Source organism: Narcine bancroftii, unplaced genomic scaffold, assembly GCF_036971445.1.
Source record: "Narcine bancroftii isolate sNarBan1 unplaced genomic scaffold, sNarBan1.hap1 Scaffold_1089, whole genome shotgun sequence".
Classification (NCBI taxonomy): Eukaryota; Metazoa; Chordata; class Chondrichthyes; order Torpediniformes; family Narcinidae; genus Narcine; species Narcine bancroftii.
The window spans coordinates 1-69,781 of NW_027211834.1; the positions used below are offsets into that span (position 1 = coordinate 1).

Consider the following 69,781-nt stretch of genomic DNA (forward strand, 5'->3'; position numbering starts at 1 on the left):
TTCAGGAATAGAATTTATTTTCATGAACGTATCATGTTCTGCGGCAGCATTACAATTGCAAATATTGCTATAAATTATATTTCAAAAATAAATAAATTTGTGCAAAAGAGAGTGAGGCCAGGTCTGGGGGTCGTTGCCATTCGGGAATCTGATGGCGGAGGGGAAGAAGCTGTCCTTGTGCCACTGGGTACTCATCTTCAGGCTCCTGGACCTCCTTCCCGATGGTAGCAGAGTAAAGAGGGCCTGGCCTGGCTGGTGAGGAGGATAGAGGCTGCCTTCTTAAGACACCACCACTTGTAGAAGTCTTTGACGGAGTGGAGACTGGTGCCTGTGATGGCGCCGGTCAAGTTCACAACTCTCTGTAGCCTTTTCCCATCCTGAGCATTGGCACCTCCATTCAAGATAGTGATCCAACTGGTCAGAATGCTCTCCGCAGTTTATCTGCAGAGATTTGAAAATGTCTTTGCTGACAAACCAAATCCCCTCCAACTCCTCACAAAGAATAGCCGCTGGCGAGCCTTCTTCATGATTGCATCGACGCAATGGCCCCAGGACAGATCCTCAGAGATGTGCTGACATTGGAGAGGGTCCGGAGAAGGTTCACCAGGATGGTCCCCCGGAGGGAAATAGTTTTATATGAGGAGCGTTTGACGGCTCTGGGACTGTACTCACTGGAGTTTAGAAGAAGGGGGGGGGGGGGATTTTCATTGAAATCTATCAACTACTGAAAGGCCTGGATAGAATGGATATGGAGAGGATGTTTCCTATGGTGGGGGAGTCTGGGACCAGATGTTACTGCCTCAGAATGCAAAAACGTTCCTTTAGATCAGAGACGAGGAGGAATTTATTCACCTTGAGGGTGGTGAATTTGTAAAATTCATTGCTGCGGATGGCTGTGGAGGCCAAGTTATAGGGTAGATTTAAGGTTGATACGTTCTTGATCAAGAAGGGAATCAAGGGTTACGGGAAGAAGGCAGGAGAATGGTATTGAAGAGGATAGTCAATCAGTCTTGATGGAATGCCAGGGCAGACTCAATGGGCCGAATGGCCTGATATCACTCCGATGTCTTTCACAGCCTCTTTTGCTTTTCAGAAGTGCATCGGCAGAGGGGAGCTCCTGGTATCACTGTGCTACCAACCAGTAACGCACAGATTGAGCGTGGTGGTGCTCAAAGCCAGACACTTGCCCAAGATGGACATCAGTGGCCTCTCAGGTAGTAGTTATTTATTCCAAGCCTTCCACGTGCCAACTCCTTCCACTGAAGGTCCACGCCTCTGCCAAACTGTGACCCTAATCCAGCCGTCTCGTGTTCCGAGGAATATCTTCGGCACAACTTTGTGGGCCGATGGACCTGACCTGCGCTGTTCTCGATGGGGGTCACAGACTGAAATCAGAAAATATTTTTTATGTTTTGGATGCCTGCGGGCGGCACAGTTGACACATACTGTTACAGTGCCAGCGATCAGGACCTGGGTTCAAATCCCGCACTCTCTGTAAGGGGTTTGCATGTTCTCCCTGTATCTGTGTGGGTTTTCCCCAGGGACTCCAGTTTCCTCCCACCATTCCAAACGTTCACCACGCCACCAGGTTACTGGTCAATGGGGTGTAAATTGGGCGGCGTTGGCACGTAGGCCGAAAGGGCCTGTTACTGTGCTGGCTGTCTAAATAAATTGAACGACTGCTTCTTAGGGAAGGGGGAAGGGGGCCCATAAACTTTGAGCAGAGTCCTGGGCAGGGTTCTTGTGGGGGCATAGCCAAGTCAAAGGGTGATCGAGAAGGAGCACTTGGATCGTCTTGTCTAGCCATTCTCAACCTCCCCCCCCCCACCCCCCAAGCCCCCAGGACCCTGTGAAGCAGATGTTTTGGTTTCCTCCATACGTTCTCCTACCAACTAAGTGAAAAAGGATTTAAAATATTGATGTTACACGAGGTGAAAAGAAAACAAGGCTTTTACTTACTGTATATACACGGATAATAGTTGATACTATGTAAAAGTCAACCCCACCCCCTATTTTTTGGCCCCGGCCACCCGGCCACCACAGCTCAGAGCACCTCAACCACGGTACCTCGCCTAGGCCCTGGCCTCCCAACCGTCCAAGCTCCCAATCCCCCAGCCGTGGATTCTCACCCCGACCGCCCACCCATCTGAGCTCCCGACACCACAAGCCCGGACACCACCCAGTCCTAGCCACCCACCCGCCCATCCAATCTCCCAACTCCCTGATCACGGACTTACTACCCAATCCCAGCTGTCCATCTGAGCTCCTGACACCCTGATCAATGTAGTCCCTTACCGCGGACAAAAGTAGGATGCGCGTAATAGCTGACCTGTAAATTTGAGCCAAAAAATTGGTCCACAGAATTCGACAATAACACACATATATGCAGGACAGAGAAATGTGTTGTGCATCTCGGGGGGGGGGGGGGGGGGGGGGGGGCGAGCTATAGAGCCCCCGTTGAGAATGGCTGGTCTAGACAAAGATGGCTAAGTGCTGGAAGACAAGGGTGAGGTGATACACAAAAATCTGCAGACCCTGTGTTTAAAAAAACCCACAATAAATGCTGTTGGAAATCAGCAGATCTTGCAGCGTCCATTAAAATATATTACTGACGTTTCGGGCCTCAGCTCTTCAAAATATGAGTGAAGAGCAGGCAGATGGCTGAACAAAAACTGGGAGAGAAAGGGGGAAGACTGGGAGGGGCATTAACACGCTGGATGACATTAACATCGATTTCTCCATTTTCTGTTAAAGCCACCTTCATCTTCGTTCCCTGTCTCTCTCCTCTCTCTCTCTCACACTCTCTCTCTCCCCCCCTTTTCCCTCTGTCTCCTTTCATGGAGCCAAAATCAAATCTCACTTTATCATATCCAATTATCACCTTTATTCTGTTGGTCTGGATTCCCATCCCTCCCCCCCCCCCCCACCCCCCAACCAGTTAAAGTGGACCTTATATTGTTGAAAACAAACACTAATACGGCTGCACAGAGATCTTTCTTTCTTTGCTTCTTTGGCTTGGCTTCGCGGACGAAGATTTATGGAGGGGGTAAAATCACTTTGCAAATCACGAGAGCTCAATTACAGTAAGAAGCATCACCACCAGCAGCTATTCTCACCCCAATAGAGTCTGCCTTGTGGCTAACAAGTCACATATTTACACCATACAATCACTAGTTTTCTAGAATATTCCAACAAACTGCACCATTTCACTACATATACCTTATAATTCTATTGGGATTCATTAATCAGGGTCATGTTCGTTAGCCAATGGTTAAAAAAGAGAGTCTACAGAGGGATATCGATAGATTAAGTGAGTGGGCAAGGGTCTGGTAGATGGAGGACAATGTTGGTAAATGTGAGGTCGTCCACTTTGGAAGGAAGATCTGATTATTATTTAAATGGCAGGTGATTGCAGTGCGCTGCAAGGGCTTGAGAGAGAGCTTGTGCATGAATCGCAAAAGGTTGGTTTTGCAGGTTATCAGGAAGGCAACTGGGACGTTTGCTGTCAGTACTGGAGGAACTGAATCTAGAAGCAGGGAGGTTTTGCTGCAACTCCAACTATGGTGAGGCCCCCATCTGGAGAACTGTGGCAGTTCTGATCCCTTTACTTTTGGAGGCGGTGCGAGGGTGGGGGGGGGGGTCACCAGGTTGATTCCAGAGATGAAGGGTTAACCTAGGAGGAGAGATTGAGTCGTCTGGGACGGTACTCGCTGGAATTTAGAAAAATAAGGGGAGATCATAGAAATTATGAAAGGCAAAGATAAGTTGTTTCCATTGGTGGGGTAGACCAGAACGAGGGGACACAGCCTCGAGATTTGGGGTAGTAGATTTAGGATGGAGATGAGGAAGAACTGCTTTTCCCAGAGGGTGGTGAATCTGTGGAATTCGCTTCCCATCGAAGCAGTGAAGGCGACCTCAGTAAATATATTTATGACAAGGTTGGATAGATTTTTACATAGTTGGGGAATTAAAGGACATGGGGAAAAGGCAGGTCGGTGGAGATGAGCCCATCATCAGATCAGCCAAGATCACATGAAATGGCGGAGCAGGCTTGACGGGCCGGATGGCTAACTCCTGCTCCTAGCTGTTATGTTCTTGTAGTCTTGCTAAATAAGGAGGTCCGCATCGGCTCCACCTGGTAACAAGAAAGTATACTTCCCTCTTCCAGTCAACATTTTAAAACTGATATTCTCACCCTCCCATATTCCCCCCTCTCTTTCCCTAGTGTACCTTAAGGAATGGCTCATGCCTGAAACATCGGTAATATTTATTTACCTCCCATGGGCGCTGCGAGGCCAGCCGAGTTCCTCCAGCATTTAAGGACCATCAGGATGCCCTCTGGTCAGCATGGATATGGTGGACTGCTACGCGCTCCTTTGGTGCAACAGCTCTGTCTCTCTGTCTGTCTGTCTGTCTCTCTCTCTTTCTGCAGACCCCTACGTCAAAGTCAACGTGTTTTACGGCCACAAGCGAGTGGCGAAAAAGAAGACCCATGTCAAAAAGTGCACGCTGAACCCGGTCTTCAACGAGCTGTTCATCTTCGACATTGGCGCGGAGACGTTGCGGGACATCAGCGTAGAGTTCCTGGTCATCGACTTCGACCGGATGACTAAGAACGAGGTGGTAGGCTGCGCCGTGCTGGGCGCCAACAGCTCCAGCGCCAGTGGCGCTGAGCACTGGAGGGAGATCTGTGAGACCCCCAGGAGGCAGATCGCAAAGTGGCACTCCTTGAATGAGTATTAGCCACGGTGAATTGAGGGGGCAGGGCTGGGGTGGGGTGGGGGGGGAAGAGAGAGAGGGGGAAAGAGGATGCTGAGGAACTCGAAACAAGAACAGGATCTCCGATTTAGAGGGTAGAAGGGGAGAAAAACATGACATCAAAAAAAACTGGCAAAAAAAATTCTTGTTTGGTTGGTAGAGCCTCTAACCCACTCACGTTGCCAAATTCAGAACCGCGATTCGTGTGCAGTCTGAAACCCACCTGACCATTGCATGCCAGTGCCTCATGCACACCTTGAGCCCCTAACCTCGTCCTTCTGTCTGCCCCCCCATGTGTGTACTCGGGTGAGGGAGGTTGTCAGACCAGGGTTTAGATGCGGTGGGCAAGGCTGCCCACGAGCGTGGGGGCACGGCGCACCCACGGAGAAACTCGGCTAAAATCGTGGTGCGTCGAGCCGCCACGATTGGCCTCCGCCAGAGGTGGATGGTTTGGGGAGACGGGGCAGCTGGTTAAACCGGCCCGTGTCCAATCCGTACCCCACCATCGGACAAGAGATGGCGCTACCTTCTCGAGCTGAGTCAGTCAGAAATGTAAAGCACTCGCCACTATTCCCGGCGCCAGAGTGAAATCTCTGCTTCCCTGCGATAAAGCAAATGGATATCGAGGACCAGCCACATTTGTAGAAGAGGCTGCAGAAGATGACACAGCTGGAATGATGCCTGGTTTCTGCTTCACCAAGGGAGATCGTTCGGAGAAGATTCAGATATCAGATTCCAGGGGCAAAAGGGTTGGATAACAGCGATGTGATTTAAGATCAGAGAAGTTTTTCTGCAACTGTACAAGGTCCTGGTGAGGCCACATCTGGAGAACTGCAGCAGTTCTGGTCTCCTTGCCGGAGGAAGGATGGACTGGTTTTGGAGTCAGTGCAGAGTAGTTCACCAGGTTGATTCCAGAGATGAAGGGGTTGGTCTATCATTTGGCTGGGACTGTACTCACTGGAATTTAGAAGAATGAAAGGGGATATTATAGAAACATATAAAAATATGAAAGGCAGAGATAAGATCGAGGTAGGTAAGTTGTTCCCATTGGTGGGGGAGACCAGAACCAGGAGACACAGCCTCAAGATCCAGGGAAGTAGATTTAGGACAGAGATGGGGAGGAACTGCTTTTCCCAGAGGGTGGGGAATCTGTGGAATTCGCTGCCCATTGAAGCAATGGAGGCGACCACAGTAAATATAGTTAAGACAAGGTTGGGTAGATTTTTACAAAGTCGGGGAATTAAGAGATATGGGGAAAAGGCAGGTCGATGGAGATGAGTCAATAATCAGATCGGCCATGATCATATTGAACAGGGGAGCAGGCTCGACGGGCCGAATGACCGACTCCTGCTCCTATTTCCGATGTTCTTATGTAATCGATTCTGAGATGGAGTCATTTTCCCGACTGGAAGGTTTCTGGAACTAGAGGCAAAAACCGCAGGGATTGGAGATGAGGAAGAATTTCTTCTCTGGGAGAGATGCGAATCTTGGGAATTCCTTCGCTCCTTGGATGAACTGATCGGTGGCAGACTAAGACAGGATACACACGTGCTAGAGAAGCTCAGCAGTCCACACAGTGCCCATAGGAAGTGAAGGGTGACCAATGTTTCAGTCAGGAATTAAGAAAAACGCCCATGGTTTCCTCCCACTCTTCAAAATGTCCAGGGGTTGGAGGTCAATTGGATGTAATTGGGTGACACGGGCTCATGGCTGGAAGGGCCTGTTACAGTGCTGTCTGGGTAAATTTGACATTTAAAAGATACCTGAATAAAAACCTTTTTACTTAGGAGCCCGCCTATTTTTGCTAATATCTTGGCGAAGGACCCAGGCACGAAACGTTGGTTACCCGTTACTTCTGCGTGACCTATTGAGTTTCTTCAGCACGTTTGGGTAGTGCACTCAACCCCAGTGCCTGTAGATGTTCTCGATGGATTGTGGCTGCACTGAGGTCTTGGTGGAAATCCAGGAAGGGTGGTCTTGAAAGGGTGGCCTCCCTCATCTGTCCTTTCTGCCACCATGACGCTATTATTGATTTCAATAAGCTGGAGAGAGGTCCCAAAGGGATGGGCTCGTCGAGTGGCGGGCAGAGCAAAGCGTCTCCTCTTGGCTCATTCCATACCTCCCAAGACTGTCTGCCACCCCTCTCTGTTCTCTGGTGTGGGCTTTGGTCTGTGTTCAGGGAGGCAGAAGGTGGCCTCGATCGTCAGAAGGGTCACTCCTGTGGCCGTCTGGCGGCGTGGGTGACAGATATTGCCTGAGGTATGGATCGAGCAAGGGTGCAGCCACTCGCCATGGCAAGGTCAGCTGGAGGTGGAGAAGACAAGGCAACAACCCAGGTGGGGGTGGGGCGGAAGGTCGCCATTAAACATCTAGCTTTCACTTCAGAGCAAGCTGTCTTTCCAAGTTGACCTCTGTCTGTGGGACATTAGGTGAGTCCCATTCAATCAGAGGGCAAAGACTCCAGAGGGCAGCTGCCAGGGGCTCTTTAGGCCCCTTGTGTTTCCGGAGAGGTTTGTACAGCGGATGCTTTCCTGGGATTTGTTTGTTCGAGATTTGCATGGAGTCCAGAGAAGGATTGGTCATATTTTGGAGTGTTCCCAGCCCGGAAGCACTGTTGCTGAGTCAATGCACAATTCAGAGAGTTACACAGTCCCTTCGGCCCATCTTGTCCATGAGTTGCCATTCATGGCATTTGGTCCATATCTTTCTAACCCATTACCATCCATAGAACACAGAACATTACAGCACAGTTCAGGCCCTTCAGCCCATGATATTGTGCTAACCCATATATACCTGGCCCCCCCCCCAAAAAAGCGAAGCCCTCCCTACCTCATACCCTTCTATTTTTCTTCCATCCGTGTGCCTGAATGTTTTTTAAATGCCCGTATTGTTCCAGCCTCCACCACCAATCCTGGTAATGCATTCCAGACACCCACAACTCTCTGTGTTTAAAAAAAAACTTACCCCTAATGCCCCCCCGAAACTTCCCTCCATTCATTTTGTACCCACGTCCTCTGATGTTTGCAACTCTCGCTCTAGGACAAAAGTGCTGTCTGGCGACCTTATCTATGACTCTCAGAATATTGCAGACCTCTATTAAGCCTCTTCTCATCCTTCTTTGCTCCAAAGAGAAAAGTCCCAGCACTGCTCATCTTGCCTTGTATTTTCCAATCCTGGTGAATCTCCTCTGCACCCTCTCCGTACCTTCCACATCCTTCCTATAATGAGGCGACCAGAACTGAACACAATCTTCTAAGTGTGGTCTCACCAAAGATTTGTAGAGCTGTAACATCACCTCTCAGCTCTTGGTTATGAAGCCCAGCATCCCATCGGCCTTCTTAACTATCCTATCAACTTGCATGGCAACTACAAGAGATCTATGGATTTGGATCCGAAGATCTCTCTGTTCCTCCACCCTGTTAAGAATCCGACCATTGACCCCGTACTCAAGTTTGACCTTCCAAAATGCATCACCTCACACTTGTCTGGATTGAACTCCATTTGCGACTTTTCCGCCCAATTCTGCATCCTGCTTGTAACCTCTTGTAACTTACGACAACTTTCCACATCTCCTCCAACCTTGGTGTAGTCTGCAAACCTACTGAGCCATCCTTCCACCTCTTCGTCTGGATCATTTATAGAAATCACCGAGAACAGGGGTCCCGGAACAGATCCCTGCGGAAATGAAAGAAGACATGTCCTGCATGGGAGGGGAAACATTGTTTCCTCTGGTGGAGGGGGCCCAGAATGAGGTGATTAAAGTGAGAATAATTCTGGTCAAGCATAAGCGGTTTAGCGCCATGCCTTTACAGTGCCAACAATCGGGACCGGGGCTCGAATCCTGCGCTATATGTAAGTTTGTATGTTCACCCCAAGTCTGTTAATGGGTGTAAATTGGGCGGCATGGACACGTGGGCCGAAATGGGCTATTACCGAGCTGTATGTCTAAATTTAAATGAATCTCGAGGTTTTTGTATCTGATTCTCCTCTGATGGCTCCTCCTCAATCTCTCACCTTAAACCCATGGGAATCTTCTACTCTGGGGAGAAAAGATTCCTCGGTGTCTACATTGTTACACACCTGGAATTGGACTCCCATCCAGTGGAGTTAGATGCAGGAGAGCCACTGTCAGAACTCAGGGATTGTTCCAATGATGTGCCCCACTCCCCACCTCTTTCACTTGCTCCCTCTACAACCTGGTGGGATTAGGGTGAGACACGATGGGGAAGGGGATTCCACTTGTGGGTGAAAATGTTAACCTCTCCCCCCCATGACTTACTGTCCCTCGAACTGGTGCAGGCTCCAAGCCACCTGATCGGGACAAGGTCTTCGCTGCCACAGGAGGGAGCGCTGATAATGGAGGCCTTCATTAATCTGACATGGTAGGGACAGTGATGAGAGGGTTGAGGCCAGAACCGGGGAGGGGGTATTGAAGGGTCATTCGGTTCAGAACCTGGTTTCAGTGGGTTTTGAAGAGCATTGGGAATGAGGAACAGGCTCCCACGGCAATGAGGAGGAGGACTAGGCAGAATAATAGATCGGCACAGGCTAGACAGGCCAAAGGGCCTGTTTCTGTGCTGTTCTAAGTGGAGCGAGGGGTGAAGGAAAGATACAGTGGGGGGAGGGGAGGGGAGGTGGACCTTTGTGTGGTGAGCATCGCAAACTTGCCTTGTCTTTACCAATTCATCCCCATAGCGGAGGATATCACTGATTGAAGGAGCAGATGCTGACCACATATATTTCCTGGTCTGTAGAGCCTGCCTTGGATGCTCTCCAGCAAGCCCAGAGTCGAAGCAATGCTCGCCGACTATTCCCAACGCCGCAAACAGGTTGCTCCACCTCTGACAGGCAGGCCACCCCCTCCTGAAACAATCCGGCCACCCCCAGCGCAACCGCTCAGGCTCCCATGCCTGCACTGTGAGCTCAGGCGAAGTGCAAAGGGCAGGGCAGTCAGCCGCTGCGGCCACACAGGCTGGCGAGGAGCGTCTGGCCACTCAGGAGGTCCGTGGGGAACGACTGCAAAGAGGCAACATCCTGGCAGAAAGGTCATCTTCCCGTTAGCTTGGCGCCACTTGTCCACGTCGTTGCTCTTCAGACGAGGCCGGCTGGTTGCATTCTATCTCTGGCAAGGACTCTTCCCCTGTTACATCGATGACTTCTTTGGTGCTGCCTCACACACCGCGACTTCACCCACTTTGTTGCCAACTTCCACCCCGAGAGATCGCGACGTCTGCAGACTTTCATGTTTCCCTCTGATTTTATGGGCCCTGTTTCCCAAGCTTTGGAGATTACTGGGTGGCTGAGATACTGGCTGGCGTGAGGTGCAGCGGGGAGCCCTCGTCGGGCAGAACAGGACAGGTGGGAGGGAGAGGTGGGATGGCCTTTCGCCAGCACACCTCCCCCTTGTTCTGCTCTCTCGGTCTCTTCCCTGCTCTGGACAGCAGGCTGGTGTGGCTCAAGGCGACTTGCAGCGTTCTCCCCATGCGGAGGGGAGGGGATGGGGAAGTGGTTAGCAGTTCTCAGTTCCAGCAGCACCTTGGTTCTATACCTGATGAAGGCTCAGGCCCTTTCCTTCTGCTGTGTGACCTGCTGAGTTTCCCCAGCGTGTTTAGGGATGGCTCTCAGAGCCATAATTTTTTCCTGTGATGTACTTTCCCCATTCCCATTGATCTTACCCCTCAACCACCCATAGGAAGGTCGGGGGAGGGAACAATTAATTCACCGACCCCTCACGTTTGGGAGGTGAAAGGGTGAGGTGGAAACTGGACCACTCAAAGGTGATGCAGGCTGTCCACATGCCCCCCCCCCCACACACACACGCACACACCCATTCTCACACACACTCCCACATACATTCTCACACACACACACACACACACACACACACACCACACACACACAAAAGCACACCAACATACCCACACACACACACACACACACACACACACACCACACGCACACAAAAGCACACCAACATACCCACACACACACACACACACACACTTACTCACACTTACCCATACATACACCCACCCACTTACATAACTCACTCACACATGTACACACGTGCACACACCCACTCAGTCACACATACTCACATGCATACCCACCCACACACACACATGCCTCACCCAGGTCTCTGGGGATGTAACACCGTAAGCAGCCTCATGATAGGGGAAGGTGATCAAGGCTGACACATGAACTGTCTGTCATGGGTCAGTGGTTTCAGAGGGTGAGTGATGGAAGAGGGAAGGAGGGGTGGGGTCCGGAGGTGTCAGTAACAACAGCAGTATTTACTCTGTTATATTTAGCAAGGTCTCGGGTTTGGAAATTTGGCAAACAAGCGTGAGAGAAGGAGTTGGAGAGAGAGCAAATCAGCATTTAAAAAATAACCACATCTCCTGCCTTTACAGGAACCACATCTGAACTCACTGTTCTCTGCAATCTCGTGACTTCTTGTTACATACTGTAAAATAAAAGTCAAGCAGAAGTCACCTTTAACTGATGTTGGAAGTAAAATCGTATATTGGTACCTGTTCAGAACCCATAACACCATCAGTCTGTGCTAAACTATTACACAAAAGCTAACTTCTTGTAAGATGCGTTTGTAAATTCACTGTAAACATGCAAATAAAGGCTGATACACTAATATGACTGGCTGGATGGGATTTCATTGGTGAGGGGCTGCGAGGAGAAACGACGAAAGTGGTGAATGCTGTGGAGCCTTCAGCATTCAGAGACCGGCGTGTACATCTGAGGCCAACAATAATCTCTCCCTTCCCTGAAGGGCTCAAGCCCAAAATGTTGGTTGTGTATTTATCTTTGCTACATAACGTACGCTGTTTCACCACCTGAGTTTCTTCAACCACAGTGTCTTCAGACCTCTCCCTCCCTCTCTCTCAATGTAGAAAGATTAAAGAGGTGTTCACAGCCTTTAAGGGAAAGGGATAGACCTGCCCACATCAATGGCACTGATGGGGAGAGGGATAATACCTTCAAGGTTCTTGGACCACCCCAACATGTCTACTTCCTGAGAAGATGAAGGGACTTCAGCAAAACATCCTTGCCCCCTCAACATCTTCTCCAGGTAGAAAATGGTTCCCACCCCCACCGGGGGGAGCAGGGAGCAGAGACACAGCCCCACTGCGGGGTCCAATGAACTGCCCAGTCCGACTGCCGTCAGCTCCGCAGAGGCTTTAAATGGCCTGTGAAAGGAGCCGATGGTGCTTTTCTTTAAAAGTCCCTCGACCGTGGGGTCTGGGCCCAAGATGGTGGTGCCCGTGATCGGCAGCAGCCACGAGGGGTTGCAGACTCTGGGGGAGCGGAGGGCTGGCAAAGGGCACCAGAAAATGGGGAAATCACCACTCCCCCACTGTTTGAGAAGGAGAAGCAGAGGAGATGACCCACGGGACGGTGACCACACTGGCCAACCAGTGAGGGGGGCTCTGAGGCTGAAGAAAAACACAGGCGGGGGGGGCTGTCGGTGACTGGAGGCAAGGAATCCTTGCAGGCTGTGGGCTGCTAGAGACCGGGTTGAAACTGGCTGAAAATGTGCCAGGTATCGGAACCAGGACGCGAGAGGGTGCTGAAGGGTTCCTGATCGTGTCGGAGGTTTGGATCTGGAGTTCGGGCCGCTGGTGGCTTGGAGGCGAATCCACGGACACTTGATGTCTCTGTGGGGGGGGGGGGAAATCTCTTTTGTTTCTCTTTCTCTGACTGTAAGAGGCACTTCAGGCAATTTCTGCCATTGGCGAATCTGTCTGCCTTCGAGCAGGCAAGAGCAACTTCCATATAATATAAATTGAATCTTGAACCTTAGAAGAAGCTGCAGTGAACATGGCTTAAAATGTGGTGGATGCTCCCTCTCTGGACTCCATCCACGTCTTCTGCTAACTAGGAAAGCTAGCCAACAGACCCCAGGGCCTATCATGCCCCAGGACACAGACTTCTCTTCCATCAGCTGAAGAACGCAAAAATCACGCACCAACAGGCGTAAAGACGATTCCTTCCCCACAGCCATCAGGCTCCGGAATGAACCCCATGACAGTGCTGCCTGTGTTTTGTACTTTGATCTTGTTCAGTGCAACACTTCCCTGTAATGTGCTCTTGCCCTTATACTTTGCTGACTGTAATAATACAGTTGTGGGCAAGGCTCACCAGTGGCTAGACTTCACGAAGAGTTTGAGGAGATTTGTCTCCAAAGGCCCTTGCAAACTTCTACAGGTGGACCGTGGAGAATATTCTGACCGGTTGCATCACTGCCTGGTACAAAGGTGGTGGACTCGGCTGGTGCAAGCCTTCACTCCGTTGAGGTCATCGATGTCTCTAGGAAGCAGCCTCTCTCCTCAAGGACCCCACCACCACCCAGGCCATGGCCTCTTCACACTGCTACCATCGGGAAGGAGGTCCAGGAGCCTGAAGATGAACACCCAGCGGCATAAGGACGGCTTCTTCCTCTCCGCCACCAGATTCCTGGATGGACAATGAACCACAGACACGGCCTCACTCTCTTTTATTTTTGCACTAGTTATTTATTTTAAAAAAGTAATTTATAGCAATACTTGTGCCTGTAATGTTGTGACATGTTCACGACAATAAATTCTGATTCTGACATGCTGGACTGCTCATTAAAGAACCCTTCTCATAGAACAAGAAGAGAGCAGGCCCTGGGTGATCAGAATCAGGTTAGTTGCTGTGAAATGTACTGTTCTGTGGCAGCAGCATGGTGCAGGAGAAGGTGCAAGATGACTATAAATTACTGTTTCATCAATACACATCACACAATATAGGAGCAGAAGTAGGCCATTCAGCCCATTGAGTCTATGCAGCTGTTCCATCATGAGCTGATCTATCCTCTCGGCCCCACTCCCCGGCTTCTCCCCATAAATGTTGATGCCCTGACTAATCAAATACCTGTCAATCTCTGCCCATGGCAACAAGTTCCACCGACTCATGACCCTCTGGCTAAAGAGATTTCTCTGCATCTCTGTTTTAAATTGACACCTTCTTGTCCTAGGTTCCCCTACCATGGGAAATAAGATTAAAAATGATAGAAAATTTAAAAAAAATAAAAAGAGGAAGTGAGGTCGTGTCTGCGGTTCATTGTCCATTCAGAAATCTGATGGCAGAGGGCAAGAACTCCTTTTATCCTGTTAAGGTGTTCATCTTCAGGCTCCTGTACCTCCTTCCTGAGTGAGATCCTCCACGTCGATACAGTCACAAGGAAGACTTGCCACCAGTGATACTTTGTGAGGTGTCCAAGGAGGAGGTTCGGTCTGGCGCCCAAGAGTCTGATAAACCTCTACAGGTGGAGAGTGTTCTGGCCAGTTGCATCACTGCCTGGTATGGAGGCACCAACTCTCAGGACAAGAATAAACTCCAGGGAGTTGTTATGACATCACAGGCACCAGACTTCACTCCATCGAGGAAATTGACACAAGGCGGAGTCTTAAAAAAAGCAGCCCCTATCCTCAAGGACCCCCACCATCCAGGCCATACCCTCATCACTCTGCTACCATCGGGGAAAAAGTACAGGAGGCTGAAGATGAGCACAAGGACAGCTTCATCCCCTCCACCACCAGATTCCTGGATGATCAACAAACCGCAGACACAGCCTCACTTTTCGTGCACTATTTATTTTTTATAGTAATGTTGTGAGATGGTTATAATGCGAATGTTTACACCGTGACACTGCCGCAAAACACCAAATTTCATGAGAATAAATTCTGAGAAGAAGGGTGGTGGGGGGTCCTTGAGGATAGAGGCTGGTTTCTTGAGACACCACCTCTCGTAGATGTCCTAGTTGGGGTGAAGATTGGTGCCCGCAACGTCTGTGGCCGAACTCACAACCCTCTGTAGCCAACCTAAATAACCCCGCTCAAAATGCTTACCTTTCCCCACCCCACACCTATAACCCCTCGTCTTTCTTTCACCATGTGCCAGTCTAAGAAACTTTGAAGTGTTCTTATTTAATGTTTGCCCATCAAATGTAGTTAAAACACAGACTTCTACAAAGCAGGGAGATTATGGGGGGCAGGCAGTTACAAGGAACAAAGTCCACGGCCAGATTAGCAGCGATCTCATTGAATGGTGGAGCAGCCCAGATTGTGCACGGGGAACTGGGAGTCCTCGTACAGGACGGCCTGAAGGTAAACTTGCAGGTTGAGTCGGTAGTGAAGAAGGCAAATGCAATGTTTCATTTCAAGAATATAAGAGCAGGGACATGAATGTTGAGGCTTTATAAGGCCCTGGTGAGACCTCCCGTGGAGTATTGTGGGCAGTTTTGGGCTCCTCGTTTAAGAAAGGATGTGCTGACATTGGAGAGGGTTCAGAGGAGGTTCACAAGGATGATTCCGGGAATGAAAGGGTTATCACACGAGGCCTGTACTCATTGGAATTTAGGAGAATAAAGGGGTGGAATCTCATTGAAACATTTTGAATGTTGAAAGGCATGGACAGAGTTTACGTAGAAAGGTTGTTTCCCCTGGTGGGAGAATCTAGGACAAGAGGCCACAACTTCAAGATTGAAGGGCGTCCGCTCAGAACAGAGATGGCGAGGAATTTCTTCAGCCAGAGGGGGGTGAATCTGTGGAATTTGTTGCCACAGGAAGTTGTTGAGGCCGGGTCATTGGGTGTATTTAAGGCAGAGATTGTTCGGTTCTTGATCAGCCAGGATATCAAAGGTAATGGGGAGAGGGCCGGGAGTGGGGAAATGGATCAGCTCATGATTGAATGGTGGGGCAGACTCGATGGGCTGAATGGCCTATTTCTGCAGCAAGCAGCCAGCCCTCATGAGGGAGCTGGGAAAGAAAATGCAGAAAGAGTGGTGGGGGGTGGGGTGGAGCTGGATCTGCCTGGGAACTGTTGCTAAGATGCTGTGGTGAATCAAATTAATCAAGCACAGATTTTCTTTGTGATTGTGGGGATGACTCATGGGAATTTCATTTGGGATTTTTGGCAGGTAGCACTGCACTAGACTCCAGGCTGAATCAAAGTACTGTAAAGCCTCAACAATGATCACATTCTCAATTCTTAGTGCCAGTCTCCCGCTGGTCCCATTGTCTCACAGATTCCCCAGCATTAAGACACAGCGTTAACCCTCGCAGATCCATCCAACCATCAGTGGGGAGGGGGGTGAGGAATGGGAACACTTCCTATCTGAACTAGTTCCCTTTGCATATGGCCCACTCAGTTCCTGCTGAATTCACCCACATTAAACCCAAGCCCTACCAGTCTAGCCCCAAGGGTATCACTTCAGGAGATCCTCAGATCAGTGACATAGATTCAACCATCAATGGCTGCTTCATGGATGGACCCCTTCCATCAAAGGGTCAGTCAGGGGGGACTATCATTCCATCAGACAGGGAGACTGTCAATCCATCAGTATATCAGACATGGAACCCACCTTCCATCTGAGGGTTAGACATGGTAACTGTCAATTCATCAATTGGTAAGATATGGAGAGTGTCAATCCATCAGTGGATCAGATGTGGAACCTTCTTCCATCAGATGGTCAAGCATGGGGATTGTTAATCCATCAGTAAGTCAGACGTGGGACCTATCTTCTATCAGAGAGTCAGACTTGGGGAATGCCCAACCATTAGAAGGTCAGTCATGGGAAGCATCAATCCATCAAAGGGTCAGACATGGGGACTTTCAGTGGGTCAGAGGTGAGACTGTCAATCCATCAGTAGGTTAGACTTGGGAACTGTCAATTCACCAGTTGGTCAGACATGGGGACTGTCAATCAATCAGTGGGTCTGATGTGGGGTCTGTCAGTCCAGTGGGTTAGACATGGGGACTGTCAATTCATCAGTGGGTTTGGCGTGGGACTATCCATTAGAGGGTAAGGCATGGGGACTGTCAATCTGTCATAGAGTGCAAAACTGGACCTCCAACTAGGGAATTGGGTCCAGTGATCAGAAAACCATTAGTTTCAAGATAATTATGGATAATTAATAGGTCTGATCCTTGGGGTGAGATCATAATTGGAGAAGGGCCAACTTTAAGGAAATGAGAATGGATCTAAGTGGTTTTCTGGCAAGGACGCGTTCGGCAAGTGGAAGGGCTTCCAAGGTGAAATTTTGAGAGAACAGAGTTTGTATGTTCCTGTCAGGATTAAAGGCAAAATTAGCAGGCATCGGGAACCTTGACGTTTGAAGGGTATCGGGAATTTGATCAAGAAGGTATAAGCAACAAGGAGCAAATGAGGTGCCTGAGGCATATAAAAAATGCAGGAGAAAAAAAAAACGAGGGAAACCAGGAGGGTTAAAGGAAGACACGAGGTTATTTTGGCAGAGAAGTGGATGGAAAACCCTCAGTTTCTCGAGTTATATTAAGAGGAAAGGAATAGTAAGGGACAAAATTGGTCCCCTTGAGCGGTTGACTATGTATGGAAGCCAGAAGAGATGGGAGGGTTATTAAATAGTTCTTTTTGTATCTATATTTACCCAGCAAATTGGCTCAGAGTGTAGGGAAGGAAAGCAAACAAGCAGCGGAGGTCGCAGAGCCTTCACAGATTAAAGAGGAGGAGGTGCCTGCTGTCTTAAAGTGTGAATAAGGGTGGATAAATCCCCAGGGCCTGGCAAAGTATTCCCTTGAGCCTTGAGGGAGGCGAGAGCAGATACTGTAGAGGCCTTGGCAGATACACTGTATGCAACATTTCATTAGCCACAGGTGAGGTTCCAGAGGACTGGAGGGGAGCTCACGTAGTTTTGTTGTTTAAAAAGGCTCCGAAAGTATCTGAGGGAATTATAGGCAGGTGAGCCTGCCGTCAGTAGTAGTATTGGAAGGTAAAACAAATGTCCGTAGACACTGTGGTTGAAGTAAAAACACACAGTGCTGGAAAAACTCAGCAGGTTAGACAGTGTCCTTTACGCAGCAATGGTGAGAATACACGAACAATGTTGTGGGTTTCAGCCCCTCATCAGGGCATGGGAAAAATGCATCCGAATGAAAGAGTAGGGGGGAGGGGGCGGCAGTGATCAAGGGGATGGCTGGATGAAGGGGGAGGGGAACTGGGAAGGGGAAGGGGGGGAGGAGAAACTGGAACAGTTGATGTTTAGGCACCCTCCTGCCAGATGGCATTAACAATCAGGTGGTCTGGGTGGGATGGTACACGAGGACATGGACAGACATGGGAGTGTGACACAGAACTGCATGAGGGAGTCACGGAGGGAGCAGTCCCTGCGGAAGGCAAAGAGGGGAAGATGTGTCTGGTAGGGGGATCCTGTTGTAAGTGCCGTAAGTTCCAGAGAATAACGTGTTGGATGCGGAGGCTGGTGGGCTTTTGCTGCGTCTCGGGGCAGAGGGGGCCAGGGCAGATGAGTGGGAAATGGAGGTGATGCAGGTGAGGACTGAGTTGATCGTGGTTGAGGGGAAGCCACGTTCTTAGAGTTCGGATGTGGAAGTATTTGGATGTCATGGACAGATTAGGAATAGTCAACATGGCTTTGTCCATGGGAGGTCTGTTTTACCAATCATAGTGTTTTTCGAGGAATTACTTGTAAAGTTATGAAGGAAAGGCCCTGGATGTTAGGAAGGTTTTTAGTAAGGTTCAGTACACTCAATCACTTGGTGCTCATATGAGGTAGTAAATTGCATTAGACATTGGCTTTGTGGGAGGCCTGGGACTCGCGGTCTGTCTCAGGGATCGGTGGTGGGGGCATATTAATGATCTGGATGGTAATGTGGTAAACTGGATCAGCAAGTTTGCAGATGACACTAAGACTGGAGGCATTGTGGACAATGAGGAAGGTTTTCAAAGCTGGCAGAGGGATCTGGACCAGCTGGAAAAGTGGGCTGAAAATTGGCAGATGGAATTTAATGCAGACAAGTGTGAGGTGTTGCATTTTGGAAGGACAAACCAAGGTAGGACGTACACGGTAAATGGTCAGGCACTGAGGAGTGCGGTAGAACAGAGGGATCTGGGAATACAGATACATCATTCCCTGAAAGTGGCGTCACAGGTGGACAGTGTTGTACAGAGAGATTTTGGCATCTTGGCCTTTATAAATAAAAGTAATGAGTCCAGGAGTTGGGATGTTGTGGTAAAGTTGTACAAAACATTGGTGAAGCCAAATTTGGAGAATTGTGTGCAGTTTTGGTCACCGAACTACAGGAAAAATCTCAATAAGATTGAAAGAGGGCAGAGAAGATTTACTGGGATGTTCCCAGACTTCAGGGACTGAGTTACAGGGAAAGGTTAAACAGGTTAGGACTTTATTTTCTGGAGTGCAGAAAAATGAGGGGAGATTTGAAAGAGGTATTTAAATTTGAGGGGGGATAGACAGAGAAAATGCAGATCAGTTTTTTCCACTGAGATTAGGTGAGATACAAACAAGAGGAAAGGGGAGAAATTTGGGGGGAATACTACCTACGCCTCTTTCAAGTTCCTCATATCCTTTTTCGCTCCAAAGAGAAAAGTCCCAGGTCTACGAACCTTGCCTCACGTTTCCTAATCCAGGTCACATCCTGGTAAATCTCCTCTGCCCCCTCTCCACGGCTTCCACATCCTTCCTGTAATGAAGTGACCAGAACTGAACACAAGAGTGGTCTCACCAGAGATTTGTACAGTTACAACATGACCTCTCTACTCCTGAGTTCAATCCACAAAGTAATGAAGCCATCGGCCTTCTCAACTATCCTATCAACCTGTGCGACGACCTTGAGGGATGTATGGATTTGGACCCCAAGATCCCTCTGTTCCTCCATCCTGTTAAAAAATCGATCATTAACCCTGTACACATCTTTCTGGTTTGTCTTTCCAAAATGCATCCCCTCACATTGAACTCCATCTACCACTTTTCCACCCAACTCTGCATCCTGTCTATATCTTCTTGTAACCTTCGACAACCTTCAGCTCCATCCACAACTCCTCCAACCTTCGATTCATCCTCAAACTTACAGACCCCTCCTTCCGCCTCTTCATCCAGGTAATTTATTACAATCACAAAGAGCTGGGGTCCCGGTACAGATCCTTGCAGCCCCTCCACTAGCCTGTGCTCAGCAGTGGTCTTGAAGGGGTTGCAGAGTCCGGAGAACAGGGCACCAGAAATGGGGTGAACAGACCCCACCCCATCCCCCACCCCCACCACCCCGTTAAGAAAGAGAAGCAGAAGAGATGGCTCTACAGAGAAGGAGACCATGGCAGTGGGACTGCTGAGAGGCTCAGCAGCTGAGAGACCCACACAGGCTGGAACCGGCTCAGGGAAACGGGTATCGGTGCCCAGATTCAAGAAGGGTGCTTAAGGTGACAAGGTGGGCTCCCAAAGGGGCTTTAGGTGCTGAAGGCTTCCTGATCGTGTCAGAGGTTGAAGCTGGAGGTCAGGATCGGAGAGGAGTCTGTGTGGCTGGGAGGGTGCTGGAGGCGAACGCATGGACACTCCGTGTCTCTGAAGGGGCTCTCTTCATAAATCAATTCTCATGGTGATTCTTTGTTTGTCTTAAGGACATCATGGATATTATATTTTTAACATATTGTATAATGTGACAACAAAAAGGAATCTTGGACATTTCCCGCCCCCTGAATTGGGCTTCCTGTGCACCCTGGCCACCTTCTCTCTCCACTTTCATTCTCTGTGCAGGGTTTAGCCCTGAAACCCTCGTATCTCACCGAAGAAAACTTCCACCGGTGTACCGTAGACAGCATTCTGGCTGGTATGGATGTGCCAACCCACAGGACAGGAGAAGTATCTCCAGAGGTTGTGAAACTCAGCGAGCAATCTTCACTCTATCGAAGACATCTACAAGAATCTTCACTCCATCGAGGACGTCTACAAGAGGTGGTGTCTTAAGAAAGCAGCTTCTATCCTCGAGGACCCCCTACCACCCAGGACAGGCCCTCTTCACTCTGCTGCCATCGGGAAGGAGCACTCAGTGGCACAAGGACAGCTTCTTCCCCTTGGCCATCAGATTCCTCATTCAAGTCAAGTTCATTGTCATCCAATTGTACAAGTTCAACCCGATGAAACAGTGTTCTCCGATCCTTGATGCAAAACACGCAGACACACAACCAGACATAACACACACACAGACAAATAAATGACATGCAGGACAAGTATTCAGAGACACAAATAAACAATTAAATATTGTTTCATGAATATGAGGGTCTCGGAGGGTCAGTGTGAGCAGTTCCTTTGGTCGTTCAGCATTCTCACTGCCCGTGGGAAGAAGCTGTTCCTCAGCCTGGTGGTGCTGGCCCTGATCCTCCTGTATCTCTTCCTCAACTGAAACAGCTGAAAAATGCAGTGTGCGGGGTGGAAGGGGTCTTCAATGATTTTGCACCCCCTCTTCAGACAACAGTTTCAGTAGATCACGACGATGGTGGGGGGACTGACTTCCGATCCATTTCTCTGTAGTGACCAGGATGCTCTGGATAGAGCTGCTGTAGAAGGTTGACATGATGGTGGCTGGTAGCCCTGCCCGCTTCAGTCTTCTCAGAAAGTGCAATCGCTGTTGTGCCTCCCTGACCAGTGAGGAGATGTTGAGTGTCCATGAAAGGTCACTAAGTGAACTCCAAGGAACTTGGTTCTCTCCACTACAGAGGTGGTGATGTGTAGTGGAGGGTGGTCATTCAATGAATAATGAACCACAGACACTGCTTCCCTTTGGCTTTTTCATTTTCTTGCACTATTTTAAAAGAAAGAAAACTTCAGCACTGTACAGGCCCTTCGGCCATCGATGTTGTGCTGACCCATATATTCCTTAAAAAAGTACTGAACCCTCCCTACCTCATAACCCTCTATTTTCCTTCCATCCATCTGCTTGTCTAAGAGTCTCTTAAATGCCCCCAATATTCCAGCCTCCACCACTTCCCCAGGCAATATATTCCAGGCCCCCACAACTCCCTGTGTAAAAAGGTTACTCCTGATATCTCCCCCGAACATCTCTCCCTTCACTTTGTACAGATATCTTTCTGGTGTTTGCTTCTCCCGCCCTGGGAAGAAGGTGCTGGGCGTCCACCTTATCTATGCCTCTCAGAATCTTGTAGACCTCTATTCTCAGCTCGTTGAATGGTGTAACAACAACAACCTTGTGCTCAACACCAGCAAAACAAAGGAGATGATTGTGGACCAGGAAAGAGTCAGGGGAACACAACCAAGTCCTCATTGAGGGCTCAGTAGTGGAGAGGGTCAATTTGTTCCTGGGTGTCCAATCTCTGAGAATCTGTCCTGCAGCCTCCACGTTGATGCAATCACAAAGAAGGCTCACAGGCAGCTATACTTTGTGAGGTGTCTGAGGCGATTGAGAATGTCACTGAAGACTCTTGTAAACTTTTACAGGTGGACCGTGGAGAGCGTTCTGGCTGGTTGTATCACTGCCTGGTACGGAGGCGGCAACTCTCAGGACAAGAATAAACTCCAGAGGGTTGTTAACTCGACATCACAGGCACCAGACCTCACTCCATCGAGGTCATTGACATGAGACGGTGACTTAAAAAAGTTGCCTTTATCCTCAAAGACCCCACCACCCAGGCTGTGCCCTCTTCACTCTGTTACCATCGGGGAAAAGGTCCAGGAGCCTGAAGACGAGCATGAGTACAGCTTCTTCCCCTCTGCCGCCAGATTCCTGAATGATCAATGAACCACAGACACGGCCTCACTTTTCGCGCAGGATTATTATTTACAGTAATGTTGTAAGATGGTTATGACGCTGCTGCGAAACAGAATTTCACGACTTGTTCATAACAATAAATCCAGAATCTGATTAAGTCTCCTCTCATCCGCCTTCGCTCCAAAGAGAAAAGTCCCAGCTCTGCTAACCCTGCCTGGTAAGACATATTTTCCAATCCAGGCCACATCCTGGTGAATCTCCTCTGCCCTCTCTCCATGGCTTCCGCATCCTTCCTGTAATGAGGTGACTAGATACTCCAAGTGGGGTCTCACCATAGACTTGCAGCCTGTCCTCTGAACTCTTGACCTCAATCCCCTGACCAGTGAAACCCAACATCCCATTCTGAAACGTTGCCCCCTCTACAATCTCTCTCTCTCTCTCTCTCTCTGTGGGTGTAATTTGGCATTTCCGTACTTCTGACCGTCGGGATGGACGCAAGTCGAGGACGCGAGGGACGTAAGTCGAGGACGGGAGGGAGGAGGGAGCAGGGCAGGGCGAGAAGAAACTACAAAATAAACCCCAGGCAGACTTCCTGGAGAGAACGGGGCGACGCGGCGGCTCCTTCCGCAGCGTTCACGCTGCGCCGGCGCTAAGACCCCGCGGTGGGCCGGGAGTGCACAGAAGTTCCCAACTCCTGCAAAACTTTTCTGGGGAGTTGCAGGGAGATCCCGAGAGGCAGGAAACCCGCATCTGGCAGCGCCGGCTTCCTCCATGGCTTGAAATCGGCGATCCCTGTCCCTGGAGGTAACTTTTGATCCGAATTTAACCTTCCTCACTTGGTTGTGGTTGAGGGCAGGGGCCGGGCTTCGCTGAAGGGTGAACCGACCCAACTGTTCAAAACCCCAACCAGATGCATGAAACATTGGGTGGATTCGGCCTTCCGGTCGCAGGTCAGTTCCCTGCAGCCGCACTTCACTTCCACTCCGGACAGGCCACCGACGCCAGCTGTTCCCCGCGATCTGGGTCCGGGTCCACGGCAGCAAACGTCCCGTCCACCCGCTCCGAGAGGGTCGAGGCGCGACAGCGAGAATCCTCCGGTCCCCTACACCCCTCCCTGTCTCTGTAAACTCCTCCGGTCCCCTACACCCCTCCCTGTCTCTGTAAACTCCTCCGGTCCCCTACACCCCTCCCTGTCTCTATAACCCCCTCCGGTTCCCCACACCCCTCCCTGTCTGTAACCCCCTCCGGTCCCCTACACCCTGTCTCTGTAACCCCCTCCGATCCCCTACACCCCTCCCTGTATCTGTAACCCCCTCCCGTGTCCCCTACACCCCTCCCTGTCCTGTAACATTTCTGGTCCCCTGCACCCCTTCCTCTCTATAATCATTTCTGGTCCACTACACCCCTCTCTCTTTCTGTAACCCCCTCTGGTCACCCAGAACCCTGTCTCTGTAACTCCCTCATTTCTGTTTCCCTTCACCCCTCCCTGACTCTGTAACCTCCTCCAGTGTCTAACTCCCCTTATTGTCCCCCTTCCTTCCTCAGGCCCCCCAATCCCTTCAATTTATTTGCAAGGTCTGTCCCTCTGTGGAGAGGTTGCCTGCCCTCCGTCTCACATTTTTGGGATCAAACCAACATGGCCTGTTCTCAGTGCGCTGGGCTGTGGGAGTTGGGCTGCAGACCCTAGCTGGCCCAGTTCCATTACCACCTGCATGTGCATGTTCACACCCAACATGGATTTTCTGGCAGCAACAGGCTGCTTCAGGATATCTGAAGGGCAAGGCCTGACCCTGGGCAACTCGTCTTCTCACCCAGTCTGCACTACTTTGACCTCCCAGGAGCCAGGAACATCAGAGTAAGCAGGTTGACTTTTGAGGAAAGGCTTGATTGTTTAATTGTCAAACAAGACCAGTAAGATTCACCCTTAGTGTCGCTCGCTGCCCCCTTCTAGTACAAAAGAGAAGCAAAACAGCGTCCGTGGATTCACCTCCAATGCTCCCATAGCCTCACAAAGCCTTTGGGAGCCCCTCCTCACCCTCAGTACCCTCTTGAAACCTGGCTCTGACACCTGGTTCCCATGAGCCCGTGGCCAACCCTAACCCCCGACCGCAAGCCGCCCGGAGCTTGTGGGGGTCCCTCAGCCGCTGAGTCCCTTGCTGGTCCGTTTTCATGATCACCACACCCTTGGGGCCATCTCCTCTACTTCTTCTCAACAGAGGCAGGGGGGAGGTTTGTGTTCTCCCCCTTTCTGGTGCCCTGCGCCAATCTTCCGCTCCCCAGAGTGCATAGCCTGCCCACCCCATGGCCTCTGCTGGGCACAGGTGCCACCACCTTGGCCACAGACCCCAGCGGCTTCTTTAACAGACTGTTTAAAAGTCCACATGGAGCCACCAGAATTAGGACCGGGCGGTTGAACCCTTTGGAGTAGAACTGTGCAGCTGCTCCCCACTCTCCCAGGTCTGCAGCAGCGCAAGCTGGATCCACATCTCCTGAAGGATGAGAGGGAACACGTTTGAAACACAAGATCTTGAGGGATTTCCTTTTGAAAATCTTAACTCTGTTTCAAATAAGAGGTTCCTCGTTCTAGATCCATGGTACAATTTTCCCTGAGTCTCAACATGGATAAGACGAAGGAGATGATCATGGGCTTTAGAAGGACCAGGAACGACCACCCTCCATTACACATCGACACCTCTGGAGTGGAGAGTGGGGAAAACCAAGTTCCTTGGAGTTTGCTTAACTATTGACCTATCGTGGACACTCAACATCTCCTCACTCTTCAGGAAGGTGCAACAGCGACTGCACTTTCTGAGAAGACTGAAGCGGGCAAGGCCACTGGCCACCAACATGTCAACCTTCCACAGGAGCTCTATCCAGAGCGTCCATCACAGTGGGGTACGGTTGCTGCAGAGAATTGGATCAGAGGCCAAATCCCCAGGACCATAAGGGTGGCAGAGAGGATCACTGGAATCTCACCTCCTCCCACCATTGAAGTGAATCTACCGGGATCGTTGTCTGAAGAGGGCACGCGAAATCATTGAGGACTCCTTTCCCATCCTGCACACAGCATCTTCCAGCTGCTCCCATCAGGGAAGAGATCCAGGAGGATCAGAGCCAGCACCACCAGGCTGGGGAACAACTTCTACCCATGGGCAGTGAGAATGTTGAACGACCAAAGGAACTGCTCACACTGACCCTCTGAGACCCTCATATTCATGAAACAATATTTATTTATTTGTATCTATGAATACTTGTCCTGCCTGTGTATTGTGTGTCTTAGTGTTTTACTTCGAGGACCGGAGAACGCTGTTTCGTTGGGTAGTAGTTGGACAATCAGATGACAATAAACTTGACTTGAATTCACATCTTCACTTTACACTAGGGAGCCTATCCTCTCGTTATCCGAATGGTGGGCATTTCCAGTGCCCTGTGAAACAATGCGGGTTTCCAATAAAGTGGCGGGTGCTCCAGATATTGGAGAGGTGGGGGTAAAATGTGCCCCAGTGCTGACGAGCTTCTTGGTTTGAGCCCACAGATCGGGACCAGGAACCATGGAGTCGGCAGCCTCCAGCAGACCCACCCCCAGTACCGCTGGAGGGATCCGGGAGTACAAGATCGTGATGCTGGGAGCTGGGGGAGTGGGCAAGAGCGGTAGGTCTCATCTCTGGCCCTCATGGACAGAGAGGGTCCATGGGGTCTGGTCCGTCCGTTCAGCATTGTCATGCAACACCAGCCGGTGAGAAGGGTCTGCAGAGGAGTTTAGTTATGAGGAGAGACCACGTGGAGTATTGTGCAGTTCTGGGCTCCTCGTTTAAGAAAGGATGCACTGATGTTGGAGAGGGTTCAGAGGAGGTTCACAAGGATGATTCTGGGAATAAAAGGATTGTCATGTGACAGCTCTTGGCCTGAACTAATTGGAATTTATGAGAATGGGGTGGGGGGGTGCGGAATCTCATTGAAACATTTCGAATGTTGAAAGGCATGCACAGAGCCGATGTGGAAAGGTTGTTTCCCATGGTGAGAGAGTCTAAGACAAGTGGGAACAACTTCAGGATTGAAGGGCGTTCACTTAGAACAGAGATGGGGAGGAATTTCTTTAACCAGAGGGAGGTGAATCTGTTGCCATAGGCGGTTGTTGAGGCAGGATCATTGAGATTGATAGATTCTTGATTAGCCAGGGCATCAAAGGTTATGGGGAGAAGCCGGGCAGTGGGGAAATTGATCTGCTCGTGATTGAATGGTGGGGCAGATTCAATGGGCTGAATGGCCTATTTCTGCTCCTACGTCTTATGGACTGTTGGAAAGGAAGTTAAAGGGGACATGATGAAGTAATGGAGAGGGTAGACAACTGGACACATTTTCCCTTATCAGATTTAGGGTAAGGGGGAAGAGATTTAGAGGGGCTCTTTACCCAGAGAACGGTGGATACTTGGAACACATTGCCAGCAAGTGTTCAGCCTTGAACTGGCCTGGTGGAGGAAGCCACGGTCGCAAGTACTGGAATATGGGATGAATATGGATGGATTCCCGCTGGCACTGATGTGATGGGCAGAATGGCCTGTTTCCACATGAAGTGATTCAATAAGTAGTTCAGAATTGGGTTGATAGTTATGACTGATTCTGGAGAGTCAGATTATCTTTAGGATGAACCACAGAACAGTGCAGCACACATGCTGTTCGGCCCTCCTAGTCCGTGCCAAACTATTTTTCTGCCTTGGCCCACTGACTTGCACCCCGACCATAGCCCTCCGTATCTCTCCCATCCATGTACCTGTCCAAATTCGGATTCTACTTCTTACTAAGGGCTGGAGAGGTTGCAGCTTTATAGCAGCCCACTGACCTTCATGTTGTCGGGGCGTGAGCGGGGAATCCAATGTGATCGCGGAGAGATTGTGTAAACCTCATGCCCAGGCAGGCCCGTCCATAAGTACGAGAGGTTCTTCCTCAGGAAAGACCCCTGTCAGCCTGGACTCAGCTACTTCTCTCCACTCCCTTTGGGCAGACAGTACAGAAGCTTGAAGTCCGTCAAGGTTCAGGAACAGATTTTAAATCTATGGGCCACCAAGCTCTTGAACCCGCCCGCCCCCCACCCCCCAAACCCCAAACCTGTCCTTAAACCACTTTGGGGCCACCATCACTTACTCCAGGAATGGTCTGCATGACTGAAACGGAACTTATTTTTGCACGAACTACAACAGTGAATATTCATCTATCCCATCATTTTACCTCTTTTATTTGTGGAACATTGTGGTAATTTAAATTTTTTTTTGGATGACAGCAATGGTAACAGGCCTTTTTTCCTGCCCATGAGTCAGTGCCGCCCAGTCAACCTACAGCCCCTGGATATTTTGGACAGCAAGAGGAAACCGGAGCCCCTGGAGGAAACCCACGTAGACACGGGGAGAACTCCTTACAGACAGCGCCGGGTCACTGGCGCAGTAGTAGCGTATAACGTATGTTAGCATATAGAGGTATACCTGGATGGCTTGAGGAAAGTAGAGCGTTCCCATGAAACCTTTCATAGGCCAAAATGGCGTAAAGCAGAGACCCATTCACAACTGTTGGAGGCTATTTTTGTAAAAGCAAAGACCCATTCAAATTTCTTTCGGATAGCGAACACTGGTTTCTTCGTAAAAGCGAATATTCCTAAAGCAAGTATTCGTGAAACGGGGTTGACCTGTACTCCGTAGCATGTGATGTAATTGTAGTTAACATCTTATGGACTTGTTTGAGTGCAGTGAGAATCTCAGTGCATCGTACGCATCAGACTCCAGTTGCAGATGGCACCGGAGGTGGGGGATCTCTCTACGTGCTGTACCACCTTGTGTGGATCAGGGATGCCCATCTGTGGCTCCAACCTCCCAAGCGGGGGATGGGAGCGGAATATCCCATCGATAGCACAGCACCTTCTTCTTCTCTTTGGCTTGGCTTCGCGGACGAAGATTTATGGAGGGGGTAAAAAGTCCACGTCAGCTGCAGGCTCGTTTGTGGCTGACAAGTCCGATGCGGGACAGGCAGACACGATTGCAGCGGTTGCAAGGGAAAATTGGTTGGTTGGGGTTGGGTGTTGGGTTTTTCCTCCTTTGCCTTTTGTCAGTGAGGTGGGCTCTGCGGTCTTCTTCAAAGGAGGCTGCTGCCCGCCAAACTGTGAGGCGCCAAGATGCACGGTTTGAGGCGTTATCAGCCCACTGGCGGTGGTCAATGTGGCAGGCACCAAGAGATTTCTTTAGGCAGTCCTTGTACCTTTTCTTTGGTGCACCTCTGTCACGGTGGCCAGTGGAGAGCTCGCCATATAATACGATCTTGGGAAGGCGATGGTCCTCCATTCTGGAGACGTGACCCATCCAGTGCAGCTGGATCTTCAGCAGCGTGGACTCGATGCTGTCGACCTCTGCCATCTCGAGTACCTCGACGTTAGGGGTGTGAGCGCTCCAATGGATGTTGAGGATGGAGCGGAGACAACGCTGGTGGAAGCGTTCTAGGAGCTGTAGGTGGTGCCGGTAGAGGACCCATGATTCGGAGCCGAACAGGAGTGTGGGTATGACAACGGCTCTGTATACGCTTATCTTTGTGAGGTTTTTCAGTTGGTTGTTTTTCCAGACTCTTTTGTGTAGTCTTCCAAAGGCGCTATTTGCCTTGGCGAGTCTGTTGTCCACCTTTTAATTAAAGGCCAAATGGAGATGCTGGAGGAACCCGGCCAGTCTTGCAGCATCCATGGGTGGTAGAGATACATTACCATCGTTTTGGGCTTGACCCCTTCCTCAGGGTACAGGAAGGTGGCAGAATGAAGACGCCGGGGGAGGGGTCCACAACAACAAAAGGTGTGAATTGGAGATGATAAAGGGGAGAATTGATTTTGGCTCCGTGAAAGGAGATGGGGGGGGTGGGGGTGGGGTTGGGGTTGGAGAGAGACAGATAGATCTGGAAGAAAGGTGACAGGAAGTGGGGGGGGGGGGGGGGGGTTGAACAGAAACCAGAGAAATCTGGTCAGAGGGGGGGCCCAGACAGAAGATGAGGTGCTGCTCCTCCAATTGGCGGGTGGTCTCAGCCTGGCCTCGCACGAGACCACGGACAGACATGTCAGCCAGGGGAAGGGATGGGGAATTGAAATGGGTGGCCAGTGGGGGATCTGCGCTGTTGCGGCGGATGGAGCAATCTCCTGGTCTATGTCCAGTCTCTCTGATGTCTAGACCACAGCAGGAGCACCAGGTGCAGTCGACGACCCCCGCAGATTCACAAGTGAAGTGTTTCTCTTGGAAGGACAGTTTGGGGCCCTGAATGTCTCTCCTTTCTCTCTCGCTTCCCTTTTCCCTGTTTCCTTTTACCTGAGCCAAAATCAATCTCACTTTTCCTCTCATCATCTCCAATTAACACCTTTTGTCTGCTGGCCTGGACCCCTCCCCCTGCCAGTCTTCATTTATTCAGACCTGCCTGTTTTTTTCTGCTAACACCCTGAGGAAGGGCTCAGTCCCAAACTGACGCTGGAGGCTGGCCGAGTTCCTCCCCCATTTCTGAGTGGTTTTTAACTACAATCACAGCTCTTGCAGACCTTAGACTTTCACTCTGCAGTGGGCAGTTCGTCTCTCACTAGGGGCACGCCAGTCGCTGGGCAACCTTTCGTCTCGTAGCAACTGTGGGAGAGTGGGGAAAGCAGACAGATGAGACCATCTCGCTGGCAGCTTGTTGACCTGCTGCTGTTTGTGGGCTGAGCTCGTCCCACGCTGTGCAGGAGAGCAGGCGGCTTCTCCCTCTCTCTCTCCCTGACTCGAGGTTCTACATCCTCTTCTCCTGCCCCACATCCTGAACGTGTCGATCTGCGGAAACCATTCACTAGCTCCCCGTCTCAAAGCCTTCCCTGTCTCTGTAGAACAGCACCACCCCACCCCCTCTCCACTTCCCCCAGCATGGACCCACGGTCCAGTCCCACCAGATTGGACTCTCGAGCACTGCTCCGGGCCCTGGTGGTGGGACATTCATAAATCCCCTCCTCTTACATGAGCCGAGTTCTGGTCTTCCCCTCTTTGACTTTGGATTTGAAGCCATACAAGGGGGTGGCACGGTTAGCGCAACACTATTATGGCACCAGCGACCCGGGTTCTAATCCTGCCTTGTCTGTAAGGAGTTTGTCCATTCTCCCCGTGTCTGGGTGGGTTCCCCTTGGGTGCTCCAGTTTCCTCCCTTCAAAATGTACAGGCAGTTGTTGGTCAATTGGGGATTGAGGAGCTTGTGGGCCGGAAGGGCCTGTTACTGTGCTGAACCTCCAAATTAAAAATTAAATTCCCAGAAGGATGAGAAGGACAGTGAGAAAGTTCACAAAGGGATCAGGTAGATGGGAGGCCATTCACAATGGGATTTGGAAGACTGGGACCATTCCCAATGGGAACAGGTAGGCAGGAGGGGGACTGTTCCCACTAGGATCAGATAGATGCGGAGGAGGGGGGCACATTCCTAATCGGATTGGGGAGTCTGGGACCCTTCCCAATGGGATCAGGTAGTCGGGGGTGGGGGGATGTTCCCACAGGGATCAAGGAGATGGGGGGGGGATGTTCTCACAGGGATCAAGGAGGGGGGGCATTCCCACAGGGATTAAGGAGATGGGGGTTGTTCCCACAAAGATTAAGGAGACAGGGAGCCGTTCCCACAGGGATTAAGGAAACGGGGGGGAGAATGTTCCCACAAAGATTAAGGAGGCGGGGGGCCATTCCCATAGGGATTAAGGAGACGGGGGTGGCCTTTCCCACAGGAATTAAGGAGACGGAGCGGCTGTTCACACAGGGATTAAGGAGATGGCGGCGATGTTCCCACAGGGATTAAGGAGATGGGGGACTGTTCCCACAGGGATTAAGGAGACGTGGGGGGGCATTCCCACATGGATTAAGGAGACAGGGTGGGCTGTTCCCACAGAGATTAAGGAGATGGGGCCATTCACACAGGGATTAAGGAGATGGGGGTTGTTCCCACAGGGATTAAGGAGATGGGGGACTGTTCCCACAGGGATTAAGGAGACGTGGGGGGGCATTCCCACATGGATTAAGGAGACAGGGTGGGCTGTTCCCACAGAGATTAAGGAGATGGGGCCATTCACACAGGGATTAAGGAGATGGGGGTTGTTCCCACAAAGATTAAGGAGACAGGGAGCCGTTCCCACAGGGATTAAGGAAACGGGGGGGGGGGGGGTAGGGAGGCATTCCCACAGGTATTAAGGAAATGGGGGGGGGAATGTGCCCACAGGGATTAAGGGGGGCATATTCCCACAGGGATTAAGGAGACAGTGGGGGGGAGAATGTTCCCACAAAGATTAAGGAGGCGGGGGGCCATTCCCATAGGGATTAAGGAGACGGGGGTGGCCTTTCCCACAGGGATTAAGGAGACGGAGCGGCTGTTCCCACAGGGATTAAGGAGATGGAGGCGATGTTCCCACAGGGATTAAGGAGATGGGGGACTGTTCCCACAGGGATTAAGGAGACGTGGGGGGGCATTCCCACATGGATTAAGGAGACAGGGTGGGCTGTTCCCACAGAGATTAAGGAGATGGGGCCATTCACACAGGGATTAAGGAGGCCTGGGTTTGAATCTCGCGCTGTCTGCAAGGAGTTTGTACGTTCTCCCCGTGTCTGCATGGGTTTCCTCTGGATGGTCCAGTTTCCTCCCTCCCTTCAAAACATACCGGGGGTGTGGGTCAATTGTGTGTAATTGGACAGCATGGGTGGGTGGGCTCAAAGGACCTGTCATTGTGAGGCATGTCTAAATTTTTAATTATGAGAAAATTCTTTTTTTAAAAATCTTGATTATAAACTCAATTTGAGTTGGGTCTCTGGTTTATTTGGTCTCTGGATTACTCTTCCGGGAACCACAATCTCACCACGATGCCTTTGGAGTGGTTGCAAACCAATGAACTGTGCCGAGGCAGATGGCTTGGATTTACCACAGGCCAACTCCACAGTTGACACTAAGCGGACTGATGAATCATCTCAGTTCACACATGCTGTTGTGGGAGAGTTGGGAATAGTTGTCTACCAGGGTGCACAGCCATCTGTGTCCTGCAGCAGGTCGTCTGAAACGTCTCCTTAAACCGCAGGCCGCAGCCGACAGGCTCCAGAGTATAGACAAATCCTAAGAACCCAAGCAACCCTCACAAAGTAAAAGGATTATCGGGACTCCCACACATGCAGTATGTTGGCTACAAGTGGACTGGGTAAACTGGCCACATGCGTGTACAGGTGTCCTCGATGCATGCAGCAGATCGTCACGGATCTATCTAATTTCCTTACAGCTATGACAATGCAGTTCATCAGCCATCGATTCCTGGACTATCATGACCCAACAATAGGTAAGATGGAGACTAAATCTCAACTATTTGACATACTCAGGAATTTAGTACTTTGCTTTTTAAAAAAGGGAGCTTCACTCTGCGTCTGACCCCAGGGGTGTGTGATGGGATGGTGCGGAGGGAGCTTCACTCTGCGTCTGACATTGGAGTGTGTGATGGGACGGTGTGGAGGGAGCCTCACTCTGCGTCTGACCCCGGGGAGAGTGTGATGGGACAGTGCAGAGGGAGCTTCACTCTGTGTCTGACCCCGGGAGTGTGTGATGTGACGGTGCGGTGGGAGCTTCACTCTGTGTCCGACCCCGGGAGAGTGTGATGGGACGGTGCGGAGGGAGCTTCACTCTGTCTCCGACCCAAGGAGTGTGTGATGGGTCAATGTGGAGGGAGCTTCACTCTGTCTCCGACCCCGGGAGTGTGTGATGGGACAGTGCGGAGGGAGCTTCACTCTGTGTTTGACCCCAGGAGTGTGTGATGGGATGGGACAGTGCGGAGGGAGCTTCATTCTGTGTCTGACCCTGGGAGTGTGTGATGGGACAGTGTGGAGGGAGCTTCACTCTGTCTGTAGAGTGATGTTGGGGACTAGAGCGTGTTATAGAAAAAGGGAGGGGGGTGGCAGGTTGAGGCAGGGAGGATGGGAGACGATGCGGGGAGCGGTCATTGTGCTGTCGGGGAGTGGGGAGATGTGATGACCACCTTTGCCCTATTGTGGGGTTCTCCACTGCTTCCAGAGGATGCCTACAAAACGAGGGTTCGCATTGACGATGAATCAGCCCACCTGGACATCCTGGACACTGCAGGACAGGTGGGTTACGGGGTGGTGGTCGAAGCTGCAGCAGATTGCACAGCTCATCTTCCTGACAAAGGCTGGTGCGCATCTCCCGGGTCCCAGAGAGGGGCAGGGGATCACTGTCTGAGAGTCCAGGACTAGATCACTCCAACCGCAAGGAGTTGGTGCTGCACTTCCCGCGGAGTCATGGGCTCCCCACACCCCACCACAAGCAGAGCCAGGGGGTCTCTTGACACCACATCAACTGTTAACCTCTGGGCATTGCTGTGTAGCCAGGGCCACCCTCCTACCCTGGTCTAACCCCTCCCTCAGAACTGCCCCTCCCTCAGCTATGCCCCATCCTCACCAATCCCCCAACCCTCCCTTGGTTATGCCCCTTCCTCAGTTATGCTTGGGGTTACACCCCTCCCTCAGTTATACCACTTCCTCACCTCTCCCTCAGCACCAACCCTCCCTCACCCCTCGGTTCCACCCTCCCTTACCACCGCCCCTCCCACAGTGTGCGCTCACCTTGGGGCGGGTCTCAGTATGGGGCTCCTGTCCCTCTCCCCACCACCACCCCTCTCCCGCCACTGACTCTACCCTGCGGCCTGTTCCAGGCGGAGTTCACGGCCATGAGGGACCAGTACATGAGGGGAGGCGAAGGCTTCATCATCTGCTACTCCATCACCGACCGGCGCAGCTTCCAGGAGGCCGTGGAGTTCAAGCAGCTCATCTACCGGGTCCGCCACACCTACGACATCCCGGTGGTGCTGGTGGGGAACAAGTCGGACCTTGGCAGTCTCCGGCAGGTAATCAACGCAGCCACATGCCCTGGGACTGGGTGGTGGTAGAACAGCAGGGATCGGGACCCATGTTCGAATCCCGCCCTTTCTGTTTTATGTTCTTCCCGAGTCTGCGTGGGCTTCCTCCGAGGGGTCCAGTTTCCTCCCACCCTCCAAAACGTACGGGTTTGTAGGCCAATTGGGTGGCACAGGCGTGTGGGCTAAAAGGCCTAAATTTAAAATACTGGGGATTATAGACCAGTGAGTGTTATGCCAGTGATGTGCAGATTATTGGAGGGGATTCTTAAGGACAGGATCTATGAGCATTTGGGAATAGTCAGCACGGTTTTGTGAGGGGAAGATTGTGCCTCACGAGCCTACAGAAGAAATTGAGGAATGTTGGGATGCGGTGAATATGGATTTTAGTAAGGCATTTTCCAAAGTCCCCCATGGGAAACTCATTCAGAAAATCATGAGGGATGGAACCATGGCCATGTGGATCAAAACTGGCTTGCCTGTGGAAAGCAGAGAGGAGTAGTGGACAGAAAGTATTCTGCCTGGTGGTCAGTTACTAGTGGAGTTCCGCAGGGATCCGTTCTGGGACCCCCTGCTCCACGTGATCTTTGGATAAAGAGGTAGAGGGATGGGTCTGTAAGTTTTCAGATGATACAAAGATTGGAAGAGTTGTGGATTGTGTCGTAGGTTACAAAAGGATAGAGGCAGGACACAGAGTTGGGCAGATGGAGTTCAATCCAGATAAGTGTGAGGTGGTGCATTTTGGAAGGTCAAACCAAATGTCTGAGTGCAGGGCTAATGGTCGGATACTTAACAGCGTGGAGGAACAGAGGGACCTTGGGGTCCAAATTGAGAGATTTCTCAAGGTGGTCGTGCAGGTTGATAGGACAGTTAAGAAGGCTGATGACTTCATTAGTCGGGGGGATTGAGTTCAGGAGTCGAGAGGTCATGTTGCAACTCTACAAATCTCTGGTGAGACCCCACTTAAGAGTATTATGTTCAGTTCTGGTCACCTCATTACAGGAAGGATGGGGAAACGATGGAGAGGGGGCAGAGGAGATTTGCCAGGATGTTGTCCGGTTTGGAAAAATATGTCTTATGAGGCAAGGTTAGCAGGGCTGGGACTTTTCTCTTTGGAATGAAGAGGGATGAGAGGAGACAATAGATTATGAGAGGCATCGATAAGGTGGACAGCCAGCGCTTTCTTCCCAAGGCAAGAATAGCAAACACAAGGGGACATCTCTATAAAAGTGAAGGGAGGAAAGTTTAGGGGAGATATAAGGGGTAAGTTTTTTTTTAATGCTGTGTTGTGGGGGCCTGGAATGTATTGCCAGGGGTGGGGGTGGAGGCTGGAACATTAGGGGTTAAGAAACTCTGAGACAGGCACATGGAAGAAAACTTGAGGGTTATTAAGTGGTGAGGGTTTAGTTTTTTGTTGGTTAGGAATATATAGGTCAGCACAACATCGAGGGCTGAAGGGGCTGGAGGGGTTCGTGTGTCAAGGAGAGAGTCAATATGTGGGAGACTAAGGACTGTCCTGACAGGCGTATAAAGTAACAAGGGCTAGTGATAAGGCGGATGGTCACGAGTGTCTAAAACTAGAAGCCATGGGGTGAAAGGGGGAAGAATTAAAGGGGATGCACAGGCTGATGGGGATGTGAAGTACAGGAGGTACAAGAGAAGAAACATAGGAGGTAAAGACGGACAGTAAAATCCCCATTATCTGGAACTCAAGCAACTGGCAAAAAGGTTGTGGAAAATAATAGATAAAAAAATATAAAAGTTTAAAATTGGCACCCTCCTTGCAGTTAGCTCGCCAATCCATGCAACCAAAAAATTCACTTATCCGGCATCCCCATTAGTGCTGGATACTGTTGGTTTTACTGTATAACCAGTACTTCGGGTCAGAGCCCTTCTACAATGTATGAAAGGGTTAGGGTTAGGGTTAGGACTGCAAGACGGATCAGAAGACGGGCCAAACGCAGGGAAATTGGACCAGCTCAAGCTGGCAATGTAATAGGCACAGACAAGATGGGCCGAAGGGCCTGATCCTTGCTGTACGAGTCAGCATCATGTCTTTGTTACTATTGGCAGGACTGAGGCAAAAACTCTGGACGAGTCCAGTGATCCTCTACATTGGAGAGACTGGATGCAGACTGGAAGAAAGTTTCATTGAGCACCTTGGCTCTGTCCACCGCAATAGCGGGGATTTCCCAGTGGGCACCTATTTCAGTTCCCTGATCCATTCCCTAGCTGAAGTGTCTGTCCATGATCTCGTTCACTGCCAGACTGAGAAACCCCAGCAAATTGGACGGCCAACACTTCACCTTCTGTCTGGGCTCCCTCCAACTAGATGGCATTAACATTGACCAATTTCCGCATAAACTCTGCCCCAATCTTCCCCTGTCACCTTTCCCCCATCTCGCCTCTCTCTTCCATTTTCCCTGTCTCCTTTCACAGAGCCAAAATCCTCCTAACATATCCAATGAACATTTTTTCTTGGTCTGATTTCCTCCCTCTCCCAGCCTTCATTCTGATGCCTTCCTGTTCTTTCCCTCCACCTTGAGGAAGGCCTCAGGCCCAAAACGTCGGTGATATATCTTTACCTCCGAGAGAGGCCGCGAGTCTGGCTGGGTTCCTCTGGCATCTCTGAATGTTTTTACTTCAGTCACATTCCATGTTACACCTCAAGGACAGTGATCCAGTGACCACACTCAGACAGCAAACCTGAGTCCCTACTTTGTGTACATCAGTTACGTCCACCACCCTCTTTCTCTCACCATCAAACATGACAGCACAGTTACAGGCCCTTTGAGTCGGTGCCAAACTATCAATTTTACGGATGATATGAAGGTTGGAGGAGTTGTGGATGGAGCTGAAGGTTGTCGAAGGTTACAAGAAGATATAGACAGGATGCAGAGTTGGGTGAAAAAATGGTAGATGGATTTCAATCTGGTTAAGTGTGAGGTGCATTTTGGAAGGACAAACCAGAAGGCTGAGTACAGGGTTAATGGTTGGTTACTCAAGAGTGTGGATGAATAGAGGAACCTTAGGGTCCAAATCCATACATCCCTCAAGGTCACAGCAAAGGTTGATAGGATAGTTAAGAAGGCTGTGTTCAAGAGTAGAGAGGTCATGTTGCAACTGTACCAGTCTCTGGTGGGACCACAATGAGTGTTGTTTTCAGTTCTGGTTACTTTATTACAGGAAGGATGTGGAAGCTATGGAGAGGGTGCAGAGGAAATTTACCAGGATGTTACCTGGATTGGAAAATAAGTTTTATTTTCCCATTCATCTGGGACTTTTCCCTTTGGAGTGAAGAATGATGAGAGGAGACTTAATAGAGGTCTACAAAATTATGAGAGGCATAGACAGGGTGGACAGCCAGCGCCTTTTTCCCAGGGCAGGATCAGCAAACAGAGGACACGCATACAAAGTGCAGGGAGGAAAGTTCAGGGGAGACATCGGGGGTGTTTTTTTTTTTAAACAGAGTTGTGGGGGCCTCAAATGCATTGCCGGAGGTGGTGATGGAGGCTGGGGCGTTTAAGAGACTCTTAGACAGGCTCACAGATATTAGAACAAATAGAGGGCTGTAGCTGGGGAGCCATTAATTTTTTTTGGGTAGGTATTTATAGATCAGCACAACATTGTGGGTCAAAGGGCCTGTGCTGTGCTGTAGTGTTCTATCTTCTAGTCCCACTGGCCTGTACCCAGTCCATATCCTTCCATATACCCAAAGGGTCTTCTTAACCCTTTGAACTCCAGACATTTTAACCTTTCATCAGGAACTCCTCGACTTACGATGGGGCTGTGTTCTGATAAACCTCAACGCAAATGGAAAAACCGTCAGTCGAAAAAGAATACCACACCTAGCGAACATCAGAGCCTAGCCTGCCTTCAATGTGCTCAGAACACTTACCGTAGCCCACAGGTGGGCAAATGCACTTAAAACAAAGCCTATTCTATAATTAAATGTTGAATACCTTTTATTCCACACTGGAAAAAAAACAATTATCAATCATAAAATGACAGTCACATCAACACTGTAACTTCGAAATACTAAGATGGACCATCGTGAGTCGAGGAGCATCCAGATTGGGTCCGTGGGTAAACTCCACTACAAACACCAGAACGAACCAGCAAGTGGTTGGGTATAAAATCAGTCCTGATTAACTGGGACATGAGTAGTCCCTGAAAACAGGGACACAGAATCCAAGGGGTTAAATCTTAAAATTGAGTCCGCATTCACCTCTTCAGCTCATTCCACACTCTGCATGAAGAAGTTCCCCCAAACCTTTCCCCTTTCACCCTTAACCCATGTGTTCTGGTTTGTAACTCACTGACCCTCAGTGGGGAAAAGTCCACTTGCATTCATTCTTTTCTTTGCCCCCCCTCGCCGCAGGTTTCAAAGGAGGAAGGTGCAGTGCTGGCCCGCGAGTTTAACTGCCCGTTCTTCGAGACGTCGGCTGCCCTGCGGCACTACATCGACGATGTGTTCCACTCCATGGTGCGGGAGATAAGGCAGAAGGAGAAGGAGGCATTGCTGGCCCAGGAGAGGCGGGTCAGGCACAAACACAGCGTGTGGCAGAGGCTGAGGAGCCCCTTCAGAAAGAAGGGGGACTCGGTGACATGAGTGGAAGTGGGGAGGGGGGGGTGGCAGTGGGAAAGGAACTATGGCCACGGCCCCTCCGCCCTCCTGCTGTCTCTGCCCGCCGATGCACAAGGCGCCTGTTGAAGGGGCTGGGTCCAGCCATTGCAACTTATCTGGGTGAAGCGGTACGCAGTCTCTATCCCTCTCCCCACTCACACAAACTCCAGCACCTTGCCAGACCTAGCCAAGCAATTGTCCCAGCCAGCAGCTTCAATAAAAGGCTGGTCATTCTCAAGTCCAGACAGTTCTCTGCTCAGAATCCCATTGCTGTTCTTGCTCCTCACATTGAAACCACTCCGAAGGCAGGGACAGTGTGGATCAGACACAGAGTGAAGCTCCCTCCGCACTGTCCCATCACATACAGCCGGGATTGGACACAGAGTGAAGCTCCCTCCGCACTGTCCCATCACATACAGCCGGGATTGGTCACAGAGTGAAGCTCCTCCGCACTGTCCCATCACATACAGCCGGGATTGGTCACAGAGTGAAGCTCCCTCTGCACTGTCCTATCACATACAGCCGGGATTGGACACAGAGTGAAGCTCCCTCCGCACTGTCCCATCACATACAGCCGGGATTGGTCACAGAGTGAAGCTCCTCCGCACTGTCCCATCACACACTCCCGGGGTCAGACACAGAGTGAAGCTCCCTCTGCACCGTCCCATCACACACTCCCAGGGTCAGACACAGAGTGAAACTCCCTCCGTTCCATCTCATCACACACAAAGACAGGGCCAGTAAAGCTAAGATAGTTAAAAAAAATAGTTTCTTGCATTCCATTTCACTGATTCCTCAATAGCTTGAAGATTACAATCAAATGACCTCTTAACCTTTTAAGTGCCAAGGAATACAACTAAGTTTTTGAAATGTCTCCCTGCAATTTAACTCCTGGGGCACAAGGAGTTAAACCAAACAACAAAGAGTACATGAATCCAGTCAGTGTCCAGAACTGCTTGATGAATATCGCTGCCTCTGTACCCCACAGCAGAACCTCCTCATCCTTCAACACCAGGGCCCTGCTCACAACAGCCAGAGCAGGCAGTGAGCTTGTCGTTGAAACGATTGGTGATTGCCACCTCCCCCACGCCGTCCCTAAACCTTTGGCATACACTTTCCTCGTGCTCGCCACACCTGTTCTACACTTTTGAGGTTCAAAGTCGGAAAGCTTGAATTAACCTCCATTTCCCACAGTTTTGACCCATTGTACTCCATCCCTGTGCATCCTACAACAACTGGTCAAAGCCATTAGATGGCCATACAGACTGGAGGCCTGTCACCAGTGGTGCGCAGGGATTGGTCATTGACCGGTACACAGTCTCTTAATAATTTGGAATGACAATGTAGTGAGTATCCAAGTTTGCAGACCCCCAAACCCAAACAAAGAAGGACTCTGCTCAATGTTCATGGGCCCCCTTTCCTGTGACACACAGCAATGGTAACAGATCCCATCGGCCCACAAGCCTGTGCCGCCCAATCACACCCAATTGACCCGTACATTTTGAAGGGAGGGAGGAAACCGGAGGGGTCGCTGGTGCTGTAACAGCATGGCGTGAACCGTGCCACCACCCACATTTTGGTTTCTGCCGAACTTGTCGTTCTCTCTCTCCTACCAGCTACATAAAAAACATGAAAAATATTGATGTTATGCGGGGTGAAAATGAGGCTTTTACTTAAATGTGCTGTGGCCTGCCAACTTTCAGCATCTGTGCTTGAAATTCTGAAGTCCAATGTGTATCAGGGCTCCTGTTGAGAATGGGGGGTGTGGAAGACAACGAAGGGGAAAGGATCTTGAATAACCGGGAACATGGGCAAAGGAACAGCAGATTGAATTTAGTTTGGACAAGGTGGTGACTTGCACAGTGAACTCTGTGCTGGGGAACAGAGACTGGGAGGGGTACAGGTCCACAGTTCCACAACGCAGGGCGATGCATAAAGTGTTGGGCACCCTTGACCTTCATCAGTCAGGGACTTGAGCACAGAAGCAGGGATATCATGTTATAACTCTACAGGATGTGGTGAGACCACATGGGAAGTATTGTGGCCAGTTCTGGTCACCTCACTGCAGGAAGGATGTGGAAGCTGTAGAGAGGGTGGACACTGCCTGGGTTGGAGAGCACGTCTTCTGAAGATAGGTTGAGGGAACTTGGAACTTGGTCTTTTCTCTTTGGAGTGATGAGGATGAGGGTGACCTGATAGAGGTGGACAAGATGATGAGAGGCATGGATTATGTGGATGGCCAGAAGCTTTTTTCCCCCCCCAGGTTGAAATGGCTGACACTAGGGGGGGGTGGCATAGTTTTAAGGTGCTTGGGAATGAATATGGGGGTGGGGGGGGAAGAGATATTTTTTACACAGAGTGGTGGGAGGGTGGAATGAGCTGCCAGTTGAAGTGGTGAATACCGGCTCGAAAAATTTGGGCAGGTACACAGATGGGAGGTGTATAGAGGGCTATGGACTGGGTGGAGGTCAGTGGGATGAGGCAGAAAAATAGTTCAGCACAGACTTGAAGGGCTGAAGGGCTGTAATTTCTTTAAAGACAAAACACGGTATCAGGCCCGTGCAGCCCAAATACATCCAGTTAACCTACTGACCCTGTACATTTTGAAGGGAGGAAACCATGCAGACACGGGGAGAACGTACAAACTTCTTAGAGACAGTGCCAGGGTCAGTGCCCTGTGCCTGTTCCACAATGGGCAAATGTTGGATCCAGGGTTGCTGGCGCTGTGAGAGCGTGCTAACTGTGCCACCCAATGTTCTATGCTACCATTTAATCAGGTTTGTGGACAGGGAAGGATTAGAGGCATTCAAGACCAGAAATCCATATAAACCATATAACCACTTACAGTACAGAACAGGCCAGTTCGTCCCTACTAGTCCATGCCGTAGCAAATCCCCACCCTCCTAGTCGCACTGACCAGCACCCGGTCCATACCCCTCTAGTCCCCTCCTATCCATGTAATGATCCAGTCTTTCCTTAAATGTAACCAATGATCCCGCCTCGTCCACGTCTGTCGGAAGCTTATTCCACATCCCCACCACCCTCTGCGTAAAGAAATTTCCCCTCATGTTCCCCTTATAATTTTCCCCCTTCAATCTTAAACCATGTCCTCTAGTTTGAATCTCCCCCTTTCTTAATTGAAAAAGCCTATCCACATTTACTCTGTCTGTCCCTTTTAAAATCTTAAACACCTCTATCAAGTCCCCTCTCAATCTTCTACGCTCCAGAGAAAAAAGCCCCAGTCTGCACAACCTTTCCCTGTAACTCAGACCCTGAAATCCTTTCAATATTCTCGTGAACCTTCTCTGCACTCTCTCTATTTTGTTTATATCTTTCCTATAATTTGGTGACCAAAACTGTACACAGTACTCCAAATTTGGCCTCACCAATGCCTTGTACAATTTCATCATAACCTCCCTACTCTTGAATTCAATACTCCGATTTATGAAGGCCAACATTCCAAATGCCTTCTTCACCACACCATCTACCCGAGTATCAGCCTTGAGGGTACTATATACCACAACTCCTAAATCCCTTTATTGCTCTGCACTCCTCAATTGTCTACCATTCAATGTATATGACCTATTTAAATTTGCCTTTCCAAAATGTAGCACCTCACATTTATCTGTATTAAATTCCATCAGCCATTTCTCAGCCCATACCTCCAGCCTTCCTAAATCACCTTTTAATCTACGGTAATCTACCTCACTGTCCACAACACCACCAATCTTTGTGTCATCCGCAAACTTGCTTATCCAATTCTCCACCCCTACATCCAGATCGTTAATATATATAACAAATAATAGTGGACCCAGGACTGAACCCTGAGGAACTCCACTAGTCACCGGCCTCCAATTTGACAAACAATTTTCTACCACTACTCTCTGACACCTCCCATCCAACCACTGCTGAATCCATTTCACTACCTCTTTATTTATACCTAAGACCTCCACCTTTTTTCCTAACCTCCTGTGCAATCGCACCAAAGAGCCTGTCAACCATGGTTGCCCTGGTGATGGAGGCAGGTAGCTTATCAGAAAGGTACATGGAACTGAGAAAGATGGAGGGTTCCATGACATTCTTTGGAGTTTTGGACAGGGGCTGATGCTATGAAAACAGAACCTGGACAGGAGAGTGGAGACGTTTCCATCAGTGGGAGACTCTATAAGGTGGGGCTGGAGGCACAAGGGGTGATCCAGATTGAGATGTGTGGGAACATGTTCTCACAGAGGCTGGTGAATCTTGGAAGATGGTGGAAACTGGATCATTGTGGTGGGGGGAGGGGGTGATGGCATGAAAGGAAGTAGATGGGCTTTTGACTGACAAGGGAGTTGAGGGCAATAATCAACTGGCACAGATGAGATGAGACCTGGATCATCCCTGAATGATCCCCCCTCTCTCTAACCCTGCCTCTGGGCAGTGACGGAGAGCATGGAACCTAGCTGATCCCCCCTCTCTAACCCCAGGATCATTGGAAATGACAGGGAGCAGGGACCCAGGCTGATCCCCCTCTCTCTAACTACAGGGTCACTGGACAGTGACAAGGATAACGGAGCCCTGCTGATCTTCCCTTTGAACAGCAGGGAAGGCACCAACTTTGTGATCTTCGCATTTGCCCATTGTGGAGTAGACAAAGGGTCTGCTCCATCAGGACCCTAGCACATTGCGCATGGCCCTATCCAAGTTGTAGCCTGTTAATCATTGCTGCTAAATAACTGGCTTTGCTGGCCTGGGAATAATTTATCCTAATTTATCAAGAGACCTCTTGGTGGAGTTTTTTTGTGAACCCCAATCTGAAGCCATCTCTTCCAAAGCATCTGAAACTGGACGCACCATCCTTCATGCAGTCAGTGCCCGGGCAGGCGTCGGTGATGAGGGTGTTCCAGCATCGGGCACAGTGCCAAGGGGGTAAGCTGATGCCAAGGGGAGTGCCCTGCTGTTTAAGGCACATTTGGACAGGAAGATTTGAGTCAGGGGTGGTGCAGTTTTTCCATTGGGCTAGCAAGCAGCATCCTCCCTCCCCTGATCTCGGAGGGAGCCGCAAATGACTGCAGAGGTTCACGGAGTCCCAGGGCAAATATTTACGTCACTTACATGCAAATTAATTGCTTCATTTCTTGCAAATAAAAGGTGATACTTTAAACATAGTCTGGGCTTTGACTAAATACAAGTGTATGGTTTCCTACGTTTCTCCCCATTGGGAGATTGGTCACAGGGTGCACACTCTCGCTGGAGTTTCCTTGTTTGCCCAGATGGTTCTGAACAAGGAGCATTAGAGAGTAATGACCAAATCAATTATGACTCCAGTATCTTGAGCTGATACTCCCTCACTCTCACCTTGGGGCCACTGGGCAGTGACAGGGAGCAGGGATCCTGGCTGATACCCCCTCTATAACCCCAGGGTCACTGGGCAGTAACAGGGAGCAGGGATCCTGGCTGATTCCCTTCTCTCTCTCACCCTGGAGTCACTGGGCAGTGATGGGGACCATGGACCCTGGCTGATCCCTCCCTCTCTCTCTAACTTCAAGGTCACTTGGCAGTAACAGGGAGCAGGGATCCTGGCTGATTCCCCCTCTAACCCCAGGGTCACTGGGCAGTGGCAGGAGGAGGGAGCTTGGCTGATTCCCCCCTCTCTCTAACCCCTGGGTCACTGAGCAGTGACAGAGAGCAGAAACCTCTAACCAGAAGCTTACAATTCATTTAAATCTCCAAATAAATCAACCTTCTAAACGTTACATCTGTGGGAAAGGAAACTATGTCACCTCCTAGTTCACCAATTTCAACTCCCTCTCTCACCACAGACCCCCTTGACCTTCTGAGTGTCTATTTTAGTTTCAGCTTTCCAGCGTCCACTCCCAACATTCCACTGACCCCATCATCTCCTGGGGTGAGCACCACTTTCCACACACAGGTGGGTCAGCCACATGAAAAACAACAGGTCAGAGGCTGGGGATCCTGACGAGCCAGATCAAAGGGCCAGGCCTAAACGAGACACAGGTCAGAAGGAAACTCCACTCAGCAAATCCAACACCAAACAGCACCAAGCCCCTCTCCACTGGCGCCGACTCCACCATCCCCTCTAGGTGCATCAACCCCATGGTCTCTGCTGGTTCCTGACAGTACCTCCCAAAACCCACCTCCTCTGCAAACAAGATCAGCCGCAGGCTCCCCTGCGGACATTTCCCCAGAGCAACAACGCCCATGGCGAAGGGGCGATTCAGCCTCACAAAACCACCTGAATGTGCTCCACTTGGCTTTTCTAACCGCCCTTTCCTGTCCAGGTACCTGCTGTCAATGTCCTCGAGCCAGCCCCATTTGAACCCACCCCCCAGCACCTGCACACTAACACCACCCTTTACAATTCGCTGCTTTCAATGCCCTGGCAACGCCATGCCCGCACAGACCACAGGAAGAGGCTCTTCCCAAGAGCAACAGGGGTATGGCCAATAAAACGATTGTGCCCCCCCTCCCCCAAGACCTGATCAGCATCAGGCCATTCGGCCCATCAAGTCTACCCTGCCTTTCAAACTATGGCTGGTGTATATTTCCTCACAACCCCAATTTAAACATACTAGCCCTTTCGGCCCACAAGCCTGGGCCACTCAATTAACCCCTATACGTTTTGAAAGGTGGGAGGAAGCCAGAGCACTTGGAGACATGAGAAGATCGCACAAACTCCTTACAGACAGCGCCAAATCGAACCCCGGTTTGCCGGCGTCGTAGTAGCGCTGTGTTGACCGCCACCCAAATGACGGCCTCCACGTCTGTCTGTGGCAATGCTTCACCCACCCCTCTGGCTGAAGAAACATCTGTTCGTTCTACAGGGACACCCATTTGCTCCGAGGCCGTGCCCTCTTGTCCTGGTCTCTCCAACCACCGGACACATCTTCTCCACGACCACTCCACCCAGCCCTTTCAATATTCGTAATGTTTTGAAAACGCATGCTTTGGCCCGCATCCTGCAAATTAATAAAATGAAAATAATAAGACGTAGTTTATTTATTTACAATTTTTTTTAAGAAAATAGGATGCTTCGAATATAAACCCTTTTTTAAAAACTCTGGTGACTTTTAAGAATCCAAGACTGTCTCTTGCGTCGGTGAGAATGTTTTTTTTTGCAAGTTCTTACTTCCTGATTAATTGTCTCATTTTTCTCTCATTTGCTCTGACTGAAAGTTACAGTCGACTTCCACCGACACTGCTGGGGGTCGGTCTCCACGTCTCTGTGCTCGTTTTCTCTCTCTCCCTCCCCCGTCTGCTCGTCTGGACGGTGTGGCAGGACAACCGCTCTCGCGGGCGAGTCTGTGGTCGATTTTTGTTTACATTTTCAGGCGGCAAGAACTGGATTGTGGAATCGGCACTGTGGATGGAAACCATTCCCCGCCTCTCTCTCTCTCTCTCTGTCTCTCATGCAGGTAACCTTGAGTTCAGTCGCTGTCAGAACCAACTGCTGACGAACATTTCCTTTTCCTTTTTGGCTTGGGTTTAGCATCCTCCTCCTCCTGTGGGCAAAAGGGCACAAGTCACGAATACTGATAACAAATGCCTCCTCAAGGCCTGACTTATTCTACATTTTCATCCAGGCAATTTTTATAAATGACCTAGATCAGGGATCCCCAACATTTTACACCATTCACCCCCTTCATGGAATACTTGATCCCTCATCGGCCCCCAGGCATGGAATACCCAGCGCTGGATGGGGAGAGGAGGCGCTACCAAAGGTACAGAGAATACACACATCTGCGCTCAGTCCACCCGCCCGTTCACTCTCAAAATGGTGGCCACCAAGGCCCACTCTCATGAGAGGTTGGCCACCACCGCCATTAGGCGCTATTTTCAGTTGATCCACTCCTTTCCACCGCAAAAGTTCAATTGACCTCCCCCCTCCTACCCTGGCATTATCGACCCCCTGGCATTTATCAACCCCCTTGGGTAGTCCCATCGACCCCCCAGGGGTCAATATCGAGCACTTTGGAGACCCCTGACCTGGATGAAGAAGCAGTATGTTTGTGGATGATATGAAGGTTGGAGGAGTTGTGGATGGTGCAGAAGGTTACAACAGGATAGAGAAAGGATGCAGAGTTGTGCGGAAAAGGGGTAGATGAAGTTCGGAAGGTCAAACCAGAAAGCTGAGTACAGGGTTAATGGTTGGATAGTCAACAGAGTGGAAGAACAGAGGGACCTTAGGGTCCAAATCCATACATTTCTGAAAGTTGCCACGCAGGTTGATAGGATAGTTAAGAAGGCCTATGGAATGCTGGGCTTCATTAATCAAGGGATTGAGTTCAAGGGTCGCGAGGTCATGATGCAACTCTACAAATTTCTGGTGAGACTGCACTTAAGAGTATTGTGTTCAGTTCTGGTCGCCTCATTATAGGAAGGATGTGGAAGCTATGGAGACGGTGTAGAGCAGATTTACCAGGATGTTGCCTGAAATGGAATTAAGTCTTATGAGACAAGGTTATCAGAGCCGAGACTTTTCTCTTTGGAGAGAAGAAAGATGAGAGGAAACTTAATAGAGGTTTACAATATTATGAGAGGCGTAGATAAAGCTTGTTTCCTAGGGCAGGAGTAGCAAACACCAGAGGACATCCATACAAAGTGAAGGGAGGGAAGTTTAGGGGAGACATCAGGGGTAAGTTTTTATACATGGAGTTGTGGGTGCCTGGAATGCATTGCCGGGGTGGTGGTAAAGGCTGGAACATTAGGGGCTCTTAGACAGGCTCATGGATGAAAGAAAAATGCAGGGTTACGAGGAAGGGTTTAATGTATTTTTTAGTGGTAAGAATATAATAGATCGGCACAACATCAAGGGCTGAAGGACTTGTACCATGCTGTAATTTCCCAGGTTCAATCTCCCACCGTTGTGTGCTCACCAAAATGGAGTCTGATCCGCTGACAGTCTCAGAAGAATGGGAGATATTTGTGTGGAAGGCGGAAGGCACCTGGGCCTGGGAACATTTGCTCAATGACTCCAGGAAATGGGAGCAAGAAAGGGGCCATTTGCCACCCTCTCCTCCCCTGAGCCTGCCTCGCCATTAAGTACCACCACAGTTACCTACCCTACCGCTCAGCTTCAGCTCCCCACAGCCCTCAATTGCTGAGCACTGGAAGAACTCCAGACCCCAGTTCAGCCATAGCACACAAGATATCGGAGAAGTAGCCCAATCGGCCCATCAAGTCAGCTCTGCCATTTTATCATGAGGTGATCCATCTCCCCACCCCTCCCCCCACTCAGGCTCTAGACTGCCTCATCTTCACGATGAATGTCGAATCCCTTTGTACTTTTATCCCCTGAAAGCACCCTCTACCACCACCCGCCTCCACCTGGCAGAACTTGTCCTCACTCTAAATAACATCTCCTTTAACTCATCCCACTTCCTCCAAATCAAAGGACTAGCCATGGTTCCCAGCTACACCTGCCTGCTTGTGGGCTTTGTGGAGCAATCCATGCTACAAGCCTACACAGGAAATTCCCCTTAACTCTTCCTCTGGTAAATTGAAGACTACATCGGGGCCACCTCATGCACCCACGATAAGCTTGCCAACTTCATCCACTTCATGGCCAACTTCCACCCCGACCCCAAACTCACCTGGTCCATGTCAAATGACACTCTCCCCTTCCTGGATCTCTTGGTCTCCATCTCAGGGGAAAAGCTGTCCACTGACATATATCACAAACCCTCCCTCACAACGACCTGCTCTATACTTCCTCACACCCTGTCCCCTGCAAGGATTCCATCCCCTTCTCTCAATTTCTTTGACTCTGTCACATCCATTCCCAAGATGAGGTCTTTCAGTCCAGATCTTCCGAAATGTCTGCCTTCTTCCACAAACGTGGATTTCCCTCCACCACTATCAATTTAGCCCTCACCTACATCTCCTCCATTTCCCACACATCTGCCCCCAGACGCAGCAAACATAGAATTCCCCTCATCCTCACCTCCCACCCACCAGCCTCCGCATCCAACACATCATCCACTGGAATTTCCAGCCCTTGCTACAGGACCCCAACACCAGACACATTTTTCCCTCTCCTCCCCTCTCAGCCTTGTGCCCTCATCCCTCCCCACCCATCTCAGCCCGGCATCTTCCCCTGTGCCCACAGGAGGTGCAACATGTGCACTCACGCCTCCTCCCTCCTCACCACGGTCCAGAGCCCCAAACAGGCCTTTCAGATGAAGCAACATTTCACTTGTATACCCCTCTGTGGTGTTCTCTAAAGCTGCCTAACCTTTTATCTGAGATTGTCAGGACCGGACACCTGCTGTTGTTCGGAATCTTCTGGATTTGAGAATCATTTTGATTTCCATCCCTTTAAGCCCGACTGAGTCGCGCTGCCGTCTCTCTCTCCTCCCTTGCCCGTCTGAGTTGCGCTGGCTGATTCCCCCCGCCTGCCTTAGTTGCAATGCTGTCCCTCTCTCTCTCAACCTGCCCCTTTCTTGGTTCCCCTGCGTTGGCACTGGTTTCAGCCGCATGGGGGATTATGGGTAGTGATGATGGTCATTGAGCCACCGCCGGGCCAACTGAAAGCGCCGCGACGCTGGATGGGCATTGTGATGGGATACATGGGAGTTAAGAGAGAGTCGTATTGCGTCGTGTTTGGTGCCAAACTCCACCTTTGATGGACAGATGTCATCTACTGAAAAAGCGGCAGTTTTTGGAGGTTGCCAGTTTTCGGAATTCCGGATAAAAGGTTAGGCACCTGCACATCGGAGAGACTGGGCGCAGATTGAGAGATCACTTTGCTGAGCATCTCCCCTCCATCCGCAACACAGAGACCTCCCAGGAGCCAACCATTTCAATTCTGAGTCACACTCCTAGACTCACATGGCCTCATGTACTGTCCCACCCAGACCACCCGTAGACTGGAGGAACACCACCTAATTTTCTGTCTGGGCCCCCTCCAGCCAGAAGGCCTCAACATCGACTTTTCTGCTTTCTACTAAACCCGTTTTCTTTTTCTTTCCTCACCCCTTTCCTGTCTTTCCAGTTCTTCCTCCCTTCCCCCTTACCCACCCAGCCCACCTCCCCCTCATTGCTGATGTCTCTTTCTCCACCTATCATCTCCTGCCTTTGCCACCCGCCCCCCCCAGCTCTTTTGTTCGGACACCTGCCGGCATTTTCTCATACCTCGATGAAGGGCTCATGCCTGAAATGTCATTTATGTATGTTTGACCTGCTGAGTCCTTCCAGCATTTTGTGTTTTTCCTCCCACTCAGCCCCACTCCCTGGCTTTCTCTCTGTAGCCCTTGATGCCGTGACCACCTGTTAATCTTTGTCTTTAAATAAAACCCAATGACCTCACTTCCACAGCCACCTGCAGCAACAAATTCCACCAACTCACGACCCTCTGACTAAAGAGATTTCTCCACATCTGTGTTTTAAATTGATGCCTTTTTATCCTGAAGTTGTGCCCACTTGTCCAAGACTTCCCGACCATGGGAAACATCTACTCTGTCCAAGCCTCTCAGCATTCGAAGTTCCCCGTCAAATGAGTGCAGTCCAAGAGCCAGCCATCGTTCCTCATCTGCTCACCCTTTCATTCTTGGTATAATTCCAGTAAACCTGAACCCTCTCCAATGCCAGCAGGTCTTGTCTCAAATAAGAAGCTCAAAACTGTACACAATACTTTGTGAGGTCTCACCAGCGCCCTATAGGGTCACATCCCTGCTCTTGTATGCTATCCCTCTAGAAATGAAATCCAACACTGCATTCTCCTTCACCACCGACTCAACCTGGAGGCCAACCTTCAAATTCCTTAACACCTCTGCATTTTGAATTTTCTCACCATCTAAGTAATAGTCTGCCCGTCTATTTCTTCGACCAAAGCGCACGACTGCACAGACATTGTGTTTCATCTGCCACCTCTTTGCCCAGTCTCCTAATCCATCCAAGTCTCTCTGCAGCCTTTCTGTATCCTCAACACCACCTATTTTGGTATCTGCAAATTCAGCCACAAAGGCATCTATTCAATAATCCAAATCATTTATACACAAAGTTAAAAAAAAATCTGGGTCACAGCCAGGTTTGCTGATCCTGTTAACTAAATTCCACGCAATTCCATCCCCCTCTCTCTCAGCAAGCAGCAGGCTGTCATGCAGAGAGACCTGGCACTACTTACAGGAGTCACACGTAGCTGGGTCACCGGCGATCAACTGGGCCGTTGACCCTTCATCGCTGGAAGGGTCAAATTTATGAGCGCCACCCATTTAAATTCCCTGTCCCATTCCCTTGCCGACATGTTTGTCCATGGGCTCGGGCACTGCCGGACTGAAGCCGCTTGCAAATGGAAGGAAGAGCACCTCATCTTCCATCTGGGCACGCTTTTTTCAACTGGATGGCAGTAATGTCGACCTCCAGTAGTTTCCACTAACACCCTCCCCCCCATCTTCATCCCTTCTCCTTTCTTCAGTTCTCTCTCTTCCCTTTTCCCCATCTCCTTTCACAGAGCCAAAATCATTTCTCATCTCTCCTCTTATCATCTCCAATTAACTCCTTTTATCTGTTGGTCTGGACTCCTTCTCCTCTCATTTTTCCCCCATCTCTCCCCATTCTGACACCTGCCTGCTTTTCGCTTGCACCTCGAGGAAGGCTTTAGGCCCGAAATGTCAGTGATATATCTTTACCTCCTATGGACGCTGCGGGACTGGCTGAGCTCCTCCAGAATTTCTGTGTGTTTTTTATTTTAACTACCATCACAGTGTCTGCAGACCTTTGTGTTTCACTGAATTTACAAGATTCAGCTGCAGCTGCGCAGGGCACAGGCGAGGCCGCTCCTAGCGTGCCGATCCGGTCTCCTCAGTGGAGGAGACGGGGAAGAGGAGGCTCGCCAACTGGACTCTGGAAATAAGCGGTTTAGCTCGCTGGAGGTAAGAAGGATGAGCAGGGAGGGATCTTAACGAGACGTACAAGTCTCCCTGCAGCCCCAGTACCACCCACCCTTCCATCTGTTAATTTAGTCACAAAGCCATCTATTCCATGAACCAAATCATTTACATAAACCGTAAAAAAGAAGTGGCTCCAACCCCTGTGGAAAACCACTGTAACCAGTCGCCAACCAGAACAGGATCCCTTTATTCTCACTCTCTGTTTCCTGCCAACCAGCCAATACTAGTACCCTTCCTGTAATCCGATGGGCTCTCATCTCATTTAGCAACCATGTGTCGAACCTTGTCAAAGACCTTTTGAAAGTTCAATTCACAACATCCACTGCATCTCCCTTGTGATCTCTTCAAAAAATGGCAAGAGGTTTGTCAGGCATGATTTTCCTTTGAGGAAACTCTTGATCTTACGATTAATACACCATACATCTTAACAATATTATCAACCTGTGCAACAGCTTTGAGTGTCCTTTGGCACAGACCCAAGGATCTCTCAGGGCATCCAGACCGCTTGGAGTCCTGCCATTGGCGCGACGAACTTGGGCTGCCAGCGAAGGACATCTTACCGACGCACTGCTGGACGAGGAGTCCTCGTCGTTGCCGACGGGCTGTGAGGCGTTCTTCCTGCTCCGCGGGCTGGAGGCTGCCGTCTTCCGCCGGCTCCGAGAAGGCTTGGTGGAGTCCTCGTAGTCGTCAGCCAAGGCAAACAGGTCGCTGAACCTGGGAGCGAGGGAGAGTGGTGATCGAGGGAAGGCAGCGAGGGGCGAGGGCAGGACCAGGTTCACTGCCTGCGTGCACAGGAGGGGATGCTTGGTGTTCACATCACGGCTCAGCCCGGATCCCCACTGCCCATTAACACTGTGGGGAGATTGGACCCCTCCTGTGGGGAGATTCCTCCCCAATCTCCTCCGGGGGAGATTCCTCCCACACCCCAGACTCACTTCATTTTGTGTGCCTCGTCACAGCTCGCCTGTACGTGTTGCAGTGCCTGGAGAATTGGTGTCTGGGCGAAAACTGATGGGGCCAAAACAACAGATGATTAGTCAGGTCCCTGCAACCACTTACACCCCCCCACCCCAACAAAGACCCACCCCACAGGGCAGACCAATCTCATGGACAGCCCCAACTCCATCAACAGCCCCACCCCCATCAAAATTTTCATTCTCAATGACAGCCCCACAGTCACCTGCACACCCACCGACAGCCCAGCCCAACCCCCACGGGAGACCAGAACTGTGTACGGTGCTCCCAGTGTGGTCTGACCCAGGGATACAGGGACGGAAACTGTGTATGGTGCTCCCCAGTGTGGTCTGCCCTAGGTATAGAGAGATGGGAACTGAGCATGGGGCTCCCGGTGTGGTCTGACCAAGGGATACATGGACGAAAATTGTGCACAGTGCTCCCGGTGTGGTCTGACCCAGGGATATGGAGACGGGAACTGTGTACAGTACTCCCAGTGTGGTCTGACCCAGGGATACATAGACGGGAACTGTATGGTGCTCCCGGTGAGGTTTGACCCAGGGATATGGAGACGGGAACTGTGTACGGTGCTCCCAGTGTCGTCTGACCATGGCCTGGTAAACTTCCTGCATTTGAACTGCGTGCCCTGGATTTGCTATTCCCATCATGGGGCCATGAATTCATGGTGCGGCCAAAGTTACACTCACAGTTCTGCTTGGTAGGGAGCAGGCAGACTCGCAGGTTGGCCAGATGCTCCAGGATTTGTTCCAACGTTAGCTGTGCCAGCTTGCTGCTCGAGCTCCGCAGGCTGGGAAGACAAAGTGCGATGAATTAAAGTGTTTTTAACAGAGTACACCTCACAGGATTATTCACAAATGGGCGGAACTGATAGAGCATCGGCTGCTAGGATGTTTGTGACTGGCGGGGACAGATCTGATCTTTGACGACAGGCCTGGATGGGACTGCTGCCGATATCCCTACTCCCACCAGATGGCAGTACCTCATCATCTCCCACCGCAGCGCCACTGACATTCACCCTGGGGATTGTCTGAATACAAACCCAGCTGCAAAGGTGCAGTGGTGGAGGGGTGTCCTGTGTTTCTGACTCCCCCCCCCCCCCCCCCCCCCCCCCGTGGTGACAGTGCAGGCTTTCACACACCCCTCGCTAGCGGCTGCGGTACCTGTCCATTGATCCAGGTGAAAAAGTGAATATCGGGAGCAGGACAAGCCCTCGGCTCCATTTTCCCACCAATCCCCTTCACCCTCACCACCCCCACGTACCAGTCAACCGGACCCAGATGTGACGCGGTTCCCAGGGCGGTTTCACCATGGAACATCAGAGGTTGCTCTTCTTTGCTGCCACTGAGTGTTTTCATCAATCCCACTGGTTTCCCCGGTACCTAGCCTCCAATGAACCCACCACCCTATCCCACCCCTCCTACGATTCTCCCCCTGCCCAACCCAGACGGAACGGGTCATGCACAGTGACCTGGGGTGTGGGAGGATACCTAAGTACCCACGGTGGGGGAAACACACAGGATAATAAAAAGAACATGCAGACTCTACACCATGCACACACACTCCTGCATGGACACACATGGACTCAGTGCCGGAGGTGGGGATCGTTTGTATAGGCAGTTATGTTTTTTTTTACATAGCCACTGCATTCCGGGGAAGTATTCCCATTTCCCCGGAACGCATGCCGAGTAAAAAGCTCAGAATATGGGTGCCATTCCAGTTCCGACATTTTTCCTGTGTCTAAACTGAACTGCAGGCATTCTGTGACCAAGGGGCCAATGAATATGACATAGTTATGGCGCACTGCCAGTGTGCCGTCCGAACCCGTGGTCAGAAATGGAGATTTGCTGTTTTGGCCGTTCCTGTGAGAATGACCGCTGCCGGGATGTTAGAGACTCTTCATACCAGTAAAGTCCCAAGAAGTCTATGTAAATTGCGTGTGTGTTTGTCGATGTGTGTATACGAGTCTTTCTGTGAGCATTCCCTGTGTTTTTGTGTCTCTGTGAGCATGCGTGCTTGTGTGGTTCGCCCATTCACCCTAACAGTCTGGGCTTCTCCTCCACCCTCCACCCCAGGTGCTCTGGTTCCCTCCCACATCATAAATCAAAGCACTGAGTATAGGAGTTATGGTAAAGTTGTACAAGAGGCTTCATTTGGAGTCTTGTGTGCAGTTTTGATGACATAACCACAGGAAGGATATCGATAAGGTTGAAAAGGTTCATAGAATATTTACAAAGACGTTGCCAGCACTGGAAGAACTGAGTTTCAGGGAAAGGTTAAGACGTTATTCAATGGAGTGCAGAAGAATCAGGGAAGACTTGATAGAGGTCCACATAATTATGATGGGTATAGAGTAAATGCAAACAGGCTTTTTCCACTGAGGGTTGGTGAGATTAAAAACTAGAGGTAATGGATTAAGAGAAAGTTTAAAGGGAACATTGGGGGGTGGGGAGAAGACTTCTTCACACAGAGAGTGGTGGGAATGGGGAATGAGCTGCCAGCCAAAATGGTAAATGCAGGCTAGATTTTGATTTGGATAGGTACATGGACTGGAGGGGTATGCAGATATGGTCAGTGGGACTGGGCAGAAAAAATAGTTTAGCACAGACTAGAAGGGCCAAAGGGCCTGCTTCTGCACCACTGTGTTTTATGGATCCTGGTGAAGGAAATACAAATGACTCCTTGGTGCAGCAAAGAGGAGGGTAGAACATTACGGCATGGGAAAGGCCCTTCGGCCCATGATGTCATGCTAGCCCATGTAAACCCTCCCCACCTCACACTGAGGAAGCCCCTGTGGTGTGAGCCAACCAGAGATGGTGAGTATGGGGAAATGAGAGGAGAGGTGTCAGGACTAATGGGATTGTTCTTTTGGGAGGCAGCCTTGACCTGATGGGCCAAGTGGCCACTTTTGAAGCAAAACAAGATTCTCACTGAGTCTCAACCCAACCACAGATGCCTGCCGTGCAGAGATGGCGTCAGGTTCCAACTTGCCAGTATAACGTCCCTGGTAGTGAGAGGTTGCCTGCTTCCCCCACACCCTCTGGAGGTCGGGCCCCACCGAGGTTCCCCCTTGCCACCCATCCTTCCTCTCACCTCTGTCGCTTGCGGGGGAGGCTGTTGTTCTTGATGAGGAGGGCCTTGATCTGCTCCGCCAGTGAGTCGTCATACTTCATGGACCACTGCCGCAGGATGCTGGTGGTGAAGTGGTCATCTGCGTGGCAAGGCCGGCTCATCACCATCCTCACCATCTCCTCAGTGGGCCTAGGGTTTCAGGGGAATGGAGGGCGAGAGCATTACGCAAGACATACAGAAAAGACTATCCGACCACTCCGTGTTCGTCTAAACAAGCCTCGTCTGCCTGTGCTTGGCCCGTACTCCCAAACACAGGAGCAGAAATAGGCCATTCAGCCCATTGAGTCTGCTCCGCCATCCATTTTCCCACTCAGCTGCAATGTCTGGTCTTCTTCCCACAATCTTTGATGCCCTGGCTTATCAAGAATCTATCAATTTCTGTTTTAAATACACTCAATGACTTGTGGCAACAAATTCCACAGATTCCCCACCCTCTGGCTGAAGAAATACCTCCGCATCTGTTCTGAGTGGACGGCTTCAATCCTGAAGTTGTGCCCTCTTGTCCTAGACTTTCCCATCATGCCTGTCAACATTCAGAATCACCCTCCTTTGAACCCTCTCCAACGAAAGCACTTTTTTTAAAAATAAGAGGAGCCCAAAACTGCTCACAATATTGTATGAGATTTCAATGGTGCCTTAGAGAGGTTCAACATCACATCCCTGCTCTGATGTTCTATTTCCCTTGAAATGACTGCCAGCATTGTATTTGCCTCCTTCACCACCGACTCTACCTGCAAGTTTACCTTCAGCTGTCTCACACAAGGACCCCCAGGTCTCTTTGCATCTGGATCTTTTTAATTTTCTCCCCATTCAGAAAACAGTCTGCCCATTTATTTTTTCTATAAAAGTGCATGACTTCTCTGCCCAATCTATCCCTCCTTCTGCAGCTCCCATTTCCTCAACACAACGTGAGGGGGAACCAAGCTGATTGGTGTGGTGGGGGGGGGCGAATAACTGAACTGAGGTGGGGGGACAGGAACTGAGCTGAGGGGGTGGAGGAAACCAAGCTTGGGGGGGGGGGGGTAAAGGGATGGAACTGAGCTGAGGGGGAGAGGGTGGGGACTGAGCTGAGGGGGGGGAGAAGGAGGGAACTGAGCTGAGGGGGGGAGAAGGAGGGAACTGAGCTGAGGGGGGGGGAGAAGGAGGGAACTGAGGTGAAGGGGGGAGGGAGGGAACCAAGCTGAGGGGGGGGCGGGAAGGGAACCGAGATGAGGGTGGGGGGGAGAGGGAAACCGAGCTGGGGGGCAGGGGTGGAAGGGAACTGAGCTGAGGGGGTGGGAGAAGGGAACCGAGATGAGGGGGGGGAAGAGAAGGGAAACGAGCTGGGGGGGGGGGGGGAGAAGGGAACTCAGCGGGGGAAGGAAGGGAAAATTGGGGGGGGTGGGGCAAGAAGGAAAACGAACTGGGTAGAGAACCGAGCTGGGGGGGAAGAGAACCGACCTGGGGGTGGGGGAGGGGGGGAAGAAAACCGAGCTGGGGGGGAAGGGAACCGAATTTGGGGGGGGGGAGGGAAACAGGTGGTGGGGTGGGGGAAGAAGCGAAACAAGCTGGGGGTGGAAGGGAAATGAGCTGGGGGGGGGGAGAGGGAACCGACCTTGGGGGGGCGGGGTAAAGAACCGAGCTGGGGGGGGAAGGGAACCGAGCTGAGTGGGGGGGAGGGAGGAAACTGAGCAGGGAAGGGAGAAGGGAAATGAGCTGGTGGGGTGGAAAACGAGCTGGGGGGGGGAGGGAAATGAGCTGGGGGTGAGGGAAACGAGCTGGGGGGGAGGGAAACAAGCTGGGGGGGAGGGAAACGAGCTGGGGGGGGAAACGAGCTGGGGGGGAGGGGAAACGAGCTGGGGGGAGGGGAAACGAGCTGGGGGGAAGGGAAATTAGTTGGGCTGGAATGGAAACGAGCTGGGGGGGAGGGGAAACGAGCTGGGGGGGGAGGAACTGAGCTGGGGGGGAGGGAACCGAGCTGGGTGGGGGGATAGAGAACTGAGCTGGGGGGGGTAGGGAACCGAGCTGGTGGGGGGGTAGAGAACTGAGCTGGGGGTGGGGGAAGCGAACCGGGGGGGAGGGGTGGGGGAAGAAGGGAAATGAGCTGGGGGGGGGAAGGAAACGAACTGGGAGGGGAAGGGAAATGAGCTGGGGGAGGAAGGGAACCGACCTGGGGGGGGGGGGTAGAAAACCGAGCTGGGGGGGGGAAGGGAACCAAATTGGGGGGGGAGGGAAACAGGGGGTGGGGAGGGGGAAGAAGCAAAACGAGCTGGGGGAAGAGAAATAAGCTGGGGGGGGGGAAGGGAACCGACCTGGGGGGGTAGAGAACCGATCTGGGGGAGAATGGAACCAAACTGGGGGGTTGGGGAAACGAGCTGGGGGGGAACCGAGTTGGGGGGGGAGGGAGTGAACTGAGCTGAAGAGGGGGGCAGCAGAGGGAGGGAACTGAGGTGAAGTGGGGAGGGAGGGAACTGAGCTGAGGGGGGGGGTATGGGAACTGAGCTGAGGGGGGGGTATGGGAACTGAGCTGGGGGGGGAAACTGAGCTGAGGGAGGGGAGGTAACCGAGATTGGGGGGAGGGTAAAGGGATGGAACTGAGCTGAGGGGGAGAGGGTGGGGACTGAGCTGAGGGAGGGGTGAAGGAGGGAACTGAGCTGAGGGGGGGAGAAGGAGGGAACTGAGCTGAGGGGGGAGAAGGAGGGAACTGAGGTGAAGGGGGGAGGGAGGGAACCAAGCTGAGGGGGGGGGCGGGAAGGGAACCGAGATGAGGCTGGGAGGGAGAGGGAAACCGAGCTGGGGGGCAGGGGGGGAAGGGAACTGAGCTGAGGGGGTGGGAGAAGGGAACCGAGATGAGGGGGGGGAAGAGGGAAACCGAGCTGGGGGGCAGGGGCGGAAGGGAACCGAGCTGGGGGGGAGGGAACTGAGCAGGGGGGGGGAGGGAACCAAGCTGGGGGGGGGGAGGGAGGGAATCGACCTGGGGGGGTAGAGAACCGAGCTGGGGGAAGAGGGAACAAGATGAGGGGGGGGGGAAGAGGGAACAAGATGAGGGGGGGGGGGAGGAGGGAGGGAACTGAGCTGAAGAGGGGGGGGGCGACGGAGGCAGGGCAACGGAGGGATGGAACTGAGGTGAGGGTGGGAAGGAGGGAACTGAGCTGGGGGGGGGGAAAAGAGAACCGAGCTGGGGTGGGGGGAGAAAGAAACCGAGCAGGGGAAGGAGAAAGGAAATGGGAGTGGGGTGGCAGAAGAAGGGAAATGAGCTGGGTAGAGAACTGAGCTGGGGGGGAAGAGAACCGACCTGGGGGTGGTGGAGGGGGGGAAGAAAACCGAGCTGGGGGGGAAGGGAACCGATTTGGGAGGGGGGGAGTGAAACAGGGGGTGGGGTGGGGGAAGAAGCAAAACGAGCTGGGGGCAGAAGGGAACCGAGCTGGGGGGGAGGGAACCGAGCAGGGAGGGGAGGGAACCAAGCTGAGGGGGGGGGGGAGGGAGGGAATCGACCTGGGGGGGTAGAGAACCGAGCTGGGGGAAGAGGGAACAAGCTGAGGGGGGGGGGGGGAGGAGGGAGGGAACTGAGCTGAAGAGGGGGGGGGCGACGGAGGCAGGGCGACGGAGGGATGGAACTGAGGTGAGGGTGGGAAGTAGGGAACTGAGCTGGGGGGGGGAAAGAGAACCGAGCTGGGGTGGGGGGAGAAGGAAACCGAGCAGGGGAAGGAGAAAGGAAATGGGAGTGGGGTGGCGGAAGAAGGGAAACGAGCTGGGAGGGTAGGGAAACGAGCTGGGGGGAGTGGAAACGAGCTGGGGAGAGGGAACTGAGCTGGGGGAGGGAACTGCGCTGGGGGGGAGGGAAGTGAGCTGGGTGGGGAAGGAACTAAGCTGAGGGGGGGAGGGAGTGAACAGAGCTGATCAGGGGGGGGTGGCGGAGGGAGGGAACTGAGGTGAAGGGGTAGGGAGGGAAGTGAGCTGAGGAGGGGTAAGGGAACTGAGCTGGGGGGGTAAAGGAATGGAACTGAGCTGAGGGGGAGAGGGTGGGGACTGAGAAGGAGGAAACCGAGCTGAGGGGGGGCGGGAAGGGAACCGAGCTGAGGGGGGGGGGCCGGGAATGGAACCGAGCTGCGCGGGGGGGGGGGGGGGGTGAAAGAGAACCGAGCTGGGGGGGGGAGAAGGAAACCGAGCAGGGAAGGGAGAAGGGAAATGAGCTGGTGGGGAGGAAAACGAGCTGGGGGGGGGAGAAAAATGAGCTGGGGGGGAGGGAAACGTGCTGGGGGGAGGGAAACGAGCTGGGGGGAAGGGAAACGAGCTGGGGTGGAATGGAAACGAGCTGGGGGGAGGGGAAACGAGCTGGGGGGGAGGGGAAACGAGCTGGGGGGGAGGGGAAACGAGCTGGGGGGGGAAGAGAAATAAGTTGGGCTGGAATGGAAACGAGCTGGGGGGGAGGGGAAACGAGCTGGGGGGGAGGGAACTGAGCTGGGGGGTAGGGAACTGAGCTGGGGGGGGGATGGAGAACCGAGCTGGGGGGGGTGGGGAACCGAGCTGGTGGGTGGTAGAGAACTGAGCTGGGGGTGGAGGAAGGGAACCTAGCTGGGAGGAAATGGGGGGAGGGGAGAGTGAAGAAGGGAAACGAGCTGAGGAGGGGGAAGGAAACGAGCTGGGGGGGGGGGAAGGGAAATGAGCTGGGAAGAGGGGAAGGGAACCGACCTGGGGGGGGTGGAAAACTGAGCTGGAGGGGAAGGGAACCAAATTGGGGGGGGGTGGGGCAAGAAGGAAAACGAACTGGGTAGAGAACCGAGCTGGGGGGGAAGAGAACCGACCTGGGGGTGGGGGAGGGGGGGAAGAAAACCGAGCTGGGGGGGAAGGGAACCGAATTTGGGGGGGGGGGTAGGGAAACAGGTGGTGGGGTGGGGGAGAAGCGAAACAAGCTGGGGGTGGAAGGGAAATGAGCTGGGGGGGGGGAGAGAGGGAACCGACCTTGGGGGGGCGGGGTAAAGAACCGAGCTGGGGGGGGGAAGGGAACCGAGCTGAGGGGGGGAGGGAGAAAACTGAGCAGGGAAGGGAGAAGGGAAATGAACTGGTGGGGTGGAAAACGAGCTGGGGGGGGGAGGGAAATGAGCTGGGGGGGAGGGAAACGAGCTGGGGGGGAGGGAAACAAGCTGGGGGGGAGGGAAACAAGCTGGGGGGGAGGGAAACAAGCTGGGGGGGAGGGAAACGAGCTGGGGGGGGGAAACGAGCTGTGGGGGAGGGGAAACGAGCTGGGGGGAGGGGAAACGAGCTGGGGGGAAGGGAAATGAGTTGGGCTGGAATGGAAACGAGCTGGGGGGAGGGGAAACGAGCTGGGGGGGGAGGAACTGAGCTGGGGGGGAGGGAACCGAGCTGGGTGGGGGGATAGAGAACTGAGCTGGGGGGGGTAAGGAACTGAGCTGGTGGGGGGTAGAGAACTGAGCTGGGGGTGGGGGAAGCGAACTGGGGGGGAGGGGTGGGGGAAGAAGGGAAATGAGCTGGGGGGGGGAAGGAAATGAACTGGGGGGGGAAGGGAAATGAGCTGGGGGAGGAAGGGAACCGACCTGGGGGGGGGTAAAGAACCGAGCTGGGGGGGGGAAGGGAACCGAGCTGAGGGGGGGAGGGAGAAAACTGAGCAGGGAAGGGAGAAGGGAAATGAACTGGTGGGGTGGAAAACGAGCTGGGGGGGGGAGGGAAATGAGCTGGGGGGGAGGGAAACGAGCTGGGGGGGAGGAAAACGAGCTGGGGGGGGAGAAAAATGAGCTGGGGGGGAGGGAAACGTGCTGGGGGGAGGGAAACGAGCTGGGGGGAAGGGAAACGAGCTGGGGTGGAATGGAAACGAGCTGGGGGGAGGGGAAACGAGCTGGGGGGAGGGGAAACGAGCTGGGGGGGAGGGCAAATGAGCTGGGGGGGAGGGAACTGAGCTGGGGGGTAGGGAACCGAGCTGGGGGGGGGGGGGATGGAGAACTGAGCTGGGGGGGGGGGGTGGGGAACCGAGCTGGTGGGTGGTAGAGAACTGAGCTGGGGGTGGAGGAAGGGAACCTAGCTGGGAGGAAATGGGGGGAGGGGAGAGTGAAGAAGGGAAACGAGCTGAGGAGGGGGAAGGAAACGAGCTGGGGGGGGGGGAGGGAAATGAGCTGGGGAGAGGGGAAGGGAACTGACCTGGGGGGGGGGGTGGAAAACTGAGCTGGAGGGGAAGGGAACCAAATTGGGGTGGGGTGGGGGAAGAAGCGAAATGAGCTGGGGGGAAGGGAAATAAGCAGGGGGGGGGCAGAAGGGAACAGACCTGGGGGGGTAGAGAACTGATCTGGGGGAGAAAGGAACCGAGTTGGGGGGTGGAGGGAACCGAGCTGGGGGGGGGAGGGAACAGAACTAATGGGGGGGGGAGGGAGTGAACTGAGCTGAAGGGGAGGTGGTGGAGGGAGGGAACTGAGGTGAACTGGGGAGGGAGGGAACTGAGCTGAGGGGGATGGGTATGGGAACTGAGCTGGGGGGGAAACTAAGCTGAGGGATGGGTGGTAACCGAGATTGGGGGGGGGGGGGTAAAAGGATGGAACTGAGCTGAGGGGGAGAGGGTGGGGACTGAGCTGAGGGGGGGAGAAGGGAACCGAGCTGAGGGGGGGGGGAAAGAGTAGAGAACTGAGCTGGGGGGGAGGGAACCGAGCTGAGGGGGGGGGGAGGGAGGAAACTGAGCTGAAGGGGGGGTGGCGGAGGGAGGGAACTGAGGTGAAGGAGGGAGGGAGAAAACTGAGTTGAGGAGGGGTATGGGAACTGAGCTGAGGGGGGGTATGGGAACTGAGCTGGGGAGGAAACTGAGCTGAGGGAGGGGAGGTAACCGAGATTGGGGGGGAGGGAACTGAGCTGGGGGAGGAGGGAACAAAGCTGAGGGGGGGGGAGGGAGGAACTGAGCTGAAGGGGGGGGGCGACGGAGGGAGGGAACTGAGGTGAGGGGGGAAGGAGGGAACAGAGCTGCGGGGGGTGGAAAAGAGAACCGAGGTGGGGGGGAGGGGTGGGAAGGGAAACGAGCTGGGGGGGCCGGAAGGGAACTGAGATGAGGGTGGGGGGGAGATGGAATTGAGCTGGGGGGGGCGGGAAGGGAACCGAGCTGAGGGGAGAGCGGGAAGGGAACCAAGCTGAGGGGGGGGGGCGTAGAAGGGAACCGAGCTGAGGGGGGGGCGGGAAGTGAACCGAGCTGAGGGGGGGGTCGGGAAGGGAACCGAGCTGAGGGGGAGGCGGGAAGGGAACCGAGCTGAGGGGGGGGGGGGCGGGAAGGGAACCGAGATGAGGGGGGGGGGCGGGAAGGGAACCGAGATGAGGGGGGGGCGGGAAGGGAACTGTGATGAGGGGGGGTGCGGGAAGGGTACCGAGATGAGGGGGGGGCGGGAAGGGAACCGAGATGAGGGGGGGGGGCGGGAAGGGAACCGAGATGAGGGTGGGGGGGAGAGGGAATCAAGCTGAGGGGGGAGTGCGGGAAGGGAACCGAGCTGAGGGGGTGGAGGAAACCAAGCTTGGGGGGGGGGGTAAAGGGATGGAACTGAGCTGAGGGGGAGAGGGTGGGGACTGAGCTGATGGGGGGGAGAAGGAGGGAACTGAGCTGAGGGGGGGAGAAGGAGGGAACTGAGCTGAGGGGGGGGGAGAAGGAGGGAACTGAGGTGAAGGGGGGAGGGAGGGAACCAAGCTGAGGGGGGGGGGCGGGAAGGGAACCGAGATGAGGGTGGGGGGGAGAGGGAAACCGAGCTGGGGGGCAGGGGGGGAAGGGAACTGAGCTGAGGGGGTGGGAGAAGGGAACTGAGATGAGGGCGGGGAAGAGAAGGGAAACGAGCTGGGGGGGGGGGAGAAGGGAACTCAGCGGGGGAAGGAAGGGAAAATTGGGGGGGGTGGGGCAAGAAGGAAAACGAACTGGGTAGAGAACCGAGCTGGGGGGGAAGAGAACCGACCTGGGGGTGGGGGAGGGGGGGAAGAAAACCGAGCTGGGGGGGAAGGGAACCGAATTTGGGGGGGGGGGGAGGGAAACAGGTGGTGGGGTGGGGGAAGAAGCGAAACAAGCTGGGGGTGGAAGGGAAATGAGCTGGGGGGGGAGAGGGAACCGACCTTGGGGGGGCGGGGTAAAGAACCGAGCTGGGGGGGGAAGGGAACCGAGCTGAGGGGGGGGAGGGAGGAAACTGAGCAGGGAAGGGAGAAGGGAAATGAGCTGGTGGGGTGGAAAACGAGCTGGGGGGGGGAGGGAAATGAGCTGGGGGCGAGGGAAACGAGCTGGGGGGGGAAACGAGCTGTGGGGGAGGAGAAACGAGCTGGGGGGAGGGGAAACGAGCTGGGGGGAAGGGAAATGAGTTGGGCTGGAATGGAAACGAGCTGGGGGGGAGGGGAAACGAGCTGGGGGGGGAGGAACTGAGCTGGGGGGGAAGGGAACCAAATTGGGGGGGGGGAGGGAAACAGGGGGTGGGGTGGGGGAAGAAGCAAAACGAGCTGGGGGAAGAAAGAGAACCGAGCTGGGGGGGGGGAAAGATAACCGAGCTGGGGGGGAGAAGGAAACCGAGCAGGGAAGGGAGAAGGGAAATGAGCTGGTGGGGAGGAAAACGAGCTGGGGGGGGAGAAAAATGAGCTGGGGTGGAATGGAAACGAGCTGGGGGGAGGGGAAACGAGCTGGGGGGAGGGGAAACGAGCTGGGGGGAGGGCAAACGAGCTGGGGGGGAGGGAACTGAGCTGGGGGGTAGGGAACCGAGCTGGGGGGGGGGGATGGAGAACGGAGCTGGGGGGGGGGGTGGGGAACCGAGCTGGTGGGTGGTAGAGAACTGAGCTGGGGGTGGAGGAAGGGAACCTAGCTGGGAGGAAATGGGGGGAGGGGAGAGTGAAGAAGGGAAACGAGCTGAGGAGGGGGAAGGAAACGAGCTGGGGGGGGGGAGGGAAATGAGCTGGGGAGAGGGGAAGGGAACCGACCTGGGGGGGGGGGGGTGGAAAACTGAGCTGGAGGGGAAGGGAACCAAATTGGGGTGGGGTGGGGGAAGAAGCGAAATGAGCTGGGGGGAAGGGAAATAAGCAGGGGGGGGGCAGAAGGGAACAGACCTGGGGGGGTAGAGAACTGATCTGGGGGAGAAAGGAACCGAGTTGGGGGGTGGAGGGAACCGAGCTGGGGGGGGAGGGAACAGAACTAATGGGGGGGGGAGGGAGTGAACTGAGCTGAAGGGGAGGTGGTGGAGGGAGGGAACTGAGGTGAACTGGGGAGGGAGGGAACTGAGCTGAGGGGGATGGGTATGGGAACTGAGCTGGGGGGGAAACTAAGCTGAGGGATGGGTGGTAACCGAGATTGGGGGGGGGGTAAAAGGATGGAACTGAGCTGAGGGGGAGAGGGTGGGGACTGAGCTGAGGGGGGGAGAAGGGAACCGAGCTGAGGGGGGGGGGGAAAGAGAAGAGAACTGAGCTGGGGGGGGAGGGAACCGAGCTGAGGGGGGGGGAGGGAGGAAACTGAGGTGAAGGAGGGAGGGAGAGAACTGAGTTGAGGAGGGGTATGGGAACTGAGCTGAGGGGGGGTATGGGAACTGAGCTGGGGAGGAAACTGAGCTGAGGGAGGGGAGGTAACCGAGATTGGGGGGGAGGGAACTGAGCTGGGGGAGGAGGGAACAAAGCTGAGGGGGGGGGAGGGAGGAACTGAGCTGAAGGGGGGGGGCGACGGAGGGAGGGAACTGAGGTGAGGGGGGAAGGAGGGAACAGAGCTGTGGGGGGTGGAAAAGAGAACCGAGGTGGGGGGGAGGGGTGGGAAGGGAAACGAGCTGGGGGGGCCGGAAGGGAACAGAGATGAGGGTGGGGGGGAAATGGAATTGAGCTGGGGGGGGCGGGAAGGGAACCGAGCTGAGGGGGAGAGCGGGAAGGGAACCAAGCTGAGGGGGGGGGGCGTAGAAGGGAACCGAGCTGAGGGGGGGGCGGGAAGGGAACCGAGCTGAGGGGGGGGTAGGGAAGGGAACCGAGCTGAGGGGGAGGCGGGAAGGGAACCAAGCTGAGGGGGGGGGGGCGGGAAGGGAACCGAGATGAGGGGGGGGCGGGAAGGGAACTGTGATGAGGGGGGGTGCGGGAAGGGTACCGAGATGAGGGGGGGGGCGGGAAGGGAACCGAGATGAGGGTGGGGGGGAGAGGGAATCAAGCTGAGGGGGGAGTGCGGGAAGGGAACCGAGCTGAGGGGGTGGAGGAAACCAAGCTTGGGGGGGGGGTAAAGGGATGGAACTGAGCTGAGGGGGAGAGGGTGGGGACTGAGCTGAGGGGGGGGAGAAGGAGGGAACTGAGCTGAGGGGGGGAGAAGGAGGGAACTGAGCTGAGGGGGGGAGAAGGAGGGAACTGAGGTGAAGGGGGGAGGGAGGGAACCAAGCTGAGGGGGGGGGGCGGGAAGGGAACCGAGATGAGGGTGGGGTGGAGAGGGAAACCGAGCTGGGGGGCAGGGGGGGAAGGGAACTGAGCTGAGGGGGTGGGAGAAGGGAACTGAGATGAGGGCGGGGAAGAGAAGGGAAACGAGCTGGGGGGGGGGGAGTAGGGAACTCAGCGGGGGAAGGAAGGGAAAATTGGGGGGGGTGGGGCAAGAAGGAAAACGAACTGGGTAGAGAACCGAGCTGGGGGGGAAGAGAACCGACCTGGGGGTGGGGGAGGGGGGGAAGAAAACCGAGCTGGGGGGGAAGGGAACCGAATTTGGGGGGGGGGGGAGGGAAACAGGTGGTGGGGTGGGGGAAGAAGCGAAACAAGCTGGGGCTGGAATGGAAACGAGCTGGGGGGGAGGGGAAACGAGCTGGGGGGGGAGGAACTGAGCTGGGGGGGAGGGAACCGAGCTGGGTGGGGGGATAGAGAACTGAGCTGGGGGGGGGTAAGGAACTGAGCTGGTGGGGGGTAGAGAACTGAGCTGGGGGTGGGGGAAGCGAACTGGGGGGGAGGGGTGGGGGAAGAAGGGAAATGAGCAGGGGGGGGGAAGGAAATGAACTGGGGGGGAAGGGAAATGAGCTGGGGGAGGAAGGGAACCGACCTGGCGGGGGGGGTAGAAAACCGAGCTGGGGGGGAAGGGAACCAAATTGGGGGGGGGAGGGAAACAGGGGGTGGGGTGGGGGAAGAAGCAAAACAAGCTGGGGGAAGAGAAATAAGCTGGGGGGGGGGAAGGGAACCGACCTGGGGGGGGGTGAAAGAGAACCGAGCTGGGGGGGGGAAAGATAACCGAGCTGGGGGGGAGAAGGAAACCGAGCAGGGAAGGGAGAAGGGAAATGAGCTGGTGGGGAGGAAAACGAGCTGGGGGGGGAGAAAAATGAGCTGGGGGGGAGGGAAACGTGCTGGGGGGAGGGAAACGAGCTGGGGGGAAGGGAAACGAGCTGGGGTGGAATGGAAACGAGCTGGGGGGAGGGGAAACGAGCTGGGGGGGAGGGGAAACGAGCTGGGGGGGAGGGGAAACGAGCTGGGGGGGAGGGCAAACGAGCTGGGGGGGAGGGAACTGAGCTGGGGGGTAGGGAACCGAGCTGGGGGGGGGAGATGGAGAACTGAGCTGGGGGGGGGGGTGGGGAACCGAGCTGGTGGGTGGTAGAGAACTGAGCTGGGGGTGGAGGAAGGGAACCTAGCTGGGAGGAAATGGGGGGAGGGGAGAGTGAAGAAGGGAAACGAGCTGAGGAGGGGGAAGGAAACGAGCTGGGGGGGGGGAGGGAAATGAGCTGGGGAGAGGGGAAGGGAACCGACCTGGGGGGGGGGTGGAAAACTGAGCTGGAGGGGAAGGGAACCAAATTGGGGTGGGGTGGGGGAAGAAGCGAAATGAGCTGGGGGGAAGGGAAATAAGCAGGGGGGGGGGCAGAAGGGAACAGACCTGGGGGGGTAGAGAACTGATCTGGGGGAGAAAGGAACCGAGTTGGGGGGTGGAGGGAACCGAGCTGGGGGGAAGTGAACAGAACTAATGGGGGGGGAGGGAGTGAACTGAGCTGAAGGGAGGTGGTGGAGGGATGGAACTGAGGTGAACTGGGTAGGGAGGGAACTGAGCTGGGGGGGGGTATGAGAACTGAGCTGGGGGGAAACTGAGCTGAGGGATGGGAGGTAACCGAGATTGGGGGGGGTAAAGGGATGGAACTGAGTTGAGGGGGAGAGGGTGGGGACTGAGCTGAGGGAGGGAGAAGGAATGAACTGAGATTTGGGGGGGGAGATGGAGGGAACTGAGCTGAGGGGGGGAGAACGAGGGAACTGAGGTGAAGGGGGATGAGGGAACCGAGCTGAGGGGGGGACGGGAAGGGAACCGAGATGAGGGTGGGGGGGAGAGGGAAACCGAGCTGGGGGGCGGGAGGGGGGGAAGGGAACTGAGCTGAGGGGGGTGGGAGAAGGGAACCAAGCTGAGGGGGGGGGGAAGAGAAGGGAACCGAGCTGGGGGGGGGGGGAGGGAAACGAGCTGTGGGGGGGAAGGGAAACGACATGTGGGGAGTAGAGAACTGAGCTGGGGGAGAAGGGAACCGACCTCAGGTGGAGGGTGGGAAGAAAACTGAGCTGGGGGGGAAGGGAACCGAATTTGGGGGGGGGAGGGAAACAGGGGGTGGGGTGGGGGAAGAAGCGAAACAAGCTGGGGGTGGTCGGGAAATAAGCTGGGGGGGGGAGAGGGAACTGACCTTGGGAGGGGTAGAGAACCGAGCTGGGGGAGAAGGAAAATGAGCTGGGGGGGAGGCAAATGAGCTGGGGGGGGGGAAGGGAAACGACCGGGGGCGGGAGAGTAGAGAACTGAGCTGGGGGGGGGAGGAAACTGAGTTGAAGGGGGGGGGTGGCAGAGGGAGGGAACTGAGGTGAAGGAGGGAGGGAGAGAACTGAGCTGAGGAGGGGTATGGGAACTGAGCTGGGGAGTAAACTGAGCTGAGGGAGATGAGGTAACCGAGATTAGGGAGGGGGGTAAAGGGATGGAACTGAGCTGAGGGGGAGAGGGTGGGGACAGCTAAGGGGGGAAAAGGAGGGAACTGAGCTGAGGGGGGAGAAGGAGGTAACTGAGCTGAGGGGGGGAGAAAGAGGGAACTGAGGAGAAGGGGGGAGGAAGGGAACCGAGCTGTGGGGGGGGGGGGGCGGGAAGGGAACCGAGCTGAGGGGGGGCGGGAAGGGAACCGAGCTGAGGGGGGCGGGAAGGGAACCGAGATGAGGGGGGGGGCGGGAAGGGAAACGAGATGAGGGGGGGCGGGAAGGGAACCGAGATGAGGGGGGGAGGCGGGAAGGGAACCGAGATGAGGGGGGGGGGCGGGAAGGGAACCGAGATGAGGGTGGGAGGGAGAGGGAATCAAGCTGAGGGGAGGGGTGCGGGAAGGGAACCGAGCTTTGGGGGGGCGGGAAGGGAACCGAGCTGTGGGGGGGGCGGGAAGGGAACCGAGCTGAGGGGGGAGCGGGAAGGAACCGAGCAGAGGGGGGGGGGTAAGGGATCCTAGCTGCGGGGGGGGAGAAAGAGAACCAAGCTGGGGGGGGTGGAAAGATAACCGAGCTGGGGGGGAGGCAAACGTGCTGGTGGGAGGGAAACGAGCTGGGGGAAGGGAAACGAGTTGGGGTGGAATGGAAACGAGCTGGGCGGAGGGGAAACGAGCTGGGGGTGAGGGGAAACGAGCTGGGGGGTGGGGAAACGAACAGGGGGGGAAGGGAAACGAGCTGGGGGGTAGGGAACTGAGCTGGGGGGGAGGGAACCGAGCTGGGGCGGGGGGATGGAGAAAAGAGATGGGCGGGTGTGTCGGGAACCGAGCTGGGGGTTGAGGAAGGGAACCTAGCTGGGAGGAAATGGGGGGAGGGGAGAGGGAAGAAGGGAAACGAGCTGAGGAGGGGGAAGGAAACGAGCTGGGGGGGTGGGAAGGGAAATGAGCTGGGGGGAGGGGAAGGGAACCGACCTGGGGGTGGTGGAAAACCGAGCTGGAGGGGAAGGGAACCAAATTGGGGGGGGGGGGGGAAGGGAAACAGGGGGTGGGGTGGAGGAAGAAGCGAAATGAGCTGGGGGGAAGGGAAAATAAG

At 53.1% G+C, this 69,781-nt stretch overlaps 3 protein-coding genes across 4 annotated transcripts; 2 read left to right on the forward strand and 1 right to left on the reverse strand.

Annotated features, from left to right (window-relative positions):
• Positions 1–1,109: 1,109 nt before the first annotated feature.
• Positions 1,110–4,805, forward strand: LOC138750230 (synaptotagmin-11-like). Its single transcript, XM_069912353.1, has 2 exons — positions 1,110–1,214; positions 4,433–4,805. Exons 1-2 carry the CDS (start codon positions 1,193–1,195, stop codon positions 4,741–4,743), a joined length of 333 nt encoding a protein of 110 aa, XP_069768454.1. The 5' UTR covers positions 1,110–1,192; the 3' UTR covers positions 4,744–4,805.
• An 18,052-nt stretch (positions 4,806–22,857) lies between these two features.
• On the forward strand, positions 22,858–43,995 carry LOC138750231 (GTP-binding protein Rit1-like). Of its 2 annotated transcripts, XM_069912354.1 has the most exons (6): positions 22,859–23,115; positions 25,847–25,962; positions 32,585–32,641; positions 33,367–33,440; positions 34,025–34,216; positions 38,607–43,995. In XM_069912354.1, the coding sequence occupies exons 2-6, from the start codon at positions 25,863–25,865 to the stop codon at positions 38,835–38,837; spliced, it is 654 nt and encodes a 217-aa protein (XP_069768455.1). In that variant the 5' UTR covers positions 22,859–23,115; positions 25,847–25,862; the 3' UTR covers positions 38,838–43,995. The 2 variants fall into 2 exon arrangements, with proteins under 2 accessions (XP_069768457.1, XP_069768455.1); XM_069912356.1 differs by lacking the exon at positions 25,847–25,962 and having other exon boundaries at positions 22,858–23,115.
• Positions 43,996–45,833: 1,838 nt separating this feature from the next.
• LOC138750232 (integrator complex subunit 3-like) lies at positions 45,834–55,971 on the reverse strand. The gene is made up of 5 exons (XM_069912357.1): positions 55,808–55,971; positions 53,404–53,504; positions 52,678–52,750; positions 52,303–52,456; positions 45,834–46,354 (listed from the first exon to the last, which is right to left on the reverse strand). Exons 1-5 carry the CDS (start codon positions 55,960–55,962, stop codon positions 46,280–46,282), a joined length of 558 nt encoding a protein of 185 aa, XP_069768458.1. The 5' UTR covers positions 55,963–55,971; the 3' UTR covers positions 45,834–46,279.
• Between the last annotated feature and the right edge of the window lie 13,810 nt (positions 55,972–69,781).

Coding starts and splice junctions, on each gene's coding strand:
- LOC138750230 (XM_069912353.1), top strand. CDS start 1,193: ATGGACATCAGTGGCCTCTCAG. Junction 1,215..4,432: donor GGACATCAGTGGCCTCTCAG/GTAGTAGTTATT, acceptor CTCTTTCTGCAG/ACCCCTACGTCAAAGTCAAC.
- LOC138750231 (XM_069912354.1), top strand. CDS start 25,863: ATGGAGTCGGCAGCCTCCAGCAGACCCACCCCCAGTACCGCTGGAGGG. Junction 25,963..32,584: donor TGGGGGAGTGGGCAAGAGCG/GTAGGTCTCATC, acceptor ATTTCCTTACAG/CTATGACAATGCAGTTCATC. Junction 34,217..38,606: donor ACCTTGGCAGTCTCCGGCAG/GTAATCAACGCA, acceptor CCCTCGCCGCAG/GTTTCAAAGGAGGAAGGTGC.
- LOC138750232 (XM_069912357.1), bottom strand. CDS start 55,962: ATGGTGAGGATGGTGATGAGCCGGCCTTGCCACGCAGATGACCACTTC. Junction 52,751..53,403: donor GCTCCCTACCAAGCAGAACT/GTGAGTGTAACT, acceptor TGGCCCCATCAG/TTTTCGCCCAGACACCAATT. Junction 46,355..52,302: donor CCTCGTCCAGCAGTGCGTCG/GTAAGATGTCCT, acceptor TTTTGCCCACAG/GAGGAGGAGGATGCTAAACC.